This window comes from Triticum aestivum, chromosome 3D (genome assembly GCF_018294505.1).
Source record: "Triticum aestivum cultivar Chinese Spring chromosome 3D, IWGSC CS RefSeq v2.1, whole genome shotgun sequence".
NCBI classification, from domain to species: domain Eukaryota; kingdom Viridiplantae; phylum Streptophyta; class Magnoliopsida; order Poales; family Poaceae; genus Triticum; species Triticum aestivum.
In genome coordinates, this window is record NC_057802.1 from 143,894,536 (window position 1) to 143,966,624 (window position 72,089).

The 72,089-nt window shown below is 47.4% G+C and overlaps 1 protein-coding gene and 2 long non-coding RNA genes across 4 annotated transcripts; 1 reads left to right on the forward strand and 2 right to left on the reverse strand.

Moving 5' to 3' along the window:
* Positions 1–31,643: 31,643 nt before the first annotated feature.
* Positions 31,644–35,415, forward strand: LOC123077940 (receptor-like protein kinase HSL1). The gene is made up of 2 exons (XM_044500301.1): positions 31,644–34,525; positions 34,621–35,415. The coding sequence occupies exons 1-2, from the start codon at positions 31,927–31,929 to the stop codon at positions 35,007–35,009; spliced, it is 2,988 nt and encodes a 995-aa protein (XP_044356236.1). The 5' UTR covers positions 31,644–31,926; the 3' UTR covers positions 35,010–35,415.
* A 20,809-nt stretch (positions 35,416–56,224) lies between these two features.
* On the reverse strand, positions 56,225–58,557 carry LOC123077941 (uncharacterized). Of its 2 annotated transcripts, XR_006436929.1 has the most exons (5): positions 58,499–58,557; positions 58,346–58,418; positions 57,658–58,272; positions 57,312–57,438; positions 56,225–56,890 (listed from the first exon to the last, which is right to left on the reverse strand). It is a non-coding gene; the product is annotated as an uncharacterized lncRNA (long non-coding RNA). The 2 variants fall into 2 exon arrangements; XR_006436928.1 differs by having other exon boundaries at positions 57,312–58,272.
* A 142-nt stretch (positions 58,558–58,699) lies between these two features.
* On the reverse strand, positions 58,700–59,668 carry LOC123077942 (uncharacterized). Its single transcript, XR_006436930.1, has 4 exons — positions 59,212–59,668; positions 59,026–59,093; positions 58,863–58,895; positions 58,700–58,782 (listed from the first exon to the last, which is right to left on the reverse strand). It is a non-coding gene; the product is annotated as an uncharacterized lncRNA (long non-coding RNA).
* Between the last annotated feature and the right edge of the window lie 12,421 nt (positions 59,669–72,089).

Consider the following 72,089-nt stretch of genomic DNA (forward strand, 5'->3'; position numbering starts at 1 on the left):
TTCTCCTAGTTGGACTAGGAAAGGAGGAAACCTACTCCTACTAGGAGTAGGAATCCTACTCCCTTGGCGCGCCCCTCCTAGGGCCGGCCTCCTCCTCCCTTGCTCCTTTATATACGGGGGCAGGGGGCACCCCATAGACACAACAATTGATTTGTTGATCTCTTAGCCGTGTGCGGCGCCCCCCTCCACCATAATCCACCTCGATCATATCGTAGCAGTGCTTAGGCGAAGCCCTGCGTCGGTAACTTCATCAACACCGTCACCACGCCATCGTGCTGACGAAGCTCTTCCCGGAAGCTCTACTGGATCGTGAGTTCACGGGACGTCACCGAGCTGAACGTGTGCTGAACGCGGAGGTGCCGTACGTTCGGTACTGAGGATCGGTCGACCGTGAAGACGTACGACTACATCAACCGCGTTGTTATAACGCTTCCGCTTACGGTCTACGAGGGTACATAGATGACACTCTCCCCTCCCGTTGCTATGCATCACCATGATCTTGCGTGTGCGTAGGAATTTTTTTGAAATTACTACGTTACCCAACAGCGGGGTCAATAGGTTAGTCCCAAAAATGATATAAAGGTTCTATAAAATGATTGTAAAACATCCAAGAATGATAAAATAACTGAAGGAAATATGCCCTAGAGGCAATAATAAAGTTGTTATTTATATTTTCTTATATCATGATAAATGTTTATTATTCATGCTAGAATTGTAGTAACCGGAAACTTAGTACATGTGTGAATACACAGACAAACAGTGTCACTAGTATGCCTCTACTTGACTAGCTCGTTGAATCAAAGATGGTTAAGTTTCCTAGCCATAGACATGAGTTGTCATTTGATTAATGGGATCGCATCATTAGAGAATGATGTGATTGACTTGACCCATTTCGTTAGCTTAGCACTTGATCGTTTAGTATGTTGCTATTGCTTTCTTCATGACTTATAGATGTTCCTATGACTATGAGATTATGCAACTCCCGAATACCGGAGGAACACCTTGTGTGCTATCAAACGTCACAACGTAACTGGGTGATTATAAAGATGCTCTACAGGTGTCTCCGAAGGTGTTTGTTGGCTTGGCATAGATCGAGATTAGGATTTGTCACTCCGAGTATCGGAGAGGTATCTCTGGGCCCTCTCGGTAATGCACATCACTATAAGCCTTGCAAGCAATGTAACTAATGAGTTAGTTGCGGGATGATGCATTACGGAACGAGTAAAGAGACTTGCCAGTAACGAGATTGAACTAGGTATTGAGATACCGACGATCTAATCTCGGGCAAGTAACATACCAATGACAAAGGGAACAACGTATGTTGTTATGCGGTTTGACCGATAAAGATCTTCGTAGAATATGTAGGAACCAATATGAGCATCCAGGTTCCGCTATTGGTTATTGACTGGAGATGAGTCTCGGTCATGTCTACATAGTTCTTGAACCCATAGGGTCCACACGCTTAACGTTCTGTGACGATTTGTATTATGAGTTATGTGATTTGATGACCGAAGTTTGTTTGGAGTCCCGGATGAGATCGGGGACATGACGAGGAGTCTCTAAATGGTCGAGACGTAAAGATCGATATATTGGAAGGCTATATTCAGACATTGGAAAGGTTCCGAGTGATTCGGGTATTTTTCGGAGTACTGGAGAGTTACGGGAATTCGTATTGGGCCTTAATGGGCCATACGGGAAAGGAGAGAAAAGCCTCAAGGGTGGCCACGCCCCTTCCCTGTGGACTGGTGACGATGACATAGACCTGGGGTAGGGTCATAGGCCTGACCTATAAGCCCTATCCAGGGTCATTATCAAAGAAGCAAAGAAACCTAAAAGGCAACAAGAGGGCCCTGCCAAGGCGTCGAGTGCTATCCACTCGACTGATCAACTAATCGGAGATCTGTCCTTCCTGTGATCACTCAACCATATAAAGAACCACTCGACCTATTGAAGATCAGGAGTCGCCCAGCACAGCAACGGTCAGGCGTTCACTCCGTATTCTTTAGTCATTTATAACACTTATTGTTGGCGTTACTAGTAACGCCCTACATTTATGTACATTGAACCCCTGTAACGGAGGGGAGTTGGGGTCCTGGCGCACTCTATATAAGCCACCCCCCTCCTCTAGGACAAGGGTTTGCACCCCCTGTAATATTCACACGCATAATCCAATCGACCGCCTCCGGGCTCCGAGACGTAGGGCTATTACTTCCTCCGAGAAGGGCCTGAACTCGTAAACTCATGTGTACAACTTCACCATAGCTAGGATCTTGCCTCTCCATACCTACCCCCCCTCTTCTACTGTCAGTCTTAGAACTACGACAGTTGGCGCCCACCGTGGGGCAGGTGTCTTAGCGACTTTTTGGTGAAGTTGCAATTTTTCTGATTCCCATCATCATGGTTTCCGGCGGAGGATTGGCTGAGGGCCGCGAGATCCGTCTCGACGCGCTCGTTTTCGTTGCCGACGACTCCGCCTGGCTCCAGGAAGCTCCACTCGACGTCGAGGCGCTCCCCATCCGCGGGGCGACGCACTTTCGCGCGTGCGTTCATGGCGTCCTCCTCCGGCAGCAGTCGACTCAGTACCAGTCGACTCCCGTGGTGTCCTCGCTCCCCGCTGTACACCATCGTAAGCGATCCGGTCGGTCGCGGCTTCAGCGGTGGGTGAGGCATGCGGTGGCCCGCCAGTCGGCTACTCCACAAGTCGCGGCAATCGAGCCCGACGAAACTCTCTACGGCCTGTTCGATCTGTCGACTGGCTCCGCAGAGACCGCATCCGAGTGCGACAGCAGTGATCCCGCGGCAGAAGTTTTAATGGTCAACGGACCGCGCAGTCCTCCTGGCTTCCCTCGCGACGACGGCGGTGATGGCAACGGCGATCCGTCGCATGCTCACGAGGAGTACCGCCCCGAGCCACTTTCTTCGCAGCAGAGGGAAGAGCTTCGCCGCCGCAATATGGATGCACTTCACACTCCCATCGTTGGGGAGACCCCCGAGGCTCGGGCCTTGGAGGAGGTGCGCTTGGCCAACTTGGCTGAACGCACTCGACTGGATAACATCCAGCGGGCTCTCGACGAGCGCGCTCGGCAGCGGATCCCTGATTCCAGTCGACGGCAGCTTTTTCCACCTCCACCGCAGGTATACCGCACGCCGATTGAAAATCTCACTGCTGCAGCCCGTATAGCGGAGTCGATTCAGCCCTCCCAATCGGAGGCTGGCCGAGGTTTGATGCAGATTCGGGCTTTACTCCGGGCGGCAGGAGAGCAGAATACAGTAGTATCTCAGTCGCGGAATAGAATCCATAGCAGGTCTGTGATGGCGGACACAGTTCAGTCGGCCCACAGCCCAAGATCGCCCCCGAGGCGTGAGGGATGTGAGCCCCGGCAAGATCGGCACAGAAACCATGAGCAGTATGATCACCGACTCGGTCGTGACGACCATCGTCGAGTGCCCACACCTCCTCCGAGGAGTGGATCGAATGCGCCTCGGCAACATGATGACAGACGCCCTCACAATGGTGAGCGCAGAGGTCTAGTCGACCCTAGAGAGCCAGGCTTTGATGCAAGATCAATTCTTGTTCAAGGTCTGGTGGACAGGAACAGAGCACACAGAGAGGGCCGTGACAGAGACCAACCAGCTAGCAGCAAAGTACATGTTTCAGGCCCCGAGTGTTTCAGCAGAGCCATCAGAGCTGCGGTGATTCCTCCCAACTTCCGGTTGGCGACTGGAGTCAGCAAGTTCACTGGTGAGTCCAAGCCTGATACTTGGCTAGAGGATTACCGAGTGGCTGTGCAGATTGGTAGCGGCAATGATGAAGTGGCCATGAAGCACCTTCCCCTGATGTTGGAGGGCTCGGCCAGAGCATGATTGACTCAGCTGGCACCTGGCAGTATATACAGCTGGGAAGAGCTTGCCCGAGTGTTTGTTAGAACCTTTGAAGGAACTTGCAAACGACCAGCGGGGCTGACCGAATTACAGCATTGTGTGCAGAAACCGAATGAAACTTTGAGGGATTACATTCAGAGGTGGACCACTTTGCATCCCACGGTGGAAAATATATCTCAGCACCAAGCTGTTTGTGCCTTCAAGGAAGGTGTGAAGTATCGGGAGCTAGTCTTGAAATTCGGGAAGACAGGAGATATGTCTTTGACTCGGATGATGGAAATAGCCACTCAGTACGCTAACGGAGAAGAAGAAGATCGACTCCATAGTGGGAAGGGCAAACAAGTCGGCCAGGATGCCGGTGGTACTTCCACTCGGAAACAGAAGCATAAAGTCGAGCCAGCTGCTCCTGGTGAAGCCTTAGCTGTGACTCAAGGAAAGTTCAAGGGGAATCCCAAAGGGCCCTGGACCCCCAAGAAAGTAAAGGATCAAGCTGGAAATGATGTGTTGGATTTACCGTGTCACATCCACGCCAAGAAAGATGAAGAGGGTAATTTCATTTACCCCAAACATACCACTCGACAGTGTCGACTCCTGATCCAACAGTTCCGTGAGAAACAGCCCAGTGACAAGAAGAAAGGGTCAGACAAGAGTGAGGATAAGGAGTAAGATGATGATGGTTTTCCTAACATCAACTCCACTCTGATGATGTTTGCTGATGTCGAGAGCAAGAGTCGACTGAAAGTTATCAACAGAGAAGCGAACATGGTTGCTCCGGCAACACCCAGTTATTTGAAGTAGTCTCAGACTGCCATTACATTCGACAAGTCTGATCACCCAGCGCGTATAGCCACCCCTGGGAGGCAAGTGTTGGTGGTCGACCCTGTGGTGGAAGGCACTCGACTGACCAAAGTGCTAATGGACGGTGGCAGTGGCCTGAATATCCTCTATGCTGAAACCTTAAAGCAGATGGGCATTCCGATGTCCAAACTTAGTGAAAGCAATATGAGTTTCCATGGTGTTATACCTGGTAAGAAGGCTCAGTCACTCGGTCAGATCGCCCTTGATGTGGTTTTCGGTGATTCAAAGAATTACCGCAAAGAGAAGTTGACATTTGAAGTTGTGGATTTCCAGAGTGCTTATCATGCTATTCTGGGCAGACCTGCTTATGCACGTTTCATGGCTCGACCATGTTACGTGTACCTCAAATTGAAGATGCCCGGTCCCAGAGGAGTGATCACTATCACTGGCAATCGGCAGAAGGCAGAGGAATGCTTTCAGAAGGGTTCCAAAATTGCTGATGCACAAATGGCAGTAGTTGAATTGCAAGAGTACCAGAAGAATGCAGATCCGAGTGATTTGCTACGAGCCAAGAAGCCTGCTACAGACTCTCCATTTCAGTCGGCCGGTGAAACGAAGCCGATTCATATTGACCCGACCAATCCCAATGCTGCTCCGACTCATATCTCAACGACACTCGACAGCAAATAGGAAGAAGCGCTCATCCAGTTCCTCCATGAGAACTGGGACATCTTTGCATGGAAACCTTCTGACATGCCGGGCGTACCCAGGGGACTGGCTGAGCACCGTTTGCGAGTCGACCCAAAAGCAAAACCAGTCAAAGAACATCTTCGACGGTCCGCCGTGCAGAAGAGAAAGGCAATTAGTGAAGAAGTGGCTCGGCTCCTGGCAGCTGAGTTCATCCGAGAGATTTACCACTCCGAGTGGCTTGCCAATGTTGTCATGGTCCCCAAGAAGGACGACTCGCTTCACATGTGTATTGACTTCAAGCATATCAATCGGGCCTGCCCGAAAGATCATTTTCCTCTCCCCCACATCGACCAGATCGTCGACTCGACTACGGGGTGTGAGCGACTGTCTTTTCTAGACGCCTATTCCGGGTACCATCAGATCCGACTGTATGGGCCCGATGAGATAAAAACAGCTTTCATCACTCCATTCGGGTGCTTCTGTTATGTCACCATGCCGTTCGGCCTCAAGAACGCCGGAGCCACATTCATGAGGATGATTCAGAAGTGCCTGCTCACTCAAATCAATCGGAATGTGGAAGCATATATGGATGACATCATGGTCAAGTCACGCAAAGGTTCCGACCTGCTGGCTGACCTCGCTGAAACCTTTGCCAACCTGAGAAGGTATGATATCAAGTTAAACCCGTCGAAGTGCACATTCGGAGTCCCAGGTGGGAAGTTACTCGGTTTCCTCGTTTCCGAAGGGGGATCGACGCGAACCCGGAGAAAGTTGGTACCATCCTCCGAATGAAACGCCCCGTGCGCGTACATGACGTTCAGAAGCTCACCGGGTGTTTGGCCGCCTTGAGTCGATTCATTTCTCGTCTTGGTGAAAAGGCCTTGCCTCTTTACCGACTGATGAAGAAATCTGACAAGTTCGAGTGGACTGATGAAGCTGACGCAGCGCTTGCAGAGCTCAAAGCCCTGCTTTCCACCCAGCCGGTGCTCGCTGCCCCAATCAGCAAAGAGCCTTTACTGCTTTATATTGCAGCCACTGGACAAGTTGTTAGTACAGTACTCATGGTCGAGCGATAAGAAGAAGGAAAAGCTTATAAAGTTCAACGCCCAGTATACTATCTTTCGGAAGTTTTGACTCCATCCAAGCAGAGATATCCGCATTATCAGAAGCTTGTCTATGGAATCTACATGACCATGAAGAAGGTTGCACATTATTTCTCTGATCACTCCATTACAGTCGTCAGCGATGCACCATTATCTGAAATCCTGAACAACAGAGATGCAACTGGTCGAGTGGCAAAGTGGGCGATTGAGCTCCTTCCATTGGATATCAAGTTTGAGGCAAAGAAAGCTATCAAGTCCCAAGCAATCGCTGATTTCCTTGCCGAGTGGATTGAGCAGCAATTGCCGACTCAAGTTCACTCGGAGCATTGGACCATGTTCTTCGATGGCTCCAAGATGCTGAATGGTTCCGGTGCTGGGGTGGTATTGGTATCCCCCCGAGGAGACAAGCTCAATTATGTTCTCCAGATTCACTTTGATTCTTCCAACAATGAAGCTGAGTACGAAGCACTCTTATATGGGTTGCGTATGGCCATTTCACTCGGCGTCCGTCACCTCATGGTCTATGGCGACTCAGATTTAGTGGTTAACCAAGTGATGGAGTGGGACGTTAGAAGCCCAGCTATGACTGGTTACTGCAATGCAGTGAGAAAGCTGGAAAACAAGTTTGAAGGGTTAGAGCTCCATCATATACCCCGGCTAAAAAATCAAGCAGCTGATGATTTGGCAAAGATAGGTTCCAAGAGAGAAGCTATTCCCAGCAATGTGTTTTTGGAACATATTCATACACCTTCAGTTCAGGAAGATCCTTTCACTGAAGAGCCCCCACAACCAAAGAGTGCCACCGATCCGACTGAAGTCGAAGTCCCAGCCGTGGTCGACTTGATCATGGAAGTTTTGGTCGTCACTCCCGACTGGACAGTGCCATACATCGCGTACATTCTTAGGAAGGAACTCCCAGAGGATGAAGAAGAGGCTCGTCAGATCGTCCGTCGATCCAAAGCCTTTACTATGATAAAAGGGCAGTTGTTCAGGGAAAGTGTGACTGGAGTCTGCCATAAGTGCATAACACCAGAAGAAGGTCGAGTGATCCTCAACGACATCCACTCGGGGACCTGTGCTCACCATGCGTCCTCTCGGACCATCGTGGCCAAAGCATACCGAGCAGGATTTTATTGGCCACGAGCAAATGAAATGGCAAAAGAAATAGTAGACAAGTGTGAAGGTTGCCAGTTCTACTCCAACATGTCTCACAAGCTTGCATCTGCTCTGAAGACCATTCCACTCGTCTGGCCTTTTGTTGTCTGGAGATTAGATATGGTTGGACCTCTGAGGACTGGCAGGAGTGGCTTCACTCATGTGCTAGTGGCTGTCGACAAGTTCACAAAATGGATTGAAGCCAAACCTATCAAAAATCTTGAAGCCAGTATTGCTGTCAGCTTTATCAGAGAGTTGGCATTCAGATATGGTGTGCCGCACAGCATCATCACTGACAATGGGTCGAACTTCGATTATGATGAGTTCAGAGCTTTCTCGCTTCTCAAGGCACTCGAGTCGAGTATGCTTCAGTCGCCCATTCCCAGTCGAATGGGCAAGCCGAAAGAGCAAATGGATTGATTCTCAAAGGTCTCAAACCTCGACTGATGCGTGATCTCAAGCAGGCGGCAGGCGCCTGGGTCGATGAACTTCCGTCAGTACTTTGGGGTTTGAGGACAACTCCCAATCGGTCGACTAGCCAAACTCCATTCTTCTTGGTCTACGGAGCTGAAGCTGTACTTCCAAGTGACTTGCTTCACAATGCGCCCCGAGTCAAACTTTTCTCAGAAGCTAAAGCAGAGCAAGCACGGCAAGACGCAGTGGACCTCCTGGAAGAAGAAAGAGAAATGGCCCTGATCCGGTCGACCATCTATCAGCAAGACCTGCGTCGATTCCATGCCAGAAACGTGAGAGGTCGAACCTTTCAGGAGGGGGATTTGGTTCTCCAGGTGGATCAGCAGAAACCACACAAGCTCGCCCCAACTTGGGAAGGTCCCTTCATCGTTACCAAAGTGCTTCACAATGGAGCGTACCACCTCTACAACGTCGAACACAAGAAAGACGAGCCACGCGCTTGGAATGCGGAGCTACTCCGCCCCTTTTATACTTAAGCACTCTGTCTGTCGAGATGTAATAAGAACCACCTGTTTAGTTTGGTTATCGAAGACAGAGTTTTACAGTTATCTAGGTATGATTGCCGTCGAATATTCTTGTGTTTAAAATCCCCCAGTGGGTGACTTAGCTGCGAATCCGTTTCGGCTAAGTTTTAAAAATCCTACCGAGTGGTGAGCAACCCTCACTCAGGGGCTTAGCTGCGAATCTGTTTCGCCTAAGTTCCAAAAATCCTACCGAGTGGTGAGCAAGCCTCTCACTCGGGGGCTTAGCTGCGAATCTATTTCGCCTAAGTTTGAAAAATCCTACCGAGTGGCGAGCAACCCTCTCACTCGGGGGCTTAGCTGCAGTCCTGTACTCGCCTAAGTTTGAAAAATCCTACCGAGTGGTGAGCAAGCCTCTCACTCGGGGGCTTAGCTGCAGTCCAGTACTCGCCTAAGTTTGAAAAATCCTACCGAGTGGTGAGCAAGCCTCTCACTCGGGGGTTAGCTGCAGTCCAGTACTCGCCTAAGTTTGAAAAATCCTACCGAGTGGCGAGCAACCCTCTCACTCGGGGGCTTAGCTGCAGTCCCGTACTCACCTAAGTTTGAAAAATCCTACCGAGTGGTGAGCAAGCCTCTCACTCGGGGGGCTTAGCTGCAGTCCCGTACTCGCCTAAGTTTGAAAAATCCTACCGAGTGGTGCGCAAGCCTGTCACTCGGGGGCTTAGCTGCAGTCCCGTACTCGCCTAAGTTTGAAAAATCCTACCGAGTGGTGGGCAAGCCTCTCACTCGGGGGCTTAGCTGCAGTCCAGTACTCGCCTAAGTTTGAAAAATCCTACCGAGTGGCGAGCAACCCTCTCACTCGGGGGCTTAGCTGTAGTCCAGTACTCGCCTAAGTTTGTAAAATCCTACCGAGTGGCGAGCAACCCTCTCACTTGGGGGCTTAGCTGCAATCCTGTACTTGCCTAAGTTTGAAAAATCCTACCGAATGGTGAGCAACCCTCTCACTCGGAGGCTTAGCTGCAGTCCAGTACTCGCCTAAGAATAAAATACGTTTCAAGCGGGAACCGACCTTCTCACTGGGAGACTTGGCCACACGCTCCATCTCGATCCGTAAGGACGACGAGGTGCAGGTCGATTGCTACCTTCTCCTCGAAGCTATGCCACAAGTATAACGTATGCTCCATCCCGATCCGTAAGGACGAAGAGGTGCAGGTCGATTGCTACCTTCTCCTCGAAGCTGCGCCACAAGTATAACATACACTCCATCCCTATCTGCAAGGACGACAGAGTGCAGGTCGACTGTCACTTTCCACCATGAAGCTGCACCATTCAAAGATTATTCCGAGTGAAGGAACAAGTACCACTCGAAGGCAAGCGCAAGCATATTCAGAGATAAACCAAGTTCGGATAAATCCTAAGGTTCCGGCCTATGGATTAAAGTACTCGAGCATGAAGCCCGAAGGAGTTTAACGATTACACGATCACTCGGCATTCCGAGGCAAATAAAGGTGAAGCATAAAGTTTTTTTGGATCACTCGGCAGGAGAAGGACTGGTTGGATCGCAGAAACTGTCGAGGTCTATGCGGTTTGCAATGCGAGTGGCGGCGTCGAGGAAAGTATCCATGAAGGACTGGAAAGTGTGCTTTTTGGTGTTGGCGACCTTGAGCGCCGCCAGCTTATCCTCGTTGACATCCTTGCAGTGCACTCGAACCAATGACAGAGCGACATCAGCACCACAGCGAGCAGATGATTTCTTCCATTCTTGCACTCGGTCTGGTATTTGATTCAGTCGAGCCATCAGAGACTCAAGGTCTTGAGACAGTTTCGCCTGGGGCCAGAGTTCAGTATCAACCCGAGTCATCGCCGCCTTCAGACGGGCAAGATAAGCAATTGCGCTGTCCACGCGAGATTCCATCCGCAGCACATTCATTGCGACATCATCCTTGACTGGACAGCGTATGGGATCGAGACCGGTCTCGACCCGCCCAGTTTCTTCTTCGAAGTCCTGGCAAAGTTTTGCGCAGTCGAGTGAATAATGAGTCGACAGTATGGTAAAGATTATCAGTCGACAATAACAAGTCAATCAAACAACAGTACCTTCAAGCTTTAAGACCAGTTTTGCGGCAAGTTGGCCCAGATAAGATTCTAACTCGCCCTTCTTGGCCTTGAGGCTTCCAATCTCGTCAGTCAGCTTGTCCTTGGCCTTCTTCAGTTGCTCGACTTCCCGGTTGGCATCAGAGATGGCGGTCTTGAGAGTGGAATTCTCTTCTTCCAACTTACCAACTGAAGCCAGCTTCTTGTCAGCAAGCGCCGTTTTCTCTCGCGCCTCCTTCTGGGCAGCAGCAAGATCGAGATCCTTCTACTCCAGAGCCTGCTTCATTTTCTCTAAAGAAACAACATTCTTCAGACGAGCTTGAAGTTTACGGTTTTCACTACGCACATCTGTTCGAGTGAAGTCACTCGGTTCAAGGTGACTAAAACACACACGGAAAAATACAAGCTGTAAGATGGACGGTTGACGATTGGTTACCTCCCATGGCAGTTACTTCTTCACGAGCGGTCTTGAGGTTGTTCTGGGCCAGCTGCAGGTCAAGATTGAGGCTGATTTGCTGCTTGTTCAGTACAGAAAGCTGAGCCCCAAGATCACAAGATTTCTGCAGTCAGCATATAAGTTATATCAGTCGACAGAAACAAAAGAACGTCACAGTGAAAGTTACTCTAAGACTACCATCGAATCAAACATTCAACAGCAGTCTCGGGGACTACACCCAGTGGGTGCACTCAGCGTGCCCCACTGGTTTGATTCAACACTCGGCATGATCTGTCCAGCATGAGTGTAAAAAAAAGTTGTTCTCAGACCATAGTCGACTGCCCGCAGCCGACCACGGTCTCGGGGACTACACCCAGTGGGTGCACTTAGCGTGCCCCCACTGGTTAGGCTCCACTCGGCATGGTCCGTCCAGGTCGAGTGAGAAAATCCAAACTCTCAGACCACAGTCAACTGTCTGCAGTCAACCATGGTCTCGGGGACTACACCCAGTGGGTGCACTCAGCGTGCCCCCACTGGTTCAACAGTGCAAGAGCTACAACCCGGTGGGTGAACAGGTGCAAGGTGCAAACTCATGATAGATGCACATAAAGTTCCAAAACGCTCATCCACGGGCATCTTACAAATAATAAAGCAGCTTGTCAAAGCTTCAGTCGACTCAATCCCAGTCGACTCAAGTGGACTTATACAACTTTAAGGCAGACACACCCCAGTGGGTGATCGGACGTCAAATGAGGAATAAGATCAGATGGAGATTGGTCTGCAGGGCAGTGCTAGCGTTGTAGGCCACCTGACTGGCCTCGTGTATCACCTTCACCTGCTCCATAACAAGGTTCACCTGGCGAAGAGCCTCCCTGGCAGCACTTGGCGAGTCGTCTGGAGTTTGGTATGCAGTAAAGAGTGATGACTCCAGGGCAGTCGAAGCACCCACTGGGTCGGATGTGGGGACTTGCATTAGGCAGCAGGAGCTGGATTAGTCGACCCCGACGGGCGATCAGTCATCAGCGGGTCGGCGAATGTAACGTTGGTCCGAACCGGATCTCTAGTTCGCTCGACCACCGCTTCAAGCACCAGCGTCGACTGAGGGACTTGAACTTCAAGCACTCTCCTGCTCGAGCCTTTGCCTCTCCTCTTCCTCTCCTTCGGGGGCATTTCTTCTTCATCATCATTAGGAAGCACGACGACGTCTCGCGGAGCTGCAGCGAAAAGAGAAAACAACAGAAAATCAGTCGACCGACAATTCAATTGACGAAATAAGTTTTGACTGAGCGGACTCACCAGCTCGAGAGGTGGCCGCGTCATCGGTTTCTTCATCCCCTAGAGTCTTGTCAATATCCATGTCAGTCACGGCAGAGGTAGGGCTGGACAAGTTTGTAATCCACTCGGTCGGAACAGAAGAATCAGTCGGTACAAAGAAAAAACATAGAAAGAACATTTACCCAGAGGCGACGGGCACATCCATCTTGATCTTTGGCAAAGTCTTCCGAGCCTTGGTGGGATTGGTCTTGGGGTTCTTGGTGACTTTCTCCGCCAGCTTCGGAGTCGAAGACCGAGCGCGCTTATGCGCTTGAGTGCTCGAGGCCACAGCCTTACCACGCCCACCCGCTGGATCATGGTGTTGCTTGGATTGGCGTTCAGTTCGGGGCGGCGAGTCGACCTCCTCCTCCTCGTCTGACTCCTCTCTCTCATCGTCATCATCATCATCGTCATCTGGAGATTCCCATTCGCCGCTCTCCTCCGCGCTGTCCTCACCCTCTTGGTCCTGCGCCGGAGCTTGTTCACCATTAGGCATCGAGTACGTCTCGGTATAAATCTGCAAAATGAGGATTCGAGTGAAAGTCAGTCGCGTTCAAGAGCAATCGGAATGTGCGTTCAAAAACAGTCGGAATGAAGGTCATACCTTGTCAGGCAGATTGTTGCCACTGAAGGGCACTACTCTCCTGGCTCCTCTGGGGTTGTCCTTGTTGCCGGTAATGCTCGTCAACCACATGGCCACTGTCTTGGCTGGCACCTCCTCAGGATGCACCCGAGCAGAGTCACCAGGCCCAGTGTACATCCACATGGGATGGTCACGGTATTGAAGAGGCTGAATGCGTCGACTGAGGAATACTTCTAGCAGGTCCATACCAGTGACACCCTGATTTATCAGCTGAACTACCCTCTCAACTAGCATATTCGTCTCCACTTTCTCAGCAGCAGTCACTTTCAACGAAGAAGGAGTCTGAGCACGATCAAAAGTGAAGTGGGGAAGTCCGGTCGACTGACCTGGAGTTGTGAGGTCCTGGCAGTAGAACCAGGTCGACTGCCAGCCTCTAACTGATTCAGGAAGGGTCATGGAAGGGAAAGAGCTCCTCTTCCTCTTCTGGATACCTAAACCACCACACATCTGAATGACATGTGTTTTCTCGTCACTCGAATTCGTTTTCTTCACTGACTGAGAACGGATAGTGAAGATATGCTTGAAAAGACCCCAATGCGGTTGACACCCCAGAAAGTTCTCACACATAAATAAAAATGCAGCGAGGTATGTGATGGTATTGGGAGAAAAATGGTGGAGTTGGGCACCAAAGAAGTTCAAGAATCCCCTGAAGAAGGCATGCGGAGGAAGCGAAAAACCCCGGTCGACATGGGTGGCGAGTAGTACGCACTCACCAGGTCGGGGCTGCGGCGCCATCTCGCCCCCCGACAGCCTTGCTGCGCCCTTGGCGATCAGCCCGGACTCCGCCAGCTTGTCCAGATCTTCCTGCCAGAGCGAAGACCGCATCAAATCGCCTTGGATCCAACCTGGCGGCAGCGTCGAGCGCGACGATGACCCGCGATTCAGCTTCTTTCCCTTCGCCGCCCCCGCCATCTTCTTCGCGCGTTCCAACGCCGCCGTCTTGTCCTTCACCATGGTGGCGGGGCGATGGCGTCGAGAGCAGAGGAGCTGGATGTCGTGGGGAAGCGGAGGAGGAAGAGTGGAAACAGACGCGAATAGTACCGGTGCCTCGGCTCCGTCGTCTTATAAAGGGCCGCTTCCGAGTGGCTGACGTGTGGGTCCAGGCGATCTTATCAAATCCCAAAATAGTCGCGCGCGTCGTACGTGGTGAAAAAGGTGGCGCGAAGATCGAGGCGCCCCTGTTTATCCATCCCGTTTACTTCGGCACGTCCCGTCCCGCGCGCTTCCCCGAAATTTCAAATATCGTGAAATCTAGGATATGCTGCAATCAATCGCGCCAAAGGTTCAGCGCACCAAAACAACACTTGGCGGATGACGTTGTAAATCCAATCGGCAACTTTTGAATTGATCAAGGCGACTGAAACAAGGCCGAAGTTCCAACATTAGCCTTTGAGCAAACATGGAAAGCTGTGAAACATAAGAGTCGAAGTGAGATCAACTTCAACCTTCTTTCACTCGGACCTCAATCCATTCGGGGGCTAATGACGATGACATAGACCTGGGGTAGGGTCATAGGCCTGACCTATAAGCCCTATCCAGGGTCATTATCAAAGAAGCAAAGAAACCTAAAAGGCAACAGGAAGGGCCCTGCCAAGGCGTCGAGTGCTATCCACTCGACTGATCAACCACTCGGAGATCTGTCCTTCCTGTGATCACTCGACCATATAAAGAACCACTCGACCTATTGAAGATCAGGAGTCGCCCAGCACAGCAACGGTCAGGCATTCACTCCGTAGTCTTTAAAGTCATTTGTAACACTTATTGCTGGCGTTACCAGTAACGCCCTACATTTATGTACATTGAACCCCTATAACGGAGGGGAGCTGGGGTCCTGGCGCACTCTATATAAGCCACCCCCCTCCTCTGGGACAAGGGTTCACACTCCCTGTAATATTCACACGCATAATCCAATCGACCGCCTCGGGGCTCCAAGACGTAGGGCTATTACTTCCTCCGAGAAGGGCCTGAACTCGTAAACTCGCGTGTACAACTTCACCATAGCTAGGATCTTGCCTCTCCATACCTAACCCCCCTCTTCTACTGTCAGTCTTAGAACTACGACAACTGGTCCGAATTGGACTAGGGAAAGGGGGCGCCCCTTCCTTCCTTCTCCTTCCCCCTTTCCCTTTTTCCTATTCCATGTGGGAGGTGGAATCCTACTAGGACTAGGGAGTCCTAGTAGGACTCCACACTTTGGGCGCGCCCTATGAGGGCCGGCCTCCTCCTCCCTCCATCCTTTATATACATGGCCAGGGGGCACCCCATAGACACAAGTTGATCATTGATCTTTTAGCCGTGTGCGGTGCCGCCCTCCACCATAATCCACCTCAGCCATATCGTCGTAGTGCTTAGGAGAAGCCCTGCGCTGGTAGCTTCATCATCACCGTCATCACGCCATTGTGCTGACGAAGCTCTCCCTCGAAGCTCTACTGGATCGTGAGTTCGTGGGACGTCACCGAGCTGAACGTGTGCAGATCGCGGAGGTGCCGTACATTTGGTACTAGGATCGGTCGATCGTGAAGACATACAACTACATCAACCGCGTTTTCATAACGCTTCCGCTTTCGGTCTACGAGGGTACGTGGACAACACTCTCCCCTCTCATTGCTATGCATCACCATGATCTTGCGTGTGCGTAATAATTTTTTTGAAATTACTACATTCCCCAATAATAACATCATGAATACTTCATAAATTATAGATACGTTGGAGACGTATCAGCATCCCCAAGCTTAATTCCTACTCGTCCTCGAGTAGGTAAATGATAAAATAAATAATTTATGAAGTGTGAATGCTAGCAAAGTGCATAAGTTTTATCAATGATAATTTCAATCACTTTTCCTAGCATCATAACAGCAATCTTTCTTATAAAACTTCTCATGTTATAGTAGCAACCAATTCACATGTTAAGGTTCAAACAATGAACTCTCTTGAAACTCAACAACCTATGTTCTTAGTCACCAAGCAATTGCAATTCAACTTATTCAACGGAGTTTAAGTAAGAGCTCCACATACTCAACTATCATATAGTCTTCTATGATTGCTAACACTCACCGCACACACATGAGCAAAACGTTTCAACCGGACACATAGAAAGATAGGGGCTTATTGTTCTGCCTCCCAACGTATTCACCTCAAGGGTGATGTCAACAATAATACCTCATGCTACCCATATTCAACTGGACATATGTGCCTAGATCTTTCCTCACCACATGCTTGCCAAAAGAGAAAAATAAAAAGGAATAAAGAGAATAACTTTGACTCTTTGCATAAAAGTAAATACTGAAAAGTAAAAGATAGGCCCTTCGCAGAGGGAAGCAGAGGTTTCCATGCGCTTATTTGTTTGTATGCTCAATCCCTTAGTGCAAAAGAACGTCACATTATATTGCCCCTTATGATAACAACCTTTATTATGCAGTCCGTCGCTTTTATTGCTTTGCCATCATAAGTTCGTACAACGCTCAATTTTCTCTTACACTAAATGATCTAGCACTTTTAGAAGCAATTTTTATTGCCTTATTGCACCTATGACAACTTACTTGAAGTATCTTGCTCAATCCTTAGGTAGGTATGGTGGACTCTTGAAGATAAGATTTGGGTTTAAGGGTTTTTGGATGCACAAGTAGTATCTCTACTTAGTGCGGAATTTTTGGCTAGCAAAGATCGGGGGCAAGCACCACATGTTGAAGGATCTATGACAATATGACTTCTATGTGAATATGAACAAACATAAATCATTACGTTGTCTTCCTTATCCAACGTCAACAATTTTGGCATATAATATTTTGATGGGGGCTCACAATCACAAAAGATTTCTAGGATAGTGTATTTTGCATGTGAAAGTTCTCTTCCTTATACTAATTATTCGTGAATTGCTTCTATGACCAATATTGTGATTGTCAAGCCTCAAAAGATTTCACTTTCTAAACCCAATGTGAGTCTACCACTAGGCATGATATGATTTCAACTTCATGACATTCAATTTTTTCAACAATTTGCTCATAGGATATAAGTGAAGCACAAGAGCAAATGACAAACTACTCCAAAAAGATAAAAGTGAAGATCAAACGAGTAGTTAAGTAAATGGGTAGCTAATTGAGGACTCTCTCTTATTTAAAACTTTCAGATCTAAGTATTTTATTAAAACAGCAAACAAAACAAAATAAAATGACATTCCAAGGATAGCACACATCATGTGAAGAAGCAAAAACTTAGGATCAACCAATACTAACCGATAATTGTTGATGAACAAAGGTGGGATGCCTACCGGGGCATCCCCAAGCTTAGATGCTTGAGACTTCTTGAATATTATCTTGGGATGCCTTGTGCATCCCCAAGCTTGAGCTATTGTGTCTCCTTAATTCTTCTCATATCACGGTTTTACTAAATCTCAAAAGCTTCATCCACACAAAACTCAACAAGAACTCGTGAGATAAGTTAGTATAAACCAATACAAAAACCTTATCATTCTCTACTGTAGAAAATCACTAAAATTATTATTCAACATTGCATACTAAATGCCTCTGCATATTTAATACTCCTATCCTCAAATAGATTCATTAAACAAGCAAGCATATGCAAACAATGCAAACATAACAGCAATCTGCCAAAACAATACAGTCTGTCAAGAATGCAAGAGTATCAATACTTATTCAACTACAAAAGTTGTGAAATTCTACCACATTGTAGAAAATTTATCAGAGCTTATTATGCAAAAAGTTTCAACATTTTATCACTTTCTAACTTTCGTCGGGAATTTTTGCAACATCGATAAACTTTCTGTTTTCAAACAGCAACAAGTATACTTGCAATATAAGCATGGCAAATGCTATCAATGCCACTTTTATTGAAATAAAAGATGCAAAACATTATTATAAATAACAGCAAGAAAATTCTTAAAAAGGTAAATTGACGCTCCAAGCAAAACACATATCATGTGACGAATGAAAACATAGCTCCAAGTGAGGTTACCGATAATGTTGAAGACGAAAGAGGGGATGCCTTCCGGGGCATCCCCAAGCTTAGTTGCTTGGATATTCCTTGAATATTACCTTGGGGTGCCTCGGGAATCCCCAAGCTTAGGGTCTTGTTACTCCTTATTCTCCTCATATCGATATCTCACCCAAAACTTGAAAACTTCAATCACACAAAACTTAACGGAACTTTGTGAGATAGGTTAGTATGATAAAGAGCAAACCATTTCACTTTGGTACTTTCAAAGACAATATTCATAATTGTTTCTACACAATTACTACTGTAGCATATCATTACCACAATTTCTATTGAGCAATATAAGCCATAGAAACTAGAAAGCAAGCAAATTATGCATTGAAAACAGAATCTGTCAAAAACAGAACAGTCTGTAGTAATCTGTACTAAACCATACTTATGCTACTCCAAAAATTATGAAACTAATTGCAACACGTGAGAAATTTGTATATTAATCTTATGCAAAAAGAATCAACTCAAAATCACTCTTCTGTTGAAAATGAGAATTATTTTTGTGAGCTCAAAAGTTTCTGTTTTTCAGCAAGATCAAATCAACTATCACCCAACATGATCCCAAAGGCTTTACTTGGCACTTTATTGAAACAAAAGCAATAAAACATGATCAATATAGTAGCACAATCATGTGAACACAAAAAAACAGTAGGTAAAAGTGTTGGGTTGTCACCCAACAAGCGCTTTTCTTTAATGTCGTTTAGCTAGGCACGATGATTTCAATGATGCTCGCATAAAAGATAAGAATTGAAACATAACAAGACAATCATGAAGCACATGGCAAGTACATTTAAGTCTAACCCACTTCCTATGCATAGGGATTTTGTGAGAAAACAATTTATGGGATCAAGAATCAACTAGCATAGGAAGGCAAAACATGCATAACTTCAAGATTTTCAACACATAGAGGGGAAACTTGATATTATTGCAATGTGTAAAAGCATATGTTCGTCTCTCATAATAATTTTAAGTAGCATCATGAATGAATTCAACAATATAGCTATCACATAAATCATTCTTTTCATGATTCAGAATAATTTATTACTCTCCACATAAGCAAATTTATTCTCATGAATAGTAGTGGGAGCAAACTCAACAAAATAACTATCATGGGATTGAAAATTAAAATCATGATGACAAGTTTCATGGTTATCATTATTCTTTATAGCATACATGTCATCACCATAATCATCATAGATAGGAACTTTGTTGTCATAATCAATTGTGACATCTTCCAACATAGTGGAATCATCACAAACAAAGTCATGACCTCTCCAAATCCACTTTCATCAATATAATCATCATAAATAGGAGGCATGCTTTCATCATAATTTTTTTCTCATCAAAACTTGGGGGACAAAAAATATCATCTTCATCAAACATAGCATCCCCAAGCTTATGGCTTTGCATATCATTAGCGTCATGGATATTCAAAGAATTCATACTAACAACATTGCAATCATGCTCATCATTGAAAACAGCAACTGCCACTAGGCACTGGGTCAATAGGTTAGTCCCAAAAAATGATGTAAAGTTTCCATAAATGATTGTAAAACATCCAAGAATGATAAAATAACAGCATGAATACTTCATAAATTATAGATACGTTGGAGACATATCAGTTATCAGGATCCCCTACCCCGAGGTCTGCCGGTTTTCACATCGACACTAGTGCTTTCATTGAGAGTTCCGCTGTGAGATCGACAGAAGGATCGATGGCCCCGACGCAGGATCTAGAATCGCACTCGGATCCACTCCGCGCCGAACTATGCGACGGGCATACCTGGAGTCAGCCCCGCTTATAGCTAGGCCATGAACCCCGAAGAACTATCTTACCTGAATGAGATGCTTGATCGTATCCAGAGTATGTCAATCTCAGACGGCAAGACTTAGGTTTATGATAAGATCAGACTTAAAGCCGATGACCGGGAAACTTACATCCCGCACACCACCCACCTAGTCGCCATGGTCGATGACTTAACCGACATGCTAGACTACGACGAGGCCACAGACATGGATGAATATGTCGATGGCCCCACAGAACAGACTTCGCCATTGGTAAACACTGGCAAGTGGATGATACGTCCATTTTGCATCATGTTTTCCTATTGCTATTTATAGTGTTTTTTATGCATTATAACACTTTTTGGAGTAATTCTAATGCATTTTTCTCATAATATGTAAGGTTTATACAAAGAGGGAGAATACCGGCAGCTGGAATTCTGGACCTGAAAAAGCTATGTCAGAGATACCTATCCTGCACATCTCCAAATGAGCTGAAATTTTACGGAGAATTATTTTGGAATATATAATAAATATTGGAGAAAATAACTACCAGAGGGGGCACCCAGGTGCCCACAAGGCACCAGGGCGAGCCACCCCCTCCAGGCGCGCCCTGATGGGTAGTGGGCACCCTGGCCCCCCTCTGGTGCCCATCTTATGGTATATAAGGTCTTTTGACCTAGAGAAAAATAGGAGAGGACTTTCAGGATGGAGCGCCGCTTTCTTGAGGCAGAAATTGGGCAGGAGCACTTTTGCCCTCTGGCGAAGCGATTCGCAGGGGGAACTTCCCTTCGGGGGGGGGGGAACCGGAGCCATCATCATCACCAACAACCGTCTCATCTTTGGAGGCCAATCTTCATCAACATATTCAATAGCACCATCTCATCTCAAACCCAAGTTCATCTCTTGTGTTCGATCTTTGAACCAGAACCTCAGACTGGTACCTGTGGGTGACTAGTAGTGTTGATTACATCTTGTAGTTGGTGCTAGATGGTTTATTTGGTGGAAGATTATATGTTCAGATCCATTATGCTATTTAATGTCCCTCTGATCTTGAGCATGAATATTATTTGTGAGTAGTTTCCTTTGTTCTTGAGGCCACAAGAGAGGTCATTTTTCAAGTAATCATGTGAATTTGATATTCGTTCGATATTTTGATGATATAGTTGGGGAACGTTGCATGGAAAACAAAAAAATTCTACGCACACGCAGGATATATCAAGGAGATGCATAGCAACGAGAGGGGAGAGTGTGTATATGTACCCTCGTAGACCGTAAGCGGAAGCGTTTAACAATGCGGTTGATGTAGTTGAACTTTCTTCGCGATCCAACCGACCGAGTACCGAACGTGCGGCACCTCCGCGTTCAGCACACGTTCAGCTCGGTGACGTCCTCCGAATTCTTGATCCAGCAAGATGGTGAGGTAGTGGATGAATTCCGGCAGCACGATGGCATGGTGACGGTGATGGTGAAGTGATCTCCGCACGGCTTCGCCTAAGCACTACGAAAATATGACCAGGGGTGTAAACGGTGGAGGGGAGCGCCGCACACGGCTAAGACAATGTTCTGGTGTGCTAGGCGCCTCCCCTCCCACATATATATAGGTGGGGGAGATGGGAGCAGCCAGGAGGGCGCCCCAAGTAGGCCGAATCCTACGTGGGGTCCCTTCCCAAGTGGCGCCCCCTACCATAATTGCCAGAGAGGAGAAGGAAAGGGGGGAAGGAGAAGGAAGGGGGAGGCCGGGTCCCCCTCCTTTCCTTCCTCCCACTTGGCCGGCTACCTTGGGGGTGTGCCAGCCCCTTGTGGGCTGGTGTGCTCCCCTCCAATGGCCCAATAGGCCCACTATCCTCCCGGGGGTGCCCGGTACCCCCTTCAGTACTCCGATGACTATCCGGTTTTCTCCGAAACACTTCCGATGTCCGAATACCATCGTCCTATATATATCAATCTTTACCTTTCGACCATTTTGAGACTCCTCGTCATGTCCATGATCTCATCCGGGACTCTGAACAACATTCTGTCATCAAATCATATAACTCATATAACATTATATCGTCAATGAACATTAAGCGTGTGGACCCTACGGGTTCGAGAACTATGTAGACATGACCTAGATACCTCTCAGGTCAATAACCAATAGCAGAACCTGGATGCTCATATTGGCTCCTACATATTCTACGAAAATCTTTATCGGTCGAACCGTTATGACAACATACGTAATTCTCTTTGTCCATCGGTATGTTACTTTCCCGAGATTCAATCGTCGGTATCTCTATACCTAGTTCAATCTCGTTACCGGCAAGTCTCTTTACTCGTTCTGTAATACATCACCTCGTAAGTAACTCTTTAGTTATTTGCTTGCAAGCTTATGATGTGTATTACCTAGAGGACCCAAAGATACCTCTCTGATACTCGGAGTAAAATATCCTAATCTCGATCTATGCCAACTCAACAAACACCTTTGGAGATACCTGTAGAGCATCTTTATGATCACCCAGTTATGTTGTGACATTTGATAGAACACAAGGTATTCCTCCAGTATCCGGGAGTTGCATAATCTCATAGTCGAAGGAATATATTTTTGACATGAAGAAAGCAATAGCAATAAAACTGAACGATCATTATGCTAAGCTAACAGATGGGTCTTGTTCATCACATCATTCTCCTAATGATGTGATCGAGTTATAAAATGACAACACATGTCCATGGTTAGGAAATCTTAACCATCTTTGATCAACGAGCTAGTCTAGCAGAGGCTTACTAGGGACACGGTGTTTGTTTATGTATTCAGACATGTATTTAAGTTTCCGATCAATACAATTCTAGCATGAATAATAAACCTTTATCATGAATAAGGGAATATAAAATAACAACTTTATTATTGCCTCTAGGGCATATTTCCTTCAGTCTCCCACTTGCACTAGAGTCAATAATCTAGATTACATTGTAATGAATCTAACACCCATGGAGTCTTGGTGCTGATCATGTTTTGCTCGCGGAAGAGGCTTAGTCAACGGGTCTGCTACATTCAGATCCATATGTATCTTGCAAATTTGTATGTCTCCATCCTTGACTTGTTCACGAATGGAGTTGAAGCATCTCTTGATGTGTTTGGCTCTCTTGTGAAATCTGGATTCCTTGGCCAAGGCAATTGCTCCAGTATTGTCACAAAAGATTTTCATTAGACCTGATGCACTAGGTATTACACACAGATCGGATATGAACTCCTTCATCTAGACTCCTTCATTTGCTGCTTCCGAAGCAGCTATGTACTCCGCTTCACACGTAGATCCCGCCACGACGCTCTACTTGGAACTGCACCAACTGACAGCTCCACCATTCAATATAAATACATATCCAGTTTGTGACTTAGAGGCATCTGGATCGGTGTCAAAGCTAGCATCGACGTAACCATTTATGACGAGCTCTTTGTCACCTCCATAAACAAGAAACATATCCTTGGTCCTTTTCAGGTACTTCAGGATGTTCTTGACCGCTGTCCAGTGATCCACTCCTGGATTACTTTGGTACCTCCCTGCCAAACTTATGGCAAGGCACACATCAGGTCTGGTACTCAGCATAGCATACATGCTAGAACCTATGGCTAAGGCATACGAAATGACTTTCATTTTCTCTCTATCTTTTGCAGTGGTCGGGCTTTGAGTCAGACTCAACTTCACACCTTGTAACACAGGCAAGAACCCTTTCTTTGATAGATCCATTTTGAACTTCTTCAAAACTTTGTCAAGGTATGTGCTTTGTGAAAGTCCTATTAAGCGTCTCGATCTATCTCTATAGATCTTGATGCCGAATATATAAGCAGCTTCACCGAGGTCTTTCATTGAAAAACTCTTATTCAAGCATCCTTTTATGCTATCCAGAAATTATATATCATTTCCAATCAACAATATGTCATCTACATATAATATCAGAAATGCTACAGAGCTCCCACTCACTTTCTTGTAAATACAGGCTTCACCGAAAATCTGTATAAAACCATATGCTTTGATCACCTCATCAAAGCGTATATTCCAACTGTGAGATGCTTCCACCAGTCGATAGATGGAACGCTGGAGCTTACACACTTTGTTAGGACCTTTAGGAACGAAAAAACTTCTGGTTGCATCATATACAACTCTTCTTTAAGAAATCTATTAAGGAATGCAGTTTCGATGTCCATTTGCCAGATTTCATAATCATAAAATGCGGCAATTGCTAACATGATTCGGACGGACTTAAGCATCGCTATGGTGAGAAAGTCTCATCATAGTCAACCCCTTGAACTTGTCAAAAACCTTTTGCAACAAGTCAAGCTTTGTAGACAGTAACATTACCATCAGCGTCAGTGTTCTTCTTGATGATCCATTTATTCTCTATGGCTTGCCGATCCTCGGGCAAGTCCGCCAAAGTCCACACTTTGTTCTCATACGTGGATCCTATCTCAGATTTCATGGCCTCAAGCCATCTGTGGGAATCTGGGCTCATCATAGCTTCTTCATAGTTTGTAGGTTCGCCTTGGTCTAGTAACATGACTTCCAGGACAGGATTGCCGTACCACTCTGGTGCGGATCATGCTCTAGTCGACCTACGAGGTTCAGTAGTAACTTGATCTGAAGTTTCATGATCATTATCATTGGCTTCCTCTCTAGTTGGTGTAGGCATCACGGGAACGGTTTTCTGTGATGTGCTACTTTCCAATTCGAGAGAAGGTACAATTATCTCATCAAGTTCTACTTTCCTCGCACTCACTTCTTTTGAGAGAAACTCCTTCCCTAGAAAGGACCCATTCTTAGCAACAAAGACCTTGCCTTCGGATCTGTGGTAGAAGGTGTACCCAATTGTTTCCTTAGGGTATCTATGAAGACGCACTTCTCCGATTTAGGTTCGAGCTCATCAGGCTGAAGCCTTTTGACATAAGCGTCGCATCCCCAAACTTGAAGAAATGACAGCTTAGGTTTCTTGCCAAACCACAGTTCATACGGTGTCGTCTCAACGGATTTAGACGGTGCCCTATTTAACGTGAATGCAGTTGTCTCTAATGCATAACCCCAAAATGATAGTGGTAAATCGGTAAGAGGCATTATAGAATGCACCATATCTAATAAAGTACAACTTGCTTGCCATTCTTCTTGAAGTTCCCTTTCTTTTCCTTGCCCTTTTTCTTGCAACTAGTGGTCTTGTTAACCATCAACACTTGATGCTCCTTCTTGATTTCTACCTCCGGGGCCTTAAGCATTGCGAAGAGCTCGGGAATTGTTTTGTTCATCCCTGCATATTATAGTTCATCACGAAGCCTTTATAGCTAGGTGGCAGTGATTGAAGAACTCCGTCAATAACACAATCAACTGCAAGATTAACTCCCAGCTGAGTCAAGTGATTATAATACCCAGACATTTTGAGTATGTGTTCATTGACAGAACTGTTCTCTTCCATCTTGTAGCTATAGAACTTGTTGGAGACTTCATATCTCTCAACACGAGCATTTGATTGAAATATTAACTTCACATGACGTTCAAAACGTCTTTGAAGTCCCGGTTCTAAGCCGTAAAGCATGGCACACTGAACTATAGAGTAGTCACCAGATCAAGCCTGCCAGGCGTTCAAAACGTCTGCTTCAGCTCCTGCACCAGGTCCGTCACCTAGCGGTGCATCAAGGACATAATTCTTCTGTGCAGCAATGAGGATAACCTCAAGTTACAGACCCAGTCCGTGTAGTTGCTACCATCATCTTTCAACTTAGCTTTCTCTAGGAACGCATTAAAATTCACGGGAACGGTAGCACGGGCCATTGATCTACAACATAGATATGCAAATACTATCAGGACTAAGTTCATGATAAATTAAGTTCAATTAATCAAATTACTAATGAACTCCCACTTAAATAAACATCCCTCAAGTTATCTAAGTAATAGATGATCCGAATCAACTAACCCATATCCGATCATCACGTGAGATGGGGTAGTCATCAATGGTGAACATCTCTATGTTGATCATATCTACTATATGACTCATGTTCGACCTTTCGGTCTCTAGTGTTCCGAGACCATGTCTGTACATGCTAGGCTCGTCAAGTTTAACCCAAGTATTCTGCATGTGCAAAACTGTCTTACACCCGTTGTATGTGAATGTAGAGTCTATCACAGCCGATCATCACGAGGTGCTTCGAAACGACGAACTTTGGCAACGATGCATACTTGGGGAGAACACTTTTACCTTGAAATTTAGTGAAGGGATCATCTTATAATGCTACCGCCGTACTAAGAAAAATAAGATGCATAAAAGATAAACATCACATGCAATCAAAATATGTGACATGATACGGCCATCATCTTGTGCTTTTGATCTCCATATCCAAGGCATCATCATGATCTCCATCGTCACCGGCTCGACACCTTGATCTCCATCGTTGCGTCATGGTCGTCTCGCCAACTATTGCTTCTACAACTATTGCTAACGCATAGCGATAAAGTAAAACAATTACATGGCGTTTGCATTTCATACAATAAAGAGACAACCATAAGGCTCCTGCCGGTTGCCAGTATTACAAAACATAATCATCTCATACAATAACGTCTATCACATCATGTCTTGATCATATCACATCACAACATACCCTGCAAAAACAAGTTAGACGTCCTCTACTTTGTTGTTGCAAGTTTTACGTGGCTGCTACGGGTTTCTAGCAAGAACCGTTTTTACCTATGGCAAAAACCACAATAGTGATTCATCAAGTTTGTTGTTTTAACGTTCTTCAAGGACCGGCCGTAGGCAAATTCGATTCAACTAAAGTAGGAGAAATAGACACCCGCCAGCCACCTTTATGCAAAACCAGTTGCATGTCAGTCGGTGGAACCGGTCTCATGTGTGGACATGTAAGGTTGGTCCAGGCCGCTTCATCCCACAATACCACCGAATCAAAATAAGACGTTGGTGTTAAGCAGTATGACCATCACCGCCCACAACTCTTTGTGTTTTACTCGTGCATATCATCTACGCATAGACCTGGCTCATGATGCCACTGTTGGGGAACGTTGCATGGAAAACAAAAAAATTCTACGCACACGCAAGATCTATCAAGGAGATGCATAGCAACGAGAGGGAAGAGTGTGTCTACGTACCCTCTTAGACCGTAAGCGGAAGCGTTTCACAACACGGTTGATGTAGTCGAACTTTCTTCGCGATCCAACCAATCGAGTACCGGACGTATGACACCTCCGCGTTCAGCACACGTTCAGCTTGGTGATGTCATCTGCCTTCTTGATCCAGCAAGATGGTGAGGTAGTGGATGAGTTCTGTTAGCACGACAGCATGGTGACGGTGATGGTGAAGTGATCTCCGCAGGGCTTCGCCTAAGCACTACGAAAATATGACCGGGGGTGTAGACGGTGGAGGGGGCGCCGCACACGGCCAAGACAGTGTTCTAGTGTGATAGGCGCCTCCCCTCCCACATATATATATATATAGGTGGGGGAGGAGGGAGCAGCCAGGAGGGCGCCCCAACTAGGCTGAATCCTACTTGGGGTCCCTTCCCAAGTGGCGCCCCTGCCATAATTGCCGGAGAGGAGAAGGAAAGGAGGGAAGGAGAAGGAAGGGGGATGCCGAGTCCCCCTCCTTTCCTTCCTCCACTTGGACGGCTGCCTTGGGGGGTGCGCCAGTCCCTTGTGGACTGGTGTGCTCCCCTCCAATGGCCCAATAGGCCAACTATCCTCCCGGGGGTGCCTAGTACCCCCTCCGGTACTCCGATGACTATCTGGTTTTCTCCGAAACACTTCCGGTGTCCGGATACCATCATCCTATATATCAATATTTACCTCTCGACCATTTAGAGACTCCTCGTCATGTCCGTGATCTCATCCGGGACTCCGAACAACATTTGGTCACCAAATCATATAACTCATATAACACTATATCGTCAATGAATGTTAAGCGTGCGGACCCTACGGGTTCGAGAACTATGTAGACATGACCGAGATACCTCTCCAGTCAATAACCAATAGAAGAACCTGGATGCTCATATTGGCCCCCTACATATTCTATGAAGATCTTTATCGGTCGAACCGTTATGACAACATACGTAATCCCCTTTGTCCATCAGTATGTTACTTGCCCGAGATTCAATCGCCGGTATCTCTACACCTAGTTCAATCTCGTTACCAGCAAGTCTCTTTACTCGTTCTGTAATACATCACCTCATAAGTAACTCTTTAGTCATTTGCTTGCAAGCTTATGATGTGTATTACCGAGAGGGCCCAAAGATACCTCTCCGATACTCGGAGTGACAAATCCTAATCTGGATCTATGCCAAGTCAACAAACACCTTTGGAGATACCCGTAGATCATATTTATGATCACCCAGTTACATTGTGACGTTTGGTAGAACACAAGGTATTCCTCCGGTATCTGGGAGTTGCATAATCTCATAGTCGAAGGAATATGTATTTGACATGAAGAAAGCAATAGCAATAAAACCAAACGATCATTATGCTAAGCTAATGGATGGGTCTTGTCCATCACATCATTCTCCTAATGATGTGATCTCGTTATCAAATGACAACGCATGTCCATGGTTAGAAACCTTAACCATCTTTGATCAACGAGCTAGTCTAGTAGAGGCTTACTAGGGACATGGTGTTTGTTTATGTATTCACACATTTATTTAATTTTCCGATCAATACAATTCTAGCATGAATAATAAACCTTTATCATGAATAAGGAAATATAAAATAACAACTTTATTATTGCCTCTAGAGCATATTTCCTTCAGATATGTATGTTGTGATTCCCTTAGTGGTGTTATGTGAACGTCGACTACGTGACACTTCACCATCTTTGGGCCTAAGGGAATGCATTGTGGAGTAGTTATTAGATGATGGGTTGCTAGAGTGACAGAAGCTTAAACCCTAGTTATGCGCTATTTCGTGAGGGGTTGATTTGGATCCATATGTTTAATGCTATGGTTAGCTTGTTATCTTAATTCTTCTTTCGTAGTTACAGATGCTTGTGAGGGGGATAATCATAAGTGGAGGCTTGTTCAAGTAAGAACATCACCCAAGCACCATTCTACCCACATATCAAATTATCAAAAAGCGAACGCGAATCAAACCATCATGATGAAAGTGACTAGGTGAAATTCCCATGTGCCCTCAAGAACGCTTTGCTTATTATAAGAGATCATTTTGGCATGTCCTTTGCTACAAAAAGGATTGGGCTACCTTGCTACACTTTATTTACCATTACCGTTACTTGCTCGTTACAAATTATCTTACTATCAAACTACTTATCACTGACAATTTCAGTGCTTACAGAAATTACCTTACTGAAAACCGCTTGTCATTTCCTTCCGCTCCTCGTTGGTTTGACACTCTTACTTATTGAAAGGACTACGATTGATCTCCTATACTTGTGGGTCATCAAGACTCTTTTCTGGCGCCGTTGCCGGGGAGTGAAGCACTCTTGGTAAGTGGAAATTGGTAAGGAAAATTTTATATTACGTGCTGAAATTTATTGTTACTTACTACTATGGAAAACAATCCTTCGAAGGGTTTGTTCGGGGTATCTTCACCTCAACCGGAAGCACAAAGTGTTGCCCCTCAACCTATTGCACCTACTGAAAATATTAGTTATGAAATTCCTTCGAGTATGATAGAGCAACTGTTAGCTAATTCTTACGCAGGAGACGGAACGAAGCATCCCGATACACATTTGATACATGTGGATGAAATTTGTGCATTGTTTAAACTTGCAGGTTTACCCGAAGATAAAGTTAAGAAGAAGGTTTTCCCTTTAACTTTGGGGGGGGGAAGCATTGACATGGTATAGGCTATGCGATGATATTGGATCTTGGAATTGGAATCGACTGAAATTCGAGTTTCACCGAAAGTTTTATCCTATGCATCTAGTTCATCGTGATCGGAATCATATATATAATTTTTGGCCTCGTGAAGGATAAAGTATCGCTCTAGCTTGGGGAGTCTTAAGTCAATGTTATATTCATGCCCAATCATGAGCTCTCAAGAGAAATTATTATTCAGAATTTTTATGCTCGGCTTTCTCGTAATGATCAATCCATGCTCGATACTTCTTGTGATGGTTCTTTTATGAAGAAGACTATTGAATTCAAGTGGGATCTTTTAGACAAAAATTAAACTCAACTCCAAAGATTGGGAACTCGACGAAGGTAAAGAGTCGGGTATTAAGCTTGAGTTTGATTGTGTTAAATCTTTTATGAGTACCGATGCTTTTCACAAGTTTAGCACTAAATATGGACTTGACTCTGAGATAGTAGCCTCCTTTTGTGAATCATTTGCTACTCATGTTGATCTTCTTACAAGGAAGTGCTTTAAATATCATCCCCTATTAAAGAAGAAATTAAAGAACCGGTTATAGTTAAAGATGAAACTGCCTTTTACAATGTTGATCAAGTAGTTCCTACGACTTATATTGAAAAACCACCTTTCCCTATTAGGATTAAGGAACATGCTAAGGTATCAACAGTGGTTCGCAAAAGTGGATTCCAACAAATAAGAACAAAGTTCACTCAATTTTTTCTATGCAAAATTGAAAATAAACATGATGACAAATTAAAGAAAAAATGAAAAAAATATATGCATGCATGGATAGCTAGGGGATGAGCACCCGCAAGTTTAGGCTCTTGGCCTACTCTCTCTAGTCCATGTCCTCGTCATCGTGGCCACCTGGTGCAGTATGAGGCCACTGCATGTGTTATGCTCCACTAGACGACGGTGGTGTTGTGCCAGGCTTCCAAAAACCAAACTGGGCCTGCATATTCCCATTGAGCAGGTGAATTTTGTTGTTAGTCGCACGTAGGTCCGTACGGATCCCTTCAACCTGTTGCCGCAGCTGCTGAAACTCAACCCTAGACACGTACGCACCACCATAGCCATAATGCTGCTATGGTGGTGGAATATACTGGGGTGCATTTCCCCAGGCATCCCAATCGAGAGCAACGCCCTCAGCTGCGACGTCCCACTCAAGTGCTGGCTCGGGATGAACATCATTCCTGAACCCTGCTACGTGAGTATACTCATTATGCTCATCAATAAAGAGCACCCACATTAGGCGCTCGGCACAGAAAAAGCTTGCGGTAGGGGCAAGCAAACGGGCACAACATTGGAGCTGGGCATGGGGCACTTGTAAGAGTGATCCCCTCCGTGCTCCCTGTCAGGTCCTATGAATTGACAACCAATCATAACCTTCTGAGCTCGGTGTACCCTTGAACGTGCTCAACTCCCTCCAAGTTTAGGCCAAAGTACTCAACGAGGTGAGTCACGAGACCGCCAATAAGAATGTGTCCAGCCAGGTAGGGGAGCGGTGACAAATAGCGTGTCGGCGTTTTCGGAGTTCTATACAACTCCTATTCGCAGTTGGTGCCCTAATTCCAACACTTGCCAATGCTTTAGGGGCGGTAGCGTTGGTCGTTTGATGATCTCGAAATCTCGATGTAATATTTATTGTGTTTGAGATGTTTTGATGATTTTTTATAACAGAAGATTTGATCGTTTTTGAAAAAAAAAATACTAGTAAACAGCCTAAATTTCTCACCGACAGGACCAGCTGGGACGGATCAAACCTCCTGCTTGGTAGCATCCGGCCCCACTTCTCAGAGGCCCGAACCGAGACAAAACACAGCAGCATCTCGGCGCGCGCCACAGTAGAAACGCGTCGAGCCGGACCCCAACAAAACAGGTCAAACGGCAGTCTCCCCAATGTCTTTTTTACCGGGCCTCCATCCGCTTCTCCTCGCCGAGATTCCCCTCCCCAAGAAAACGTTTTAAAAATGGACAGCTTCCATCCACTCCCCCCACCCCACTCTACTCGATACCGGGTCTCCGCCTAGTAAACTGTGCGTGCTCAGCTCGCTTCCGCCCTGCTCTGCTCTGCTCAGCTCAGCTACCCCCACTCGTTCGCTTGTCGTCTCCCCCATCCATCCCCATCCCAATAAGAGCACCCACCAGCTCGCTCCCCACACACTCGCCGTCGCCAATGCCGACGCCCATGTCGCCGTCCTTCGTCTGACCCCAACACGCCTCGAGCGCGCCCAGCCAAACAACCCGTACCGTCCCATCGCCCACCATGGCCGCCTTCCTCCCCCTCCTGCTGCTCGCCGTCGCGGCCAATGCCGTGGCCCCGTCGCTCGGGCTCAACCAGGACGGCCTCTACCTGCTCGACGCCAAGCGCGCGCTCGCCGCCTCCGCGCTCGCGGACTGGAACCCCCGCGACGCCACGCCCTGCGGCTGGACGGGCGTCCTCTGCGTCGACGGCGCCGTCACGGAGGTCTCGCTCCCCAGCGCCAACCTCAGCGGCTCCTTCCCCGCCGCGCTCTGCCGCCTCCCGCGCCTCCAGTCCCTCAACCTCAGGGAGAACTACATCGGCCCCGACATCGCCGCCAAGGCCGTCGCCGGGTGCAAGGCGCTGGTGCGCCTCGACCTGTATATGAACACGCTCGTCGGGCCGCTCCCCGACGCGCTGGCCGACCTCCCGGAGCTCGTCTACCTCAGCCTCGAGGCCAACAACTTCTCCGGGCCCATCCCGGAGTCCTTCGGCACCTTCAAGAAGCTCCAGTCGCTCTCGCTCGTCAACAACCTGCTCGGCGGCAAGGTGCCGGCGTTCCTCGGCCGCGTCTCCACGCTCCGGGAGCTCAACATGTCCTACAACCCGTTCGCTCCGGGACCGGTGCCGGCCGAGCTCGGCGACCTCACCGCGCTGCGCGTGCTCTGGCTCGCCGGCTGCAACCTCGTCGGCTCCATCCCGGCGTCTCTCGGCCGGCTCGCCAACCTCACCGACCTCGACCTGTCGCTGAACGCGCTCACCGGCCCGATACCACCGGAGCTTGCCGGTCTGGCGAGCGCCGTTCAGATCGAGCTGTACAACAACTCGCTCTCCGGTCCAATCCCGAAGGGATTCGGCAAGCTCGCGGAGCTCAGGAGCATAGATATCTCCATGAATCGCCTCGGCGGCGCCATCCCGGATGACCTGTTCGACGCGCCAAAGCTGGAGAGCCTGCACCTGTACCTGAACTCGCTCACGGGGCCCGTGCCGGAGTCCGCGGCGAAGGCGTCCTCGCTCGTTGAGCTGCGCATGTTCTCGAACCGGCTGAACGGCACGCTGCCGGCCGACCTCGGCAAGAACACGCCGCTGGTGTGCCTGGACTTGTCCGACAACTCCGTCTCCGGCGAGATCCCAAGGGGCATATGCGACCGCGGGGAGCTGGAGGAGCTGTTGATGCTCAATAATGCGCTCACCGGGCGCATCCCCGAGGGGCTCGGGCGGTGCCATAGGCTGAGACGGGTGCGGCTGTCCAAGAACAGGCTCGATGGCGACGTGCCCGGCGCGGTCTGGGGCCTGCCGCACTTGGCGCTTCTCGAGCTCAACGACAACCAGCTCGCCGGGGAGATCTCCCCGGTCATCGCCGGCGCGGCCAACCTGTCCAAGCTGGTTATCTCCAACAACCGGCTAACCGGGAGCATCCCCTCGGAAATTGGATCGGTCGCCAAGCTGTACGAGCTATCGGCGGACGGCAACATGCTCTCTGGGCCTCTTCCCTCCTCTCTTGGCAGCCTAGCAGAGCTCGGCCGGCTCGTACTCCACAACAACTCGCTATCTGGTCAGTTGCTCCGGGGAATCCGTTCTTGGAAGCAGCTAAGCGAGCTCAACCTCGCCGACAATGGCTTCACCGGAGCCATACCACCGGAGCTGGGTGACTTGCCGGTGCTCAACTACCTTGACCTCTCCGGCAACCGTCTCACCGGCCAAGTGCCAGCTCAACTGGAGAACCTGAAGCTGAACCAGTTCAACGTGTCCAACAACCAGCTCAGTGGTCAGCTACCACCCCAGTATGCAACGGAAGCATACCGCAGCAGCTTCCTGGGCAACCCGGGGCTGTGTGGAGACATTGCCGGCTTGTGCTCTGCTTCCCAAGGAAGTTCAGGGAACCACTCTGGCATCGTCTGGATGATGCGGTCGATATTCATATTCGCGGCTGTCGTCTTGGTCGCCGGCGTCGCATGGTTCTACTGGAGGTACCGGAGCTTCAACAAGGCGAAACTGAAGGCCGAGCGCTCTAAATGGACACTGACATCGTTCCACAAGGTGTCATTCAGCGAGCATGATATCCTGGACTGCCTTGATGAGGACAATGTCATCGGCAGCGGTGCATCCGGGAAGGTGTACAAGGCGGTGCTCGGCAACGGCGAGGTGGTCGCCGTCAAGAAGCTGTGGGGCGGCGCGGCGAAGAAGGACGTCGAGAACGCCGGCGAGGGTTCTGCGGCCAACAACAGCTTCGAGGCCGAGGTGAGGACGCTTGGCAAGATTCGGCACAAGAACATCGTCAAGCTCCTGTGCTGCTGCACGCACAATGACTCCAAGATGCTGGTCTACGAGTACATGCCCAACGGCAGCCTCGGGGACGTGCTGCACAGCAGCAAGGCCGGTCTGCTGGACTGGCCGACGCGGTACAAGATTGCGCTGGACGCAGCGGAGGGGCTGTCCTACCTGCACCAGGACTGCGTGCCGGCGATCGTCCACAGGGATGTCAAGTCCAACAACATCCTCTTGGATGCAGAGTTCAGCGCTTGCGTCGCGGATTTCGGTGTGGCCAAGGTGGTGGAGATGGCTGGCCGGGCGCCCAAGTCCATGTCGGTGATCGCTGGCTCCTGCGGTTACATTGCTCCTGGTAAGACTTCCTGAACGTTTCACAAGTTCAGTTATTAGTCCTTTGATGATATACGTGCATGTAAGTCTGATCGAAAGTTGTTCTTCTTTGTGCAGAGTACGCGTACACGCTCCGTGTCAACGAGAAGAGCGACATATACAGCTTCGGCGTGGTGCTCCTGGAGCTCGTGACCGGGAAGCCGCCAGTCGACCCCGAGTTCGGCGAGAAGGACCTGGTGAAGTGGGTGTGCGGCACCATTGATCAGAAAGGGGTAGAGCACGTCCTGGACAGCAGGCTCGACATGGCCTTCAAGGAGGAGATCAGCAGGGTCCTGAACATTGGCCTCATCTGCGCGAGCTCGCTGCCGATCAACCGCCCGGCGATGCGGAGGGTGGTGAAGATGCTGCAGGAGGTGCGCGCCGACGCGAGGCCGAGGCTGGACAAGGACGGCAAGCTGTCGCCGTACTACTACGACGACACCTCCGATCAGGGGAGCAGTGTCTAGGTAAGGTAAACTACAGAGCATAACACGTTGCCCCCCTTCCATGGCTCGCTCAGCTCTGGGTAAGAAAGAGCCTAAGTAGAATCACAGTGCTGATTTTGACCGCTGGACTGCTTGTTGTCGACGCCTCCATCGCCACTGTGGCCTGGAGTTGATGTGTGCTCCGGTCGGTCGGCAGTGGAGGACAAGTGGGAGTTAGGGCATAGCTATAGCTAGCGGCGGTGTTCTTGGTCGTTCTAGCTGTCTGTGGGCCGTGCCATTGATTCCGGTAGGGTAGATGGTCTGTATGGCCTTGAAGAAAAGTTTGCCAACGGAAGGAAGGAATCCAAATGTAGGTGTGTAATTAGTACTGGTACTAGTATGTTGCTTTCGCTTTCTGTCGATGAAATGAAATGAAATGTTTGCTCCATGCTCCTGGCCCATATGTGTATGTATGGGTGGCGGTTGTTGCACATCGACAGTATCTCCGGGCATGTAACTTGGTTTTCCTGGGTCCAGCTATTTATTTTGGTCATCAAACTCGGAACAGAGATGGGTTCGAACGGAATCGAATACGGAGTACAATAATTATTTTGTTGGCTCTGTATTCTGGGCCATCCATCGCAAATGATTGCATCGAACATACGTACTCCTGAAATTTAGTTGCCTGCATCTTGGGGTGGAGGAGTAAATGAAGACTATTCAGCAGAACCTGTTCATTGAATTATTGAGTTATCCACACTGGCGTCTGCCTCGGAATTTCTCTGTAGTTTCTGTATCACATGTACATACAGAAACAGTTTTCGTCGGCAAAGCGGTTCAAGGCTTGGGAGCCACAGGTGTCGGTTTCCCGCCGTGTCTATTTTTGATTCATTTCGAAGCCCAGGTTGCTGTGGTGAAAGCGCTCAGTTTTGTGTGCTGTCGGTTGTGTACTGGAGACGACAGTGCTGGAGTTTGGATTGGCTTTCACGATCCGCGTCTCGTTTGCATCGAAGAGGGCAACCACCCCACACCCACATGCAAATTTGAATTTGAAAGAGTGCGAGTGCTCTACACTTCTTCTGCTATGGTGCCAAGCATGTGGATTTGGATGCTCGATCTGTTCCGCAAACGAGGCTGTTGTTGGGTTCACAAAAATGGAAACGGGAACGGGGCCGGTGTCGGAACTCGGGCTGGAGTAGCACCCAAGTCTTTCTTCATGGCACCCTATGTGTCTGCCTTGTCGATCCTCCCTTCCCTCCACGAATTTGTTGTGCCCCGCGAAGTTGCACCAACAGCCGCTTGTAGCAAAAAATTTAGGACGCATGTAGCGAGCAGCCGTTGTCCGCTAGTGCTCCGTGGCAGCCGGTGATTTTTGGTAAGCATCTATCTCCGTGTTTTTAATTAGGAAAGATTAACTATTTAAACAGGAAATATCTCACCAACATGCGTATTAAATGGTCTACATGCATCCGACTGTGTCCTATTTTACTTCATGTGCGTGGATGACTTTCTATCATTTAATTCACGATTTACAAATTTTAAAAAGCTATAGCTTTCAAACCGCACGTCGAAATTAAGATCCGTTTTCACTTTTGGAACCCTCGTGACGTGCTCTTCGAAACTAAATCCTATATGGGCATTGTTTTGATGAATTTTTTTGTGCAATTTAGTCCCTCGTTTTGTGCAACTGCTTAGGAGTCGATGTGCAACTAGCTGACAGTGGTTGTGCAACTTCCCGCCTACCCGTGAACGTGCAATTTTTACTGATCTCACCCCCACCCCAAACTATTTACTTCTAGTGAGGCCAACTGCGTAGCAGTTGATGTGCAACTGTCCTCATGCCCGTGGATGTGCTTTCACTATTTGCTGCATCGGCCAACTGCCTAATAGTGGATGTGCAACTTTGGATACTATCACGGTCAACTGTCTAAGAGTGATGTGCAACTTTCCCTAAATGTGTGGTTTTCCTGCTAGCACCCGGTCCAAACCACCCCTACTAGTGAGATGTACAACTTTCGCGTTGTGCCTATATGCAACTTTTCACTACCCTCATGAATGTGGAATTTTCACCATCCAAACTACCCCTGCCTGCGAGAGGGGGAGAGTGTGTCCACGTACCCTTGTAGACCGAAAGCGGAAGCGTTTGACAACGGGGTTGATGTAGTCGAACTTCTTCTCGTTCCGACCGATCAAAGACCGAACGTACGGCACCTCGGAGTTCTGCACACGTTCAGCTTGATGACGTCCCTAGAACTCTTGATCCAGCAAAGTGTCGAGGGGGAGTTCCGTCAGCACGACGGCGTGGTGACGATGATGGTGAAGTGATCCGCGCAGGGCTTCGTCTAAGCACTACGTGAATATGACCGGAGGCGTAAACTGTGGAGGGGGGCGCCGCACACGGCTAACAATGTTTGTTGTGTGTTCTAGCGGTGCCCCCCTCATATATATATAGGTTGGAGGGGAGGAGAGGCAGCCAAGGGGGCGCCCCAATACTTGGGGTCCTCCCAATTCGGCCTCCCCCCTTTCCTATTCCTATTCGGAGTAGGAAGGGAAGAGGGGGATGGGGGAATCCTATTCCCTTTTTCCTTTCCTTCCTCCCCTTTCCTTCTCCATTTTGGCCAGCCCATATGGGGGGGGGGCACCAGCCCCTTTGTGGCTGGTGTGTTTCCCCTCTCGGCCCATTAGGCCCATATAGATTGCCGAGGGTTGCCCGGAACCCCTTCCGGTGACCCGATACGTACCCGGTACCCCCAGAACACTTCCGGTGTCCGAATACTATCGTCCTATATATGAATCTTTACCTCTCGACCATTTCGAGACTCCCCGTCATGTCCGTGATCTTATCCGGGACTCCGAACAACATTCGGTCACCGAGGGAGTCCAGGATTACGGGGTCCTCGGACGTCCGGGCTATGTGACATGGGCCGGACTGATGGGTTGTGAAGATACAAGATAAAAAGTTTTCCCCCGTGTCCGGATGGGACTCTCCTTGGCGTGGAAGGCAAGCTTGGTGTGCGAATATGAAGATTCCTTTCTCTGTAAACCGACTCTATACAACCCTAGCCCGCTCCGATGTCTATATAAACCGGAGGGTTTAGTCCGTAGAGGCAATCATAATCATACAGGATAGACATCTAGGGTTTAGCCATTACGATCTCATGGTAGATCGACTCTTGTAACTCCTATACTCATCAAAGTCAATCAAGCAGGAAGTAGGGTATTACCTCCATCAAGAGGGCCCGAACCTGGGTAAACATCGTGTCCCCTGCCTCCTGTTACCTTCGATCCTTAGGCGCATAGGTCGGGACCCCCTACCCGAGATCTGCCGGTTTTGACACCAACATTGGTGCTTTCATTGAGAGTTCCACTGTGCCGTCGTGAAAAGGCTCGATGGCTCCGTCGATCATCTACAACAACGCTGCCGGGAAGGAGACTTTCCTTCCCGTCCAGATCTTCGTATTCGGCGGCTTCGCACTGCGCGCCAACTCGGTTGGCCACTTGGAGCAGATCGACAGCTACGCCCCTGGTCGCCAGATCAATTTTGGAAATCTAAACTATGTCGCTGATATCCGAGGAGACTTGATCTTCCAAGGGTTCGCGTCCCCAACCACCCCTCCGGCCTTAGATCTGGAGCGCGTCACTAGGTCCGAAGACAGGAGTCTAGAGCCCGCCGGACCCTCTGTGGCCTTAGAGCTCAATACCGGAAAACCGGAGAGAATAGTGTCTCCGGCAATCATTACAAAGCCGGACTCTTCTCCGGACACTAACTCCGTACCCTGGAAGTCCGCGTCAAGCGAGTTCGGCCAGGGACCTTCTGTCCCCATCCAAACCTCGCTCTTAAACGAGGCTCTGGACTTAATGTGATCCCTCGCCATCACAGAGGGACCGCTTCCGAATTGCGCCCAACCCGGACTAGGGGCTGAAAACAGGGAATTTTGCTTCCCACCCGCCACCCACTTCATAGCCACTGTCGAGGATCTTACCGACATGCTCGATTACGCCTCCGAAGACATCAACGGTATGGACGACGTTGCCGGAGAGGAGCAGGCCCAAAACCCGCCGTTCACCGGACGCTGGACGGCCAATTCCTCATACGACGTATACATGGTGGACACACCTAAGGAAGGCGACGACGATGGTGAGAAGAACCCAGCCGAGGACGAACCTCCTGAGATACCACCAAAACACCGATGTCAGCGGTGCCGCTCTAAATCGCGTCGTGGAAAAGACAACAATACCAACACCGGAGACAATGATACTCCAGAAAACGCCGAAGACCAAGAAGACCCCATCGAACCAACATCCGAACAGGATGATCGGGAGGACGGGCGGGTCGACCCAGACGAGCAAGTAGGGAACAAAGACTTGGAGGATAACAACTAACTCTCCGAGGACAATGTGAGCCTTGGCAACGAAGATTTTATCGTGCCGGAGGAACCCCTCGAACAAGAGCGCTTTAAGCGCCGGCTAATAGCCACGGCAAGAAGCCTTAGAAAGAAGCAACAGCAGCTTCAAGCTGACCAATACCTGCTCAATAACAGATGGACTAATGTCCTGGCAGCCGACGAATACGGCCTCGAGCGCCCAACAAAGAGTTACCCGAAGCGTAAGCTGCTACCCGAATTCGACGATGAGGCGCTGGAGCCTATACCACCCTTGCGTAATGCCGTGGACGGACCCGATCGACCACCACGTGGCCGGTTAGAACATTAACTCAAGCTGAACACCAGCCCGCACTACCGCGCTGCAAAAGCAGAGAGACAATAGGGATACACATATGACCTACGACATGACCTGGAAAATAGAACATGTCAGACCAGATCAATCTACGGATCGCGGGGGCGTGACCCGGCGCGAGAAGATGGCTATCAAGCCTGGCACAACAAGCATAATCACGCCCGGGCAGAAAACCGCATCCGGACTTCGTCCGAACTGCGTCGTGATGTGGCCCGATACAGAGGTGCCGCACACCCTCTATGCTTCACCGATGAGGTAATGGAGCACCAGTTCCCAGAAGGGTTTAAACCCGTGAACATAGAATCATACGACGACACAACAGATCCCGCAGTATGGATCGAAGACTTTCTTCTCCACATTCACATGGCTCGCGGTGACGATCTACATGCCATCAAATACCTTCCCCTAAAACTTAAGGGGCCAGCTCGGCACTGGTTAAACAGCCTCCCAGAAAACTCTATTGGTAGCTGGGAAGTCTTGGAAGACGCATTCAGAGATAACTTCCAAGGCACCTATGTTCGGCCCCCAGACGCCGATGACCTTAGCCATATAATCCAGCAACCCGGGGAATCGGCCCGACAGCTCTGGACCAGGTTCTTAATCAAGAAGAACTAGATTGTGGATTGTCCAGACACCGAAGCCCTTGCGGCCTTCAAGCATAGCGTCCGAGACGAATGGCTCGCCCGACACCTCAGCCAAGAAAAGCCGAAGTCCATGGCAGCCCTTACTGCACTTATGACCCGATTCTGCGCGGGAGAGGATAGCTGGCTTGCTCGTAGAAGCAATAGCACCGGCGACCCCGGAACCTCCAAAACCAAGGATGGCAATGGGAAGCCACGACGCGACAAGCACAAGCGTCGAAACAACAATGAAGGAACGCAAGACAGGGCGGTTAATGCCGGATTCATCGGCTCCAAACCCGGTCAATGGAAGAAGCCATTTAAGGCAAACAGAGATGGCCCATCCAGCCTAGACAGAATACTGGATCGGCCATGCTAGATTCACGGCACCCCCGATAAACCTGCCAATCATACCAACAGAAATTGTTGGGTCTTTAAGCAGGCCGGCAAGCTTAACGCCGAACACAAGAAAAAAGGATCACCAAGCGACGACGATGACCAAGAGCCTCGCCAACCGAACACAGGGGGACAGAAGCAATTTCCCCCCGAAGTAAAAATAGTGAATATGTTATATATCACACATATCCCTAAGAGGGAGCGCAAGCGCGCACTACGGGACGTCTACGCTATGGAGCCGGTCGCCCCAAAATTCAACCCATGGTCGGCTTGTCCGATCACCTTCGACCGAAAGGACCACCCAACCAGTATCCGTCACGGAGGTTCGGCAGCTCTGGTCCTCGACCCAATCATCGATGGATTCCATCTTATGCGAGTCCTCATGGATGGCGGCAACAGTCTCAATCTACTTTATCAAGACACTGTCCGCAAAATGGGCGTTGATCCGTCAAGAATCAAGCCCACTAAAACTACCTTCAAAGGAGTAATACCTGGTGTAGAGGCCTGCTGTACAGGCTCAATCACGCTGGAGGTCATCTTCGTTTCGCCAGACAACTTCCGAAGCGAAGACTTGATCTTCGACATCGTCCCGTTTCGCAGCGGCTATCACGCACTGCTTGGACGAACCACTTTCGCCCGCTTCAATGCGGTCCCGCACTATGCCTATTTGAAGCTCAAGATGCCCGGTCCATGTGATGTCATTACAATCAATGGAAACACGGAGCGCTCCCTCCGTACTGAGGAGCATACCGAGGCCATTGCAGCCAAAGTACAAAGCGGCCGTGTCAAGCCGCACACCTCATCGGCTATTAAGCCACCGGACTTCACCGCGCAAGGCCGGTCAGTTCTGCATGCCAGCAGTCCGGCAACTTCAGGGCTGGATTAGCAGCTTCGCCTCCGTCGACCGCCACGTACATCAGTGAAATTCATACCGCACGTGCATAATTATGCACTCAAAATACCTTGGGCATCGGCGGGGGCAATATACGGACAGTCCTATAACACGGTTCGACCTTACACGGCCTTCCCCTTTATTTAATCATCTTTTCCTTTTTACCATAGGTGAATCAAAACCTACTCGTTCTCCGGACTCACAAGGACTCTCTCCGAGCCCGATTCCATATACATAGCTGAAGACCATTCCTCTAAAGGACTCTTCCTTATTTGGGCGAAAGCGGCGCAGATGTGCGGCAGGAAGGTGCAAAGCATTTTGCAGACCACAACTTTACTCAAGAACCTGTATAGAGCTTTTCCCTTAGCCCTAGACCCCCGGCATATAAAATGGCCCTGGTGATGGTACCTTCTGTAAGATTACGTTTTGACGAATCAGATTTCATTGAACCAAAATTCTTATTTGGTATGTTAAGTCATTTCACGCACGCACCTCGGCATAAAATTTCTAGGGGCTCTAAGACAACATATGTGTTGTCAAATAAAAGTCCGAACAGCTTCACAGCAAAATTCGGCATCCCGAGTCCGGCATTATATGCATCAGCTCCGAATCATGTCTTTGGTCAATAGTTGGGTTGCCCGGCTCCTGTGATTGCTACCTTACGTTCCGTCTGATCGGCTAGGGTAGTAAAGGGAGAACTACTGTGATTGTGTTTCTGGTTCGTCCGGTTAAGCACCTCAGTAGAGAAAGCCAAAAACTGACTATTATGATGCGGCGAGAGCTGGTCAGCCACTCGGCGATTCATTACAATCCTTAGCGATTTTTCCGTATTACACGAAGACTGTTTCCCGGTCAAACATGTAGCGCATCCGCATCAGGATAGCCGTGTACATACCATGGGCTACCTATTAGACCCATTGTCAAACTCCTACAGCTAAGTGAGAGCAATAAAACCGAATAGTCTGATTGCCTGGTTTGCCGCACTGACACCTCCTTCAGGGACCAAGACGTTGGATTAAGTGTAGTCATGTGCAATTCCGAACACCCCGTTGTATCTACATAGGGGCTGAAGCCGACGACAGGGAACTCTCAGATATATTAAACGGCCGCACAAGAGGATAAAACTTTTTCATCAAGAAATGAATATATTACAAAAACTTAGTTCATAATACAAATCCCCGGATAGTTCGGACTCTTTTATTCGAACACTACGTCCTTAGAGCATTGGCCCTCTACAAGGCTAGCACCTTTTAGCACGTCTTCAAAATAGCGCTCCGGTGTGCGGTGGGCCTTGCTTTCAGGAGGGCCCTCAGCTGCCACCTTTTCGGCATTCATCTTCACCCAGTGCACCTTGACACGGGCGAACGCCATACGCGCTCCTTCTATACAGGACCACCTCTTGACGGCGTCAATCCGGGGCAGCGCATCGATGAGACGCCGCACGAGGCCAAAGTAGCTGTCCGGAATGGCTTCGGCAGGCCACAACCGGACTATGAGGTCCATCATGGCCGCACTGGACATCTTATGCAGCTCCGCCCATTGTGCCATCTGGTCATTTAGCAGTACGGGACGCTCCTACCCCACAAACTGCAACCAGAAGATCTTCTCTGTCGCATACCCCTCCTGGGCTTGGAAGAATTGGACGGCGTCCACGGCACTCTTCAGCATAAACGTCTAGAAAACTCCACAGTCAATTAAGCAAGGCATACTCCGGATCCCCAAATTTAGCCTGTAAAAGAAAGGGCTTACCAGCCGCTATCTGCCCGGCTTGACGGATTTCCTCACGCGCGGCGCGGGATTCAGACCGCGCCTCTGAAGCATCATGAAGGGCCTTGGCAAGTTCGGTCCCCTTCGTCTTATTTTCCGATTCCAAGGACTCGCACTTGGCGGCAGTGTCCTCGAGCTTTTTCTCCATCTCGGTCACCCGTTCCTCACAATGGCGCCGAGCGGCCTGTTCTGCCGTTAAATCCGCAGCCGCCTTATCAGCAGCTGCCCTGCTTACCCGCGCTTGCTCCTTGGCTTGAGCAAGCTCGCCCCTGAGGGTCTCCACCGCGGTGGCACTATCTGTACAAACATGCACATGGCAGCTTTTCAAAACAACATGGACATAAACAGGCATACAGTAAGATGTATATTATACCTTGTGCCTGGTCGAGCCGCGTGTTCACAAGGACTAGATCCTCATCGGCTCGCTCCAGTTTCCGTTTGAGTTTGGAAATTTCCGCTGACTGGGCAGTCGCCGCTAACAGAGAAGCCTGTTTTACACCCAAATAAAATAGCATGTTACCACCTGACAACTAATTATTGATCCTCTGCTCGCTTTTTTCAAATAGCCGAATAGAGCCTCGGGGGCTATTATCTATATACAGGCATATTTCTCACAAAAATGATTAGAAAAACGAAACATTACATTGCGTACCTCGAAGCCTGCTAGCAGGCTAGAGAAGGCTTTGAAGGAAATATGCCCTAGAGGCAATAATAAAGTTATTATTTATTTCCTTATATCATGATAAATGTTTATTATTCATGCTAGAATTGTATTAACCGGAAACATGATACATGTGTGAATACATAGACAAACAGAGTGTCACTAGTATGCCTCTACTTGACTAGCTCGTTGATCAAAGATGGTTATGTTTCCTAGCCATAGACATGAGTTGTCATTTGATTAACGGGATCACATCATTAGGAGAACGATGTGATTGACTTGACCCATTCCGTTAGCTTAGCACTCGATCGTTTAGTATGTTGCTATTGCTTTCTTCATGACTTATACATGTTCCTATGACTATGAGATTATGCAACTCCCGTTTACCGGAGGAACACTTTGTGTGCTACCAAACGTCACAACGTAACTGGGTGATTATAAAGGTGCTCTACAGGTGTCTCCGAAGGTACTTGTTGGGTTGGCGTATTTCGAGATTAGGATTTGTCACTCCGATTGTCGGAGAGGTATCTCTGGGCCCTCTCGGTAATGCACATCACTTAAGCCTTGCAAGCATTGCAACTAATGAGTTTGTTGCGAGATGATGTATTACGGAACGAGTAAAGAGACTTGCCGGTAACGAGATTGAACTAGGTATTAAGATACCGACGATCGAATCTCGGGCAAGTAACATACCGATGACAAAGGGAACAACGTATGTTGTTATGCGGTTTGACCGATAAAGATCTTCGTAGAATATGTGGGAGCCAATATGGGCATCCAGGTCCCGCTATTGGTTATTGACCGGAGACGTGTCTCGGTCATGTCTACATAGTTCTCGAACCCGTAGGGTCCGCACGCTTAACGTTACGATGACAGTTTTATTATGAGTTTATGAGTTTTGATGTACCGAAGGAGTTCGGAGTCCCGGATGAGATCGGGGACATGACGAGGAGTCTCGAAATGGTCGAGACGTAAAGATCGATATATTGGACGACTATATTTGGACATCGGAAAGGTTCCGAGTGATTCGGGTATTTTTCGGAGTACCGGAGAGTTACGGGAATTCGTATTGGGCCTTAATGGGCCATACGGGAAAGGAGAGAAAGGCCCCAAAGGGTGGCCGCACCCCTCCCCATGGACTAGTCCGAATTGGACTAGGGAGGGGGGCGCCCCCTTCCTTCCTTCTCCTTCTCCCTTCCCTTCTCCTACTCCAACAAGGAAAGGAGGAGTCCTACTGCCGGTGGGAGTAGGACTCCCCCCCTTGGCGCGCCCTCCTCCTAGGCCGGCCGCCTCCCCCTTGCTCCTTTATATACGGGGGCAGGGGGGCACCCCATAGACACAACAATTGATCTATTGATCTCTTAGCCGTGTGCGGTGCCCCCCTCCACCATATTACACCTCGATAATATCGTAGCGGTGCTTAGGCGAAGCCCTGCGTCGGTAGAACATCATCATCGTCACCACGCCGTCGTGCTGACGAAACTCTCCCTCAACACTCGGCTGGATCGGAGTTCGAGGGACGTCATCGAGCTGAACGTGTGCTGAACTCGGAGGTGCCGTGCGTTCGGTACTTGATCGGTCGGATCGTGAAGACATACGACTACATCAACCGCGTTGTGTTAACGCTTCCGCTTTCGGTCTACGAGGGTACGTGGACAACACTCTCCCCTCTCGTTGCTATGCATCACCATGATCTTGCGTGTGCGTAGGAAATTTTTGAAATTACTACGTTCCCCAACAGTGGCATCCGAGCCTGGTTTTATGCGTAGATGTCATATGCACGAGTAGAACACAAGTGAGTTGTGGGCGATATAAGTCATACTGCTTACCAGCATGTCATACTTTGGTTCGGCGGTATTGTTGGATGAAGCGGCCCGGACCGACATTACGCGTACGCTTACGCGAGACTGGTTCTTCCGACGTGCTTTGCACAGAGGTGGCTGGCGGGTGTCAGTTTCTCCAACTTTAGTTGAACCGAGTGTGGCTACGCCCGGTCCTTGCGAAGGTTAAAACAGCACCAACTTGACAAACTATCGTTGTGGTTTTGATGCGTAGGTAAGAACGGTTCTTGCTAAGCCCGTAGCAGCCACGTAAAACTTGCAACAACAAAGTAGAGGACGTCTAACTTGTTTTTGCAGGGCATGTTGTGATGTGATATGGTCAAAGCATGATGCTAAATTTATTGTATGAGATGATCATGTTTTGTAACCGAGTTATCGGCAACTGGCAGGAGCCATATGGTTGTCGCTTTATTGTATGCAATGCAATCGCCCTGTAATGCTTTACTTTATCACTAAGCGGTAGCGATAGTCGTAGAAGCATAAGATTGGCGAGACGACAATGATGCTACGATGGAGATCAAGGTGTCGCGCCGGTGACGATGGTGATCATGACGGTGCTTCGGAGATGGAGATCACAAGCACAAGATGATGATGGCCATATCATATCACTTATATTGATTGCATGTGATGTTTATCTTTTATGCATCTTATCTTGCTTTGATTGACGGTAGCATTATAAGATGATCCCTCACTAAATTATCAAAGTATAAGTGTTCTCCCTGAGTATGCACCGTTGCGAAAGTTCTTCGTGCTGAGACACCACGTGATGATCGGGTGTGATAGGCTCTACGTTCAAATACAACGGGTGCAAAACAGTTGCACACGCGGAATACTCAGGTTAAACTTGACGAGCCTAGCATATAACAGATATGGCCTCGGAACACGGAGACCGAAAGGTCGAGCGTGAATCATATAGTAGATATGATCAACATAGTGATGTTCACCGTTGAAACTACTCCATCTCACGTGATGATCGGACATGGTTTAGTTGATATGGATCACGTGATCACTTAGAGGATTAGAGGGATGTCTATCTAAGTGGGAGTTCTTAAGTAATATGATTAATTGAACTTGAATTTATCATGAACTTAGTACCTGATAGTATCTTGCTTGTCTATGTTAATTGTAGATAGATGGCCCGTGCTGTTGTTCCGTTGAATTTTAATGCGTTCCTTGAGAAAGCAAAGTTGAAAGATGATGGTAGCAATTACACGGACTGGGTCCGTAACTTGAGGATTATCCTCATTGCTGCACAGAAGAATTACGTCCTGGAAGCACCGCTGGGTGCCAGGCCTGCTGCAGGAGCAACACCAGATGTTATGAACGTCTGGCAGAGCAAAGCTGATGACTACTCGATAGTTCAGTGTGCCATGCTTTACGGCTTAGAACCGGGTCTTCAACGACGTTTTGAACGTCATGGAGCATATGAGATGTTCCAGGAGTTGAAGTTAATATTTCAAGCAAATGCCCGGATTGAGAGATATGAAGTCTCCAATAAGTTCTATAGCTGCAAGATGGAAGAGAATAGTTCTGTCAGTGAGCATATACTCAAAATGTCTGGGTATAATAATCACTTGATTCAACTGGGAGTTAATCTTCCGGATGATAGCGTCATTGACAGAATTCTTCAATCACTGCCACCAAGCTACAAGAGCTTCGTGATGAACTATAACATGCAAGGGATGGATAAGACGATTCCCGAGCTCTTCGCAATGCTAAAGGCTGCGGAGGTAGAAATCAAAAAGGAGCATCAAGTGTTGATGGTCAATAAGACCACTAGTTTCAAGAAAAAGGGCAAAGGGAAGAAGAAGGGGAACTTCAAGAAAAACAGCAAGCAAGTTGTTGTTCAGGAGAAGAAACCCAAGTCTGGACCTAAGCCTGAGACTGAGTGCTTCTACTGCAAGCAGACTGGTCACTGGAAGCGGAACTGCCCCAAGTATTTGGCGGATAAGAAGGATGGCAAGGTGAACAAAGGTATATGTGATATACATGTTATTGATGTGTACCTTACTAATGCTCGCAGTAGCACCTGGGTATTTGATACTGGTTCTGTTGCTAATATTTGCAACTCGAAACAGGGGCTACGGATTAAGCGAAGATTGGCTAAGGACGAGGTGACGATGCGCGTGGGAAATGGTTCCAAAGTCGATGTGATCGCGGTCGGCACGCTACCTCTACATCTACCTTCGGGATTAGTTTTAGACCTAAATAATTGTTATTTGGTGCCAGCGTTAAGCATGAACATTATATCTGGATCTTGTTTGATGCGAGACGGTTATTCATTTAAATCAGAGAATAATGGTTGTTCTATTTATATGAGTAATATCTTTTATGGTCATGCACCCTTGAAGAGTGGTCTATTTTTGTTGAATCTCGATAGTAGTGATACACATATTCATAATATTGAAGCCAAAAGATGCAGAGTTGATAATGATAGTGCAACTTATTTGTGGCACTGCCGTTTAGGTCATATCGGTGTAAAGCGCATGAAGAAACTCCATACTGATGGACTTTTGGAACCACTTGATTATGAATCACTTGGTACTTGCGAACCGTGCCTCATGGGCAAGATGACTAAAACACCGTTCTCCGGAACTATGGAGAGAGCAACAGATTTGTTGGAAATCATACATACAGATGTATGTGGTCCGATGAATATTGAGGCTCGTGGCGGATATCGTTATTTTCTCACCTTCACAGATGATTTGAGCAGATATGGGTATATCTACTTAATGAAACATAAGTCTGAAACATTTGAAAAGTTCAAAGAATTTCAGAGTGAAGTTGAAAATCATCGTAACAAGAAAATAAAATTTCTACGATCTGATCGTGGAGGAGAATATTTGAGTTATGAGTTTGGTCTTCATTTGAAACAATGCGGAATAGTTTCGCAACTCACGCCACCCGGAACACCACAGCGTAATGGTGTGTCCGAACGTCGTAATCGTACTTTACTAGATATGGTGCGATCTATGATGTCTCTTACTGATTTACCGCTATCGTTTTGGGGTTATGCTTTAGAGACGGCTGCATTCACGTTAAATAGGGCACCATCAAAATCCGTTGAGACGACGCCTTATGAACTGTGGTTTGGCAAGAAACCAAAGTTGTCGTTTCTTAAAGTTTGGGGCTGCGATGCTTATGTGAAAAAACTTCAACCTGATAAGCTCGAACCCAAATCGGAGAAATGTGTCTTCATAGGATACCCAAAGGAAACTGTTGGGTACACCTTCTATCACAGATCCGAAGGAAAAACTTTTGTTGCTAAATTCGGAATTTTTCTGGAGAAGGAGTTTCTCTCGAAAGAAGTGAGTGGGAGGAAAGTAGAACTTGATGAGGTAACTGTACCTGCTCCCTTATTGGAAAGTAGTTCATCACAGAAACCGGTTTCTGCGACGCCTACACCAATTAGTGAGGAAGTTAATGATGATGATCATGAAACTTCAGATCAAGTTATTACTGAACCTCGTAGGTCAACCAGAGTAAGATCCGCACCAGAGTGGTACGGTAATCCTGTTCTGGAGGTTATGTTACTAGACCATGACGAACCTACAAACTATGAAGAAGCGATGGTGAGCCCAGATTCCGCAAAATGGCTTGAGGCCATGAAATCCGAGATGGGATCCATGTATGAGAACAAAGTATGGACTTTGGTTGACTTGCCCGATGATCGGCAAGCCATTGAAAATAAATGGATCTTCAAGAAGAAGACTGACGCTGACGGTAATGTTACTGTCTATAAAGCTCGACTTGTTGCGAAAGGTTTTCGACAAGTTCAAGGGATTGACTACGATGAGACCTTCTCACCCGTAGCGATGCTTAAGTCTGTCCGAATCATGTTAGCAATTGCCGCATTTTATGATTATGAAATTTGGCAAATGGATGTCAAAACTGCATTCCTGAATGGATTTCTGGAAGAAGAATTGTATATGATGCAACCGGAAGGTTTTGTCGATCCAAAGGGAGCTAACAAAGTGTGCAAGCTCCAGCGATCCATTTATGGACTGGTGCAAGCCTCTCGGAGTTGGAATAAACGCTTTGATAGTGTGATCAAAGCATTTGGTTTTGTACAGACTTTTGGAGAAGCCTGTATTTACAAGAAAGTGAGTGGGAGCTCTGTAGCATTTCTGATATTATATGTGGATGACATATTGCTGATTGGAAATGATATAGAATTTCTGGATAGCATAAAGGGATACTTGAATAAGAGTTTTTCAATGAAAGACCTCGGTGAAGCTGCGTATATATTGGGCATCAAGATCTATAGAGATAGATCAAGACGCTTAATTGGACTTTCACAAAGCACATACCTTGACAAAGTTTTGAAGAAGTTCAAAATGGATCAAGCAAAGAAAGGGTTCTTGCCTGTGTTACAAGGTGTGAAGTTGAGTAAGACTCAATGCCCGACCACTGCAGAAGATAGAGAGAAGATGAAAGATGTCCCCTATGCTTCAGCCATAGGCTCTATCATGTATGCAATGCTGTGTACCAGACCTGATGTATGCCTTGCTATAAGTCTAGCAGGAAGGTACCAAAGTAATCCAGGAGTGGATCACTGGACAGCGGTCAAGAACATCCTGAAATACCTGAAAAGGACTAAGGATATGTTTCTCGTTTATGGAGGTGACAAAGAGCTCATCGTAAATGGTTACGTCGATGCAAGCTTTGACACTGATCCGGACGATTCTAAATCGCAAACCGGATACGTGTTTACATTGAACGGTGGAGCTGTCAGTTGGTGCAGTTCTAAACAAAGCGTCGTGGCGGGATCTACATGTGAAGCGGAGTACATAGCTGCTTCGGAAGCAGCAAATGAAGGAGTCTGGATGAAGGAGTTCATATCCGATCTAGGTGTCATACCTAGTGCATCGGGTCCAATGAAAATCTTTTGTGACAATACTGGTGCAATTGCATTAGCAAAGGAATCCAGATTTCACAAGAGAACCAAGCACATCAAAAGACGCTTCAATTCCATCCGGGATTTAGTCCAGGTGGGAGACATAGAAATTTGCAAGATACATACGGATCTGAATGTTGCAGACCCGTTGACTAAGCCTCTTCCACGAGCAAAACATGATCAGCACCAAGGCTCCATGGGTGTAAGAATCATTACTGTGTAATCTAGATTATTGACTCTAGTGCAAGTGGGAGACTGAAGGAAATATGCCCTAGAGGCAATAATAAAGTTATTATTTATTTCCTTATATCATGATAAATGTTTATTATTCATGCTAGAATTGTATTAACCGGAAACATGATACATGTGTGAATACATAGACAAACAGAGTGTCACTAGTATGCCTCTACTTGACTAGCTCGTTGATCAAAGATGGTTATGTTTCCTAGCCATAGACATGAGTTGTCATTTGATTAACGGGATCACATCATTAGGAGAATGATGTGATTGACTTGACCCATTCCGTTAGCTTAGCACTCGATCGTTTAGTATGTTGCTATTGCTTTCTTCATGACTTATACATGTTCCTATGACTATGAGATTATGCAACTCCCGTTTACCGGAGGAACACTTTGTGTGCTACCAAACGTCACAACGTAACTGGGTGATTATAAAGGTGCTCTACAGGTGTCTCCGAAGGTACTTGTTGGGTTGGCGTATTTCGAGATTAGGATTTGTCACTCCGATTGTCGGAGAGGTATCTCTGGGCCCTCTCGGTAATGCACATCACTTAAGCCTTGCAAGCATTGCAACTAATGAGTTTGTTGCGAGATGATGTATTACGGAACGAGTAAAGAGACTTGCCGGTAACGAGATTGAACTAGGTATTAAGATACCGACGATCGAATCTCGGGCAAGTAACATACCGATGACAAAGGGAACAACGTATGTTGTTATGCGGTTTGACCGATAAAGATCTTCGTAGAATATGTGGGAGCCAATATGGGCATCCAGGTCCCGCTATTGGTTATTGACCGGAGACGTGTCTCGGTCATGTCTACATAGTTCTCGAACCCGTAGGGTCCGCACGCTTAACGTTACGATGACAGTTTTATTATGAGTTTATGAGTTTTGATGTACCGAAGGAGTTCGGAGTCCCGGATGAGATCGGGGACATGACGAGGAGTCTCGAAATGGTCGAGACGTAAAGATCGATATATTGGACGACTATATTCGGACATCGGAAAGGTTCCGAGTGATTCGGGTATTTTTCGGAGTACCGGAGAGTTACGGGAATTCGTATTGGGCCTTAATGGGCCATACGGGAAAGGAGAGAAAGGCCCCAAAGGGTGGCCGCACCCCTCCCCATGGACTAGTCCGAATTGGACTAGGGAGGGGGGGCGCCCCCTTCCTTCCTTCTCCTTCTCCCTTCCCTTCTCCTACTCCAACAAGGAAAGGAGGAGTCCTACTCCCGGTGGGAGTAGGACTCCCCCCTTGGCGCGCCCTCCTCCTAGGCCGGCCGCCTCCCCCCTTGCTCCTTTATATACGGGTGCAGGGGGCACCCCATAGACACAACAATTGATCTATTGATCTCTTAGCCGTGTGCGGTGCCCCCCTCCACCATATTACACCTCGATATTATCGTAGCGGTGCTTAGGCGAAGCCCTGCGTCGGTAGAACATCATCATCGTCACCACGCCGTCGTGCTGACGAAACTCTCCCTCAACACTCGGCTGGATCGGAGTTCGAGGGACGTCATCGAGCTGAACGTGTGCTGAACTCGGAGGTGCCGTGCGTTCGGTACTTGATCGGTCGGATCGTGAAGACGTACGACTACATCAACCGCATTGTGTTAACGCTTCCGCTTTCGGTCTACGAGGGTACGTGGACAACACTCTCCCCTCTCGTTGCTATGCATCACCATGATCTTGCGTGTGCGTAGGAAATTTTTGAAATTACTACGTTCCCTAACAGGCTTTGTTCAGCCCTCTCTTGGCGGACTGAATCTTCTCAGACACCATACCCATCAGGATGCGGTGCTCGTCCAGGACGGATGCACCTTGAAGTACATCCGCCATGGTATCCGGCGCCTCCGGTTTAGCGAAAGTCGCAGTTCTCGCTGGAGGGGGTCGCTCGTCAGACTTCGGAGCCTTATGGGTCTCCGGAGTAGTATTCGGCTGGGGGACGGATTGAAAGGGGCCCCCGTCCCCGGTCTTCGGAGCGGCCGTACCCCCCAAGCCTTCGGCGGCCGAGGTATTGCCCTTCGGCGCCGTTACATTGCCCGCCCGTATCTCTTCAAGGCCCGGGAAGGGCCTACGGACGACACCTCGGCATCATCCGCTTTAGGCGGTGGGGAAGCTAGAGGAGGCGACTCGCTCTCCATCATCTCTGGCGGCAGATCCCCTGAGGATGAGGATAGCTGGGGGAGATTGCGCGCCGGACTAAGAGATAGAACTTAGAGTTATTATCACATTGCATAAAGGATTGAATGAGTGTGATAAATCCCGGACTACTTATGAGTCGGCCTGGGGCTTAGTCCGGCGACGATGCTTTGGGATGACCTCGGCGTCTGACTCCGAGTCATCGGGGAGGGTAATTTTGTCCCTCTTGGACACTTCGGCTTTTAGGTCTTCAGAGGCCACCCTCTTCTTGCCCTTGCGGGGAGGATCTTCTTCTTCCTCCTCCTCTTCGTCGTCCTCGTGAGAGGACTGGGCATCAACTTCTCCGGACACTGTGTCCAAAGTGCCCTCTTCGTTCTTTCTCTTCTTCTTCTTGTCCCTCTTGGCCGGCGCCTGGTATGGTGCCAGGACTAGCATCCTCATTAGTAAAGGACTGGCCGGGTCTTCGGGAAGTGGAGCCGGACATCGAATTTGCTCCGCCTTCTTAGTCCAGACCTGTTTGGGGAGGGACTCCTCAATACTTCTCTATTGGGTTAACAAAGTCAATGGGTGTTCGGAGGTTTATGAACTTACCTCGGAGGCCGGATGGTTGCAACTGATGCCGGTGTCGTCTGAGGAATTTGGCCACAATTTCTGCTTCTTAAAAAGCAGCTTCCAGATCCCCTTGTGTGTTGTGCCGTAGAACCGTTGTAGGGTCCGCGGACCTTCCGGATTAAACTCCCACATTTGGAGGGGTCGCCGCTGGCAGGGAAGTACCCGGCGGATTAGCATCACTTGGATTACATCAGCGAGGGTAATGTTCTTCTCTATCATGCTCTTGACGCGTTTCTGCAAACGCAGCACCTCAGGGACCGACCCCTAGTCCGGACCTTTATCGGTCCAGGATGTGAGCCTTAGCGGGGGTCCGGATCTAAAGGCCAGGGCGGTCGCCCACTTGGAGCCGTGGGGTTCTGTGATATAGAATCATTCTTGTTGCCATATCTTGATGGTGTCCACAAATACTCCCTTTGGCCAATTAACTTTGGGGAGCTTGCTCACCATGGCTCCACCACAGTCCGCGTGTTGCCCGTCGACCACCTTCGGCTTCACATTAAAAATCTTGAGCCATAGGCCGAAGTGCGGTGGGACACGGAGGAAGGCCTCATACACGACGATAAACGCCGATATGTGGAGGAATGAATTTGGGGCCAGATCGTGAAAATCCAGCCCGTAGTAGAACATGAGGCCCCTTACAAAGGGGTGAAGGGCAAATCCGAGTCCACGGAGGAAGTGGGGGATGAACACCACCCTTTCGCGGGGCTCCGGAGTGGGGATAACCTGCTCCGGGTCGGGAAGCCTGTGCTTGATTTCTGCGGTTAGGTACCCCGCTTCCCGCAGCTCCTTAATGTTCTCCTCCGTAACGGAGGAGGCCATCCACTTGCCTTGAGAGCCGGCCAGGGTCGAAGGAGTTGCGGAAGGGAGGAAGGCTTGAAACTTGAGCGCTGGAGCTTGAGGACGGATGGGCTGAGGAAGAGGAAGGCGTGGGGTAAAGAGGGGAAACCTTATCTCTTTATAAAGGCAGTGAATATCATGCGTCCCCCACGAGCCTTAAAACTCGCCTGTTCCCAAGGGTTCGTGCGAAACTGCGCGGTTGGGTTTCCCAAACCCGTGTTGATGAGAATCCCATAATAAGGGGCACGATCTCTGCTTTGACAAGACATGTCGTCAGTGGTTGCGTGTCGAAATGCGAAACGGGAGGCCGAAAAACGGTTTAAAATAATAAAGTGGACGGACGTAACGTCTCACTAGTAAAACCTTCAAAAGATAGAACTTATTTGTATTCGGCCCCTGTGATTCAGAGGTATGACTATTGTACAGAGTCGGATATAGTACTGACGATCAACTACTTTGAAGTATTCGGAGGAGGAACCCTCCTTGCAATGTCGAAGACAATCTGCGCGCCAAACACATCGTCATTGAAGACTGGTTCAGGGGCTACTGAGGGAGTCCAGGATTACGGGGTCCTTAGACGTCCGGGCTATGTGACGTGGGCCGGACTGATGGGCTGTGAAGATACAAGATAAAAAGCTTTCCCCCGTGTCCGAATGGGACTCTCCTTGGCGTGGAAGGCAAGCTTGGCGTGTGAATATGAAGATTCCTTTCTCTGTAAACCGACTCTACACAACCCTATCCCCCTCCGGTGTCTATATAAACCGGAGGGTTTAGTCCGTAGAGGCAATCATAATCATACACGCTAGACATCTAGGGTTTAGCCATTACGATCTCGTGGTAGATCGACTCTTGTAACCCCTATACTCATCAAAGGCAATCAAGCAGGAAGTAGGGTAAACATCGTGTCCCCTGCCTCCTGTTTCCTTCGATCCTTAGACGCACAGTTCGGGACCCCCTACCCGAGATATGCCAGTTTTGACACCGACAGTCACCAAATCACATAACTCATATAATACAAAATCGTCATTGAACGTTAAGCGTGTGGACCCTACGGGTTCGAGAACTATGTAGACATGACCGAGACACCTCTTCGATCAATAACCAATAGCGGAACCTGGATGCTCATATTGGTTCCTGCATATTCTACGAAGATCTTTGTCGGTCAAACCGTAATGACAACATAGGTTATTCCCTTTGTCATCGGTATGTTACTTGCCCAAGATTCGATCGTCGGTATCTTCATACCTAGTTCAATCTTGTTATCAGCAAGTCTCTTTACTCGTTCCGTGATGCATCATCCCGCAACTAACTCATTATTCACATTGCTTGCAAGGCTTATGATGATGTGCATTACCGAGAAGGCCCAGAGATACCTCTCCGATACTCGGAGTGACAAATCCTAATCTTTATCTATGCCAACCCAACAAACACCTTCGGAGATACCTGTAGAGCATCTTTATAATCACCCAGTTACGTTGTGACGTTTGATAGCACACAAGGTATTCCTCCGATATCCGGAAGTTGCATAATCTCATAGTCAAAAGAATATGTATATGACATGAAAAAGCAATAGCAATAAAACTGAACGATCAACATGCTAAGCTAACGGCTGGGTCTTGTCCATCACGTCATTCTTTTAATGATGTGATCTCGTTCATCAAATGACAACACATGTCTATGGTTAGGAAACTTAACCATCTTTGATTAACACTACTAGGAAAAACACTACCAGTAGCATGGTTTTTTTGCATACCAGTAGCATGGGTTCTCGCGCTACTGCTATGGCGCTACAGCTAATTTTTAGCAGTAGCACGTTTTTTACCCCACGCTACAGCTAAAAAGTTAGTAGTAGCGCGTGTGCACCCGCGCTACTACTAACCTAAAACCCACGCTAGTACTAACCTAACTACTAGTAGCCCTCACTTTTGACCCACGCTACTACTAACAATTTAGGAATTAAAAAAAATAAAAATTAGATGTAGTACTCATGAATGGTAATACGTCCATCATTTTAAGGTGGGTACCTTCCCTAGTGGCCACCAACCTAAACAGACCACCTCTCTAGATGTATCTACAAGGCTAGGAGTTCAGACGCCGCTGGACACGAATCCTCCCTCTCGCGGACGGTGGCGTCGAGGTCCTCCACATCAGCGACTTCCGGCGTCGAAATCACCTGGACGATCATCTGTGCGACGTGGCCACCGGGCTTCACGGCGAAGTCCGCCTCTGAGTGGTTGAAGAGCACAGCGCCACCGGGCCACGCTTGTCAGCGTCGATCACCTCTGCGCCCACGTCGGGAAAGTGAAAACTTGTTAGTACGCAAATTGCAGCAGTTCAACGAAATAGTACTATTAACAGTGTGCTGCAAGAATAAGAAAGCTAACATTAACAGTCAAACATCACTTTGGTTGTTAAAAATATCATTCATTCATCATATAACATTATTTTTTGTTGTCAAATCCTGTACACCAAATTCACATTTACAAGAAGTCAACTTCTCATTTCTAAATGGCTGAAAAGTGATCTATTTGGTAACAACAAATGCCAGCAGTCAAATTCATATTGGCAAAGATCGGACCATAAGAATCTAAGACAAACATACAAGCACTGAAGTATATGGGGCTTCCTTCAAAAGTTCAGTCAACCCTTCATATGAATCCGACCAAATCTAATAACATAAAAGGTTTTGAGTAGAGAAGGCACCTTTGGGAATGATAACTTTGGTGGAGCTTCGACAACTTCACCAAATTTAACCTTTTTACGTCCAGGGAATTCAAGATGAGTCTCGACCTTACCAGCCTTGCACTTCTTTTTCTTCTCGTCCAGATGTCTGAAACCAATGATACAACATACTTTGTTATCATACATTGCCATGAGTGAATGTGGAAGTTCTCTTAGAATATTTTGTCCTAGTTCAAAAATAAAAGCTGAAGCAAGATACATGGTTTATTCTTTACACGAGGCAACATTGGATCCAAATGAATTGATGCAAAAGCTACACAATTAGAGTCAAGCAAACCAAGACAGATCAAATGGTTAGACAACTTACTTCACTTTCTGCTTCTTCGAAACCAAGACATTCGCCTCGAGTTCCTTGAAAAATATTCTCAATAGGATTTCAAAAACCGCCGTCGAATACACCAAGATACTCTATAACAGAATTACTAATAACAGCTATAGAATCGTACAATATATTATATGTACAAAATAGACACTCCAAGATACCATGTCAAAAAAATGGCAGGGTCAAAGTTCCATGACATATAGAACATCCACAAAGTACATTTTCTTTAAAGTCATTCTTTTCTACAGCCCATAAAAGCTGTCACTCAAGGAGCGACATGTTTTTTATTACAAAAATTCACCACATTCTGATGAACATGGAAAAGCAAGCTAGAGTTAGCAGACCAAAATTAAGGTTCAAAATGTAATGCTACAGATATCCAATATTCACAACTAGTACTTTCAGGCGGCGTGTCAAATCACCCTGTACAACAATCATTAGGCAGATCGCACCATCTTCTTCAAGTGGAAAGTGTCAACAGACCATAAGAAGATTAACAAACAAAATGCAAAGAGATGCTCTTACCCTTTTAGGTATTGATGTAGTTCCAGCTAGCATACTCAGTCCTGATGCTGATATGGCTGTAGACGAACGGACAACCTATACAAAATTAAAATATTAGACGCAATAGACCAGGCCAAATGTGTTGTAAAAATATTAAAATAAAACTGACCTTAGGTGGATCTGCTCTAAGGTGATTGAGCTACAGGAGACACGGGTTCCGAACCTGACGGCAAAGAAGCGGTCTGTAGTAAGAAAGAGAAAAAGGTCAGCCTGTGAAGATCAAAACTACATTGAAACTGGAAAAAGGGGTGAATGAAGTTACCCTGGTAATTCCTTCTGAAGACTCGATTGCAGGGAGAGGAGTTGATGCTGTGACCTGAAAAATGATTTTGTTTACGAGATTAGGATTCACAGAGAACATGACATTCGAACCAACAGGCCTCATGCCATAGACGCATCATGATAATAGCCACAATAAAGCAAGCACACTATAGCGAATAAGGTACGAGATATTCTCCGAACATGCCTTAAGAGTATCGGCTTTGGACTCCGATCCAATCTTTTACTGAACTCACATAACTCATGTATTACTCGTGTTGTGTGATCCTAAGATATTTCAGTCAAAAGGGTTAGCAACACATAATCTCTATAGAAAAACAAACTGTGGGCTAGGAATTTCTACTTACTTGAGTATATGCAAGGCGTCCAAGCTTTGTTTCCTGCAAAACAGTAAGAGATTTAGTTTGTACTTACTACTAGAAGTCCTACTCTAAGGGGAAGAGATTATATTGAACACAAAAATAGAAGTGTGTGCAGTGCAAGCCTGAAAGGTATTACTCCACTACTTACCAGAGTGCGGACAACATGGTGAACTGATTGTATTTCCTCCTGAAAGGCACTTAGATCTCCATGTATAACTGTAACTTGTGAAATACGTATTATTTTTGCATCAGCATCTTTTAAAATACACTAATGCCTGGAAACAATAAATATGCGGACAACATGGAAACCGAGAGAGAGGGAGAGGGAGGAGACCTTGAGATGGTCCATCCATGGAGGCGGCGGTGGGGTCGGAGCTCCATGGAGGGGGAGTCCCGAGAAGAGGTACGCGGGGGAGGTTGCATGGTGGCGACCCCGTCAATCCTCGTCTCCCTGCAGCGGCGGCGGCGGTGGTTGCGGAGAAGGAGCGCGGCGTCCCGAGAAGAAGTAGACGGGGTGAGCTCGATGGTGGCTGCCCCGTCAATCACCTCCTCCCTGCGGCGACGGTGGTTGTGGGGAAGGAGCTGACCTTGGCGGCCCAGCTCGACGGCGGCGCGGATCCAGGAGCCCCCGATGTGGCCGCCGCCAGGGAGAGAAGGAGGGGGGAGAGGATGGGGGCGTCGGCGTCGGCGGTGGGTGCGGCTGTGGATGAGAGATCGCCGTCCGCGGTGGGTGGGTGGCCCGCGGTGGAGGGGATCTGGATCGGGGTTTGGGTGATTTTATTTTTTATTTTTTTGAGATAAACGGGGGCGCGGGTGGACGGTGGGGGTGGGACAGTTGGTGGGGTGGGGGCGGGCATATACTAGTAGCGCGGTGGTCTCACCTGCGCTACAGCTATCCACATAGTAGTAGCGCAGGTTTTAGAACCCGCGCTATTACTATGGTCTCTTTGGAGGCACGGTTAGAGATATTTACTAGTAGCGTGTTTTTGGCAACGCGCTAGTAGTAAGTAGCAGTAGCGCGGGGCAATATAGCGCGCTACTAGTAAGCGTCTGTCTATAAGTTTTTCCCTAGTAGAGGCTTACTAGGAACACGGTGTTTTATCTATGTATCCACACATGTTCAAATTTCCGGTTAATACAATTCTAGCATGAATAATAAACATTTATCATGATACGAGGAAATATAAAATAACAACTTTATTATTGCCTCTAGGGCATATTTCCTTCAGTGTCGGGGGTGTCGTGCGACATATGCCAAAGGATGGCTTATCATGGTGGGGGACAAAAGTACGTCGCCGGTGCCTGGAAACGGGATGAGGCATAAACATGTATGCCGACGCATCTTACCCAGGTTCGGGGCTCTCCTAGGAGATAGCACCCCTAGTCCTGCTCTGCGTGGTCTCCGCATGATCAATATGTCAACAAGGTGGCTACTAATACGTCTCCAACGTATCTACTTTTCCAAACACTTTTGCCCTTGTTTTGGACTCTAACTTCCATGATTTGATCAGAACTAACCCGGGCTGACGCTATTTTCAGCAGAGTTGCCATGGTGTTATTTTTGTGCAGAAATAAAAGTTCTCGGAATGACATGAAACTTCACGGAGAATATTTTTGGAATATATAAAAAATACTGGCAAAAGAATCAGCACCAGGGGGCCCACACCCTGTCCACGAGGGTGGAGGGCGCGTCCATCCCCCGGGGCGCGCCCCCTGCCTCGTGGGCCCCCGAGGCTCCACCGACCTCAACTCCAACTCTATATATTCACGTTCGAGGAGAAAAAAAATCAAAGAGAAGGATTCATCGCGTTTTACGACACAGAGCCGCCGCCAAGCCCTAATCTCTCTCGGGAGGGCTGATCTGGAGTCCGTTCGGGGCTCCGGAGAGGGGAGTCCATCGTCGTCGTCATCATCAACCTTCCTTCATCACCAATATCATGATGCGCACCGCCGTGCGTGAGTAATTCCATCATAGGCTTGCTGGACGGTGATGGGTTGGATGAGATTTATCGTGTAATCGAGTTAGTTTTGTTAGGGTTTGATCCCTAGTATCCATTATGTTCTGAGATTGATGTTGCTATGACTTTGCTATGCTTAATGCTTGTCACTAGGGCCCGAGTGCCATGATTTCAGATCTGAACCTATTATGTTTTCATGAATATATGTGAGTTCTTGATCCTATCTTGCAAGTCAATAGTCACCTACTATGTGTTATGATCCGGTAACCCCGAAGTGACAATAATCGGGACCACTCCCGGTGATGACCGTAGTTTGAGGAGTTCATGTATTCACTAAGTGTTAATGCTTTGGTCCGGTACTCTATTAAAAGGAGGCCTTAATATCCCTTAGTTTCCAATAGGACCCCGCTGCCATGGGAGGGTAGGACAAAAGATGTCATGCAAGTTCTTTTCCATAAGCACGTATGACTATATTCGGAATACATGCCTACATTACATTGATGAACTGGAGCTAGTTCTGTGTCACCCTATGTTATAACTGTTGCATGAGGAATCGCATCCGACATAATTATCCATCACTGATCCAATGCCTACGAGCTTTTCACATATTGATCTTTGCTTAGTTACTTTTCCGTTGCCACTGTTACAATTACTACAAAACTGCTACTGTTACTTTTGCCACTGTTACCGTTACTTCCATACTACTTTGCTACTAAATACTTTGCTGCAGATATTAAGTTTTCCAGGTGTGGTTGAATTGACAACTCAACTGCTAATACTTGAGAATATTCTTTGGCTCCCCTTGTGTTGAATCAATAAATTTGGGTTGAATACTCTACCCTCGAAAACTGTTGCGATCCCCTATACTTGTGGGTTATCAAGACTATTTTCTGGCGCCGTTGCCGGGGAGCATAGCTCTATTCTTTGAGTCACTTGGGATTTATATCTGTTGATCACTATGAGGAACTTGAAAGACGAAAAAACCAAGATTTATCCCTCAACTACGAGGGGAGGTAAGGAACTGCCATCTAGCTCTGCACTTGATTCACCTTCTGTTATGAGTAAACTTGCGACACCTACTCCTGCTATTGATTCTGATATGTCGCATGTTATTGATGATGCCACTTCTGCTTTGCATGATACTTATGATGAAACTACTTCTATGCTTGATAATACTGTGCCACTAGGTGAATTTCTTGATGAACAACTTGCTAGGGTTAGAGAGAATGAAATTATTGAAACTGATAATATTGACGAAAGTGATGATGAAGATTCTCCCCCTAGATATGAATTGCCTGATGTGCCTGAGGGTTATGTTATGGATGAAGAAACTGCTAGAGACTTTTTTGCTTGCAAAGATAGATATGATCTTAAGAAACTGTTAGCTAAGCTGAAAGAAAAGTCTTTGAATGCTAGAATGAAATATGACCCTACTTTTGCTACTTCACCTATCTGTATTTCTGATAAGGATTATGATTTCTCTGTCGATCCTGAGTTAATTACTTTGGTTGAATCTGATCCTTTTTATGGCTATGAATCTGAAACTGTTGTGGCACATCTTACTAAATTGAATGATATAGCCACCCTATTTACTCATGAGGAAAAAATTCGTTACTACTATATCCTTAAGTTATTTGCATTCTCATTAAAGGGTGATGCTAAAACATGGTTTAATTCTCTTGATCCTGGTTGTGTTCGTAGTCCCCAGGATATGATTTATTACTTCTCTGCTAAATATTTCCCCGCTCATAAGAAACAAGCTGCCTTAAGGGAAATATATAATTTTGTGCAAATTGAAGAAGAGAGTCTCCCACAAGCTTGGGGGAGGCTTCTCCGATTACTTAATGCTTTGCCTGATCATCCTCTCAAGAAAAATGAAATACTTGATATCTTTTATAATGGACTAACCGATGCTTCCAGAGACCACCTGGATAGTTGTGCTGGTTGTGTTTTCAGGGAAAGAACTGTTGATCAAGCTGAATTGCTATTAAATAATATGTTGAGTAATGATAATAAATGGACACTTCCTGAACCAACTCCTAAACCAACTCCGAAGAAAAGGGGTATTCTATTTCTCAGTCCTGAAGATATGCAAGAGGCAAAGAAATCTATGAAAGAAAAGGTATTAAAGCTGAAGATGTTAAGAATTTACCACCTATTGAAGAAATGCATGGTCTTGATAACCCGACACAGGTAGTAAAGGTAAATTCTCTCCATAGATTTGATGAAGGTGATATTCCTTGTTATAAGTCTGCTAGCCAATGCTTGGGTGAGTTTGATAATTTTATTGTTAAACAAGAAAATTTCAATGCTTATGTTGGTAGACAATTGAAACGTAATGCTTATATGATTGAACACATGAGTGATTATATGTCTAGAGTTAAGGTGAACTTAAACTTATTAGTAAACATGCTTCTATGGTTACCACTCAAGTAGAACAAGTGCTTAAAGCTCAGAATGATTTGCTCAATGAATTAAATAATAAGAAAATGATAATGTTGTTAGAGTTATGACTAGAGGGGGTAAAATGACTCAGGAACCTTTGTATCCTAAGGGCCACCCTAAGAGACTTGAGCAAGATTCTCAGAGAACTAATGTTGATGCACCTAGTCCTTCTAAGAAGAAGAAAAAGAAAAATGATAGGACTTTGCATGCTTCTAGTGAACCTGTTGTGACACACCTGAGAATCCCAATGATATTTCTATTTCTGATGCTGAAACACAACTGGGTAATGAACATGAACCTAGTGATAATGTAATAATGATGTTCATGTTGATGCTCAACCTAGTAATAACAATGATGTAGAGATTGAACCTGCTGTTGATCTTGATAACCCACAATCAAAGAATCAACGTTATGATAAGAGAGACTTCGTTGCTAGAAGCACGGTAAAGAAAGAGAACCATGGGTTCAAAACCCATGCCCTTTTCCTCCTAAAGCCATCCAAGAAAAAGGATGATGAGGATTTTGAGCGCTTTGCTGAAATGATTAGACCTATCTTTTTGCGTATGCGTTTGACTGATATGCTTAAAATGAATCCTTATGCTAAGTATATGAAAGATATTGTTACAAATAAAAGAAAGATACCGGAAGCTGAAATTTCCACCATGCTTGCTAATTATACTTTTAAGGGTGGAATACCAAAGAAACTTGGAGATCCAGGAGTACCAACTATACCATGCTCCATTAAAAGAAACTATGTTAAAACTGCTTTATGTGATCTTGGAGCCGGTGTTAGTGTTATGCCTCTCTCTTTATATCGTAGACTTGATTTGAATAAGTTGACACCTACTGAAATATCTTTGCAAATGGCCGATAAATCAACTGCTATACCTGTCGGTATTTGTGAGGATGTGCCTGTTGTGGTTGCAAACGTTACTATCTTAACGGACTTTGTTATTCTTGATATTCCCGAGGACGATAGTATGTCGATTATCCTTGGTAGACCCTTTTTCAATACTGCAGGGGATGTTATTGATTGCAACAAAGGCAATGTCACTTTTCCTGTTAATGGTAATGAGCATACAGTACACTTTCCGAGGAAACAACCTCAAGTCCATAGTATCAATTTTATTGGAAAATTTTCAACGATTATTATTGGAGGTTTTGAATTTCCTCTTCCTATTGTCAAGAAGAAATATGATATTCTTATTATTGGGGACGTGCATATCCCCGTTGAGGTAACTTAGTGTTATTCGAAAATTCTCCAGTTTCATGCAATTCGTAAAGAGTTTGTTAACAAGACTTGATCAACCTTGTTAGTGGATTCCTTTTGATGAGCACAAGATGGATGAAGTTAGAAAACACGACTCTTTGTACCCTCCTTCTACTTTCTGTTACTTAGATTAAATAAAGCAAGAATAGTATTTTCTGTCTGTTTTCTGAATTATCCTTGCAATAAAAAAATACCGCGAAAATAAAAGTTCTCCAAATGTCCCGAAAATGAAATATGATTTTTTGTAGAATATTTAAGAATATCTGGCACTGAGAGCACACCAGGGGGAGCCACCACCTGGCCACGAGGGTCCAGGGCGCACCCCCTACCTCGTGGGCCCCATGTGGCCCCCCTCCACTTATTCTAGCACCCACACACTTCTTCTTCCTCCAGAAAAAATCATCCCCTAGCTCAAACCCGTGTTCTAGCTCATCTTGTTGCGATTTTCGATCTCCTTGCTCAAAGCTCCATTCACAAAACTGCTTTGGGGGATTGTTCTTCGGTATGTGGCTCCTCCAATGGTCCAATTAGTTTTTGTTCTGGTGCTTTAGTTATTGCAAATTTTTGCCACTTAGGTGACCCTGTTCTTGAGCTTGCATGTCAAATTTATTTGGTCCAAAGTAGTTTTAATGCATGATATAGTCTCTAGGCACTTGTGGGAGTAGTTGTTTTTAATCTTGTTGAGTTTGGTTCACTTTTATTTTGGGTTACTAAAAATTTCAGAATTTTTTTAGAGGAAGAAATATGTTTAGGAAAATGTACGAAGGTGGTTCCTCAAGAAAGCAGGTACCTAGGCTCGCGATACGTGAGCCGGACTATGAACTACCAAGGGAAGCTCAAGTGCGGCCTTGTGAATGGCCATCAGAGGAGTTTATGGTCGGAGCAGGTATCAAGGATGAATTTGACGCGTATGTGCGTAATGCTGACCTTGAAGGCTTCGTGTCAGATAAGTGCCCGCAATACCGTTACCTAACTGATTCCTTTGTGAGAAGGTTTAAATTTACATCCTCGCGCAATTCTCACATTGTTCTATTTGATCTTTATGATAAATCATATACTATGGACCTAGAAGATTTTAATGTTGCTTGTAAACTCCCGCAGTGGGGCAATGTTAGTGAACCGCGTAAATCTGAATATAAAGATTTTCTTGCTAGTATCACTGTGGGGGAATCTAGAGAAATCACACAAGCTACCATAGGGAGCATTCATTTTCCTGCCATACATTATTTTGCTCTCTTCGTGGGTAGATGCATTAACGGTAAAGATGAGGCTTGCCACATGTGCGTTCCAGATCTTAGTGTCCTCAAGAGTGCGGTATTAGGTTATAAACAATATAACTCGGGGGCCATCGTTGCACGAAGATTGCAACTTAATAGTTTAAGTGGAGACTTATTTGGTGGAATTTATGCAACCCGTGTAGCTAATTATCTTGAGATACCCATACATGAAAATGATATGGAATTGCCTCCTGCTTATCTAGATTATAATGCTATGGTTCGTCATCAGTTTGTTGAGAGGAATGAACAATTCCTCCAATACCGACTAATTTTTGACAGATGTCGCACTGTCCATGTTGCTCTCCCTGCTCCTACTTTCTTTGACTTTTAGGCAAAAAGGAGATATGTTATAACCAGGGAGGAGGCGAACGAGTATGAGAGGAGGACGGAGGCAGCTTGCCTCCAAGCTGTAGCTCGTCAGGCAATAGCCGTTGCATCTCAGTACGACCCAAGTTACAACTTCGGATATCCGCCAGGCCAGCCGTGGCCATAGACCAACTTAGGCCAAAAGCCTAAGCTTGGGGGAGTACGTATTTCTCACCGACATTGCATTCATGTTCACACACTCATGCCAGTTGTCGGTGCTCATACTTTTTCATTGTACTATCCATGCTAGTTTATTTTGTTTTTAAGTTTTCTTCTTGTGTGTTTGAAAAACCTTAAGAAAAAACCAAAAAATTAGTTATAGCTTTTAGCTAGTTTACTTTCCATGCCTGTAGTAGTATAATTAAAAGAAAACCCAAAAAGATTTCTCGTTCTTCTTTTGCTTGTTGGAAGCTTTCCCGTGTAAATAGTTTTATTTCTTTTCTTTGGGGGTCGAGAGGAGAAGACCATGATGAAAATGTTAAGTGGCTCTTATATGCATTATTGTTGATTTAACAAAGATCCCATGTTACCTTGTCTTCTCCCGTGTATTAAATGCTTGCAGATTCTAGCTTAATCCAATTGCACGTGCACTATTATTATTATCCACACCGTTCGGTCGTGCAAGTGAAAGGCAATAATGACGATATATGATGGACTGATTGAGATGAGAAAAGCTGGTATGAACTCGACCATCTTGTTTTTATAAATATGATTAGTTCATCATTCCTGATTCAGCCTATTATGAATGAAACATGTTTGCAATGACAATTAGAGATTATAGTTGCTCATTCCATGCTTAATTAGCTCGGAGTTTATAATGTTTTACCTTGCGTGCGAACATGCTATTAAAATGGTTGTGATGTGGTATGATAGGGTGGTATCCTCCTTTGAACGATTCGAGTGGCTTGACTTGGCACATGTTCACGCATGTAGTTGAAACAAAATCAACATAGCCTCCACGATATTTATGTTCATGGTGAATTATATCCTACTCATGCTTGCACTCAGTGTTGATTAATTTTAATGCATGTTCATGACTGTTGTCGCTCTCTAGTTGGTCGCTTCCCAGTCTCTTTCTAGCCTTCACTTGTACTAAGAGGGAATGTTGCTTGTGCATCCACTTCCATAAACCCCAAAGTTATTCCATATGAGTCCACCATACCTTCCTATATGCGGTATCTACCTGCCGTTCCAAGTAAATTTGTATGTGCCAAACTCTAAACCTTCAAATGAAATTCTGTTTTGTATGCTCGAATAGCTCATGTATCAACTAGGGATGTCTGTATCTTCCATGCTAGGTGGGTTATTCTCACGAGGAGTGGACTCCGCTCCTCACTCACGAGAAAATGGTCGGTCACCGGGATGCCCAGTCCCATGCTCAACAAATCAAAATAATTGCAAACAAAACTCCCCCAGGACTGTTGTTAGTTGGAGGCACCCGTTGTTTCGGGCAAACCATGGATTGATGCTTGTTGGTGGTGGGGGAGTATACACTTTACCATTCTGTTTGGGAACCGCCAATAATGTGTGTAGCATGGAAGATATCGAGATCTCTTGGTTGTTATGTTGACAATGAAAGTATGCCACTCAAAATATTATTTATCTCTGTTTCAAAACTTGAGCTCTGGCACCTATACAAATCCCTGCTTCCCTCTGCGAAGGGCATATCTATTTACTTTTATGTTGAGTCATCATCCTCTTATTAAAAAGCACCAGTTGGAGAGCACCGCTATCATTTGCATGCATTACTATTAGTTTACATTGAGTATGACTATGACTGGATCTCTTTTACCATGAATTACAATGTTTAGTCAGTCCTTGATCTTCAGAGGTGCTCTGCATTTATGTTTTGCGGTCTCAGAAAGGGCTAGCGAGATACCATCTTGTTATATCATATTATGATTGTTTTGAGAAAGTGTTGTCATCCGAGATTTATTATTATTGCTCGCTAGTTGATTGTGCCATTGATATGAGTAAACATGAGACCTAAGTGTTATTGTGAATATGGTTGGTTCATAATCTTTGCTGAAAACTTGAATGCTGGCTTTACATATTTACAACAACAAGAGCAAATAGAGTTTGTAAAAGTTTTTCTTTATCACTTTCAGTTTGTCAACTGAATTGCTTGAGGACAAGCAAAGGTTTAAGCTTGGGGGAGTTGATACGTCTCCAACGTATCTACTTTTCCAAACACTTTTGCCCTTGTTTTGGACTCTAACTTGCATGATTTGAATGGAACTAATCTGGACTGACGCTGTTTTCAACAGAATTGCTATGGTGTTATTTTTGTGCAGAAATAAAAGTTCTCGGAATGACCTGAAACTTCACGGAGAATATTTTTGGAATATATAAAAAATACTAGCGAAAGAATCAACACCAGGGGGCCCACACCCTGTCCACGAGGGTGGAGGGCGCGCCCACCCACTAGAGCGCGCCCCCTGCCTCGTGGGCCCCCTGAGGCTCCACCGACCTCAACTCCAACTCTATATATTCACGTTTGGGGAGAAAAAAATTGGAGAGAAAGATTCATCGCGTTTTACGATACGGAGCTGCCGCCAAGCCCTAATCTCTCTCGGGAGGGCTGATCTAGAGTCCGTTCGGGGCTCCGGAGAGGGGAATCCGTCGCTGTCATCATCATCAACCTTCATCACCAATTTCATGATGCTCACCGCCGTGCGTGAGTAATTCCATCGTAGGCTTTGCTGGCGGTGATGGGTTGGATGAGATTTATCATGTAATCAAGTTAGTTTTGTTAGGGTTTGATCCTAGTATCCATTATGTTCTGAGATTGATGTTGCTATGATTTGCTATGCTTAATGCTTGTCACTAGGGCCCGAGTGCCATGATTTCAGATCTGAACTATTATGTTTTCATGAATATATGTGAGTCTTGATCCTATCTTGCAAGTCAATATTCACCTACTATGTGTTATGATCCGGTAACCCGAAGTGACAATAATCGGGACCACTCCCGTGATGACCTAGTTGAGGAGTTCCTGTATTCACTAAGTGTTAATGCTTTGGTCCGGTACTTCTATTAAAAGGAGGCCTTAATATCCCTTAGTTTCCAAGAGGACCCCGCTGCCATGGGAGGGTAGGAAAAAAGATGTCATGCAAGTTCTTTTCCATAAGCACGTATGACTATATTCGGAATACATGCCTACATTACATTGATGAACTGGAACTAGTTCCGTGTCACCCTATGTTATAACTATTGCATGAGGAATCGCATCCGACATAATTATCCATCACTGGTCCAATGCCTACGAGCTTTTCACATATTGATCTTTGCTTAGTTACTTTGCCGTTGTCACTGTTACAATTACTACAAAGCTGCTACTGTTACCTTTGCCACCGTTACCGTTACTTCCATACTACTTTGCTACAAATATTAAGTTTTCCAGGTGTGTTTGAATTGACAACTCAACTGCTAATACTTGAGAATATTCTTTGGCTCCCCTTGTGTCGAATCAATAAATTTGGGTTGAATACTCTACCCTCAAAAACTGTTGCGATCCCCTATACTTGTGGGTTATCTGCTGCAAGCTTGCTCCTTGAGCTGTTTTGGCTAGAGGAGGAAGAAGAACAAGGCTAGCCCTTACTCCACTCTCTCTATGTGGTATGTGTGTGCTGAGGTTCTGAACCCTTTGCATGGGTGGCCTGGGGGGTTTATATAGGCCTACCCTCAGGGATACAATGGTAATCCGGCCGGGTGTAGGACCCGGCTGTCAGTGTCTCTGGTTGCCGACTTCTCTGCCGGCTGCTGGGGCCCGCCGCCTGGTGGGTCCCGCCGGCTGTCTCGTACTTGGCCGACGGGCCGCGCCCGCCGCTTGCGGGTACTGCCAACTGCTTAGTATGGCTGCGCCACTAATGATGCATGCTTTGTCGGGGAGAGCGTGGCTACAGTCCGCCGCCTGTCGGGCGTTCACTGTAGCCACTCCCCGTCTCTTCTGATGAATGGCGCACAGACTTTGAGGGAGGGGGAGGGCCACCTACTATGAGTTGGCCTCCCCTATGCCGACTGGTCAGGGCTTGCTGCCTTCTGGCTTCTCACGGACAGGTAGGGCCCGCCGCTTGCGGGCCGTATCGACAACCCGTAGTGGGAGTGTGGCCTCTTCTGCCATGGATGATGTCACGGGTTGCGTGGCAACAGTGCTGCTCCGGGCGAGGGATGTCCGCCCAGTACGCTGCACTGTGGCCATGCTCTGCCCTGGATTCGGGGGTGGCAGGATACACTGTAGCCACGCCCCGTCTCATCGTTGTAATGAGGTGCTAACTTCGAGGGAGGGAGGGACCGCCTGCTAGGAGCCGGCCTCCCTGGAGGCCGCCTGCTAGGAGTCGGCCCACCTCATGGCCGCCCTCTGGGCTCCACCACCTTCTAGCAGCCGGTTGCTTGGACCAGCCGGCCCTGAGGAGGCGGCTCTTTGTCTCTAAGGCTTGAGGGGCGCAGCCGGCCCCGATGTCTTGAAATACCATGGGGAGCAGATGAGGCTACCCATGGTCATTTACTCCGACAGTAGTCCACGAAGCTGGTGGGGCGCCGTGGCTGAAATGACGAGAAGCCTCAGCAGCTTCCTACTCCGAGTGGTCTTGGTTGTTTTGCTTCGTCCGTCTTCTGAAGTGACGACTGCTAGGAGCCGACCGTGACCAGGCAGGCCGCCTGGTGATTTCAAAATGTCGTGGTGGGGGCCAGGTGGCACGCCAGCCAGATGCCAGACTTGCCGCCTGTTGCCTGCCTGCCACGCGGCACCAGCAGGCCAGGCCGGCCTACCAGCCCACGCGCGCGATGGGGCGTCGCCGCAGGCCGGGGCCCGCCACTACAGGGCCTCGGCACGTGCGCGGATCCGCTGCGGCCGAGGCAGACGGTTGGGCTTCTGCAGTAGTTAATACACACCTTTTGGGCGTGGTAATCGTGGGATCATGGGGGAGTGGGTGCAGTTTATCCCACGACCCCCATGTTCTCGCCCCTCGGCTCCGCCGCCCGGGGCTATAATATGGGGGGAGGGGGCGGCAGACCCACGCGCGCCCTCCTCTCCCTTCGCCATTCTTCTTCCTCTCCTCTCTGATGCCGCAGTGCCCCTTCCTCTTGCCGAAGCGCTGCTGCAGCCCACCATCGCCGTGCTTCTCCCCACCACGGCCTTCTTGCTCTGCTGCGGTCTCGCCGCTCGTCGCCGCACCGCACCTCCGATGAGCACCCAAGCTGTATGGCGTGGGCACGGGCCGGGGACTGGGATGGCTCCAACGTCCACGACTATCACCTCTCCTCTCTTCATCAGACGCGGCGGCTGCCCCGGGAGACAAACGTGAAGGTGCGTGTCCCCCCCGAGGCAGAAATCTCGCTGGTGCCGGAGGACGACGAACGCGTCGTCTTCCCGTCTCATTTTCTTCGCGGCTTCGGCCTTCCGGCGAGCGGCTTCCTGCGCTCCTTCCTCAAGTTCTATCGTGTTCAGCCGCACCACCTCACACCAAACACGGTGGTGCTGCTGGCCGCCTTCTTCACTCTGTCCGAAGGCTATCTTGGTACTCTCCCCACCCTCGAACTCTGGGGAGAGTGCTTCTACCTCAAGCTCGGCACCGCCGCCAAGGGCCAGGTGGCTCAGTGCGGAGCCTACGTGGCGGTGCGGCGTCCGGGTGCCGGGAACCGCTTCCCGCCCATCTCCCTGCTGCAGTCAGCCAAGCTGTGGCAGAAGTCCTACTTCTACGTCAAGAATATTCATCCGACGAGGGACTACATCAACCTGCCGGCTTATGTAGCCGGCCCGCCTGCAGAGCCGCGCGCCAACTGGCAGTACAAGCCGAGCTCCTTATCGGCCTCCTCCTCCGCCGCCCTCGCCCGACTTCAGGTGAAGACGGAGTCGGAGGGCCTCAAGGGCTCGGACCTGCTGGCCGCCTATGTG

Bases quoted from the DNA above. Each gene is read 5' to 3' on its own strand.
- LOC123077940 (XM_044500301.1), top strand. From the start codon at position 31,927: ATGGCCGCCTTCCTCCCCCTCCTGCTGCTCGCCGTCGCGGCCAATGCC. The intron at 34,526-34,620 runs GTAAGACTTCCT...TTCTTTGTGCAG, and splicing joins CTGCGGTTACATTGCTCCTG to AGTACGCGTACACGCTCCGT.